This window comes from Rhinoderma darwinii, chromosome 4, assembly GCF_050947455.1.
Source record: "Rhinoderma darwinii isolate aRhiDar2 chromosome 4, aRhiDar2.hap1, whole genome shotgun sequence".
Classification (NCBI taxonomy): Eukaryota; Metazoa; Chordata; class Amphibia; order Anura; family Rhinodermatidae; genus Rhinoderma; species Rhinoderma darwinii.
This window is the reverse complement of record NC_134690.1, coordinates 25581627-25653715: the sequence shown is the minus strand read 5'-3', so window position 1 is coordinate 25653715 and position 72089 is coordinate 25581627. Positions and strand designations below refer to the sequence as shown.

The following is a 72089-nucleotide window of genomic DNA, read 5'->3' as shown; positions in this document are numbered from 1 at the left end:
CCAGCGCACAACGGTGCAGCAGTCACTGCGCCCCGAACAGAAACGGGGCTAGGGCTTAAACGAACCGGGGGGCGGATAACGCGTTGCGGCCTACCTCGGGTAGCCACTGCCGGCTGTTCCATGACACGCTCTGATCCACTTCTACCTCCATCCGCTAGCAGGGATTCCAGCCAGGCAGGCCCTTCCAACGCCACCCGATGTGCGACCTGCCGCAAGAGATCTTCCGCCATCAGTCCTGAAGGATCACGCTCTGAATCTTCCAGCAGCAACGAAGGTGTTTCTTCCACTGCAGCTTGAAGGTAAGAGGGCTTTCTGCCCCAAACCCCTGCCTTATATCTTCTTAACCACGCCCCTCTCACCCCTTGTTCACCAATCCTGGTCCTGGGCATTATTTAAAACGTTCCATCCTTCCTTAACCCCTTGCAGTCCCTGACACTCTCCCTAGGCGCTTCAGTGTCTGCAAGACTTCCCTCTCCAGATGAACTGCATTGAAACGAACAAGGAGGTGGGAAATTGGCTCAAGGATAATAAAAAGGGTGTGAAGGAGGCCCATTTGTCTTGGGTGGTAAAACCCAATGTTACGTTTCTCACCTAGAAGTGGACCCTTTAACGGCAATTGGTTTAAGGCTCGCTAAACTGAGGTATGGAGTCTAAGTAATATTCCCGTTCTTTACCCTAGAACACCTGATAGGGAGTATGGTCTTTCCTAGGTTGGATTCCCAGGTTGTAGTCCCCTGAGTAGTCAACAATTGTTGGCGAGGGTACTGTTGGACTGATAAACAGAGTCGAAGTGAAGCCATATGCGACAAACCAGAGGAGAAGACTAAGAAGTAACCGAAAGATGGGCTAGGGTTGAAACCAGGAAGTTAAACAACAAGCAACCAGACCACGAATCTGAAGGAGCAAGACGAAGACAAAATCCATAGGCAATGCTAAGGTCAAGGTCAAAGTCAGGGTCAAAATACAGGTCAACTAGCTTCGACAGATTGTACCATAATTCACACACAAGCGTATTCGGGCGAATCATGTTATTTAAAAGCTGTTGCTTTATGACGTCATCAGAGTGGGCAGGTCAACATAGGGATCCATCGTGGACCACGGCTGTGTACAGAGAGTGCTCGGCACTTAGAAGATAGGCGGCGCTAGATCGGGGTGAGGTGAGTAACACCCAGCTACATAATAGGGGGTACATTTTGATCTGGTCACTAGAAAATGGAGAGGACATCACGACACTTAGTAGTAAAATTTTTTTTTATCAGAGATGGTTTATCATGCAGAAATATTCCCTCGCTAGATGCCGTGGGCTGACAGTAATTACACAGACCTGGGACTCATACTTCATTTATTTTACTCGTGCTGATTTGTTTTATCTCCTGAAAGAAAGTCCTGATCCGATAGGAAATAATCTGCCCCAGTGCCCTGTCTGAAAGGATTGACAGTTTGACACCCTGAATCAGATTTTATTCACTTTAATGATGTGCGGCTGACAATATTCCATGTGGTTGACTGTCCTTGAATTGCCGAACACTCATAATTACTTGCCTCTCGTATTAAAATACAAGGTCAATAAATTTCACTCCTCAATGATCTTTGTTTAGGCGAGGTTCACCCTGGCGTCTTTTTGGAACATGTTCCCTTGTATTTGTCTCTTTTTACAAATGATCCAGACTGACTGGACAACTGATGCATAAAAGGATTTTGGTTTGGATTCGTTTTTCCACTTAATTTCACTCATTTTTCAGGGTCTTGTATGGGGGGACTCTAAGGCCTGGATGGCATGGGCTTCGTCTCCATGTATTTGACTGCTGAATTTTGTCATCATTTTTAAAGAGTGTCTGCACTTTGAGCAAACCCTTGACATGTCATAAAGTCATATCAGAAGTTTGGATCGGTGGGGTCCGGATGCTGAAACCCCCACCGTGGCTGAAATAAAGGTGCAGAAGTGCCCAGCACCAATCAAATCCAAGGCGTATAGCGCTCAGTTGAGCATTTCTGCACCTTGGGGTCCCAGCACCCAGACCCCCAGCGATCCAAACTTTAACTATATCTCTATGACATATCAAAAGTTTGCTGAAAGTACAGTTGATCTTTAAGTGAATCTCCACCTTTTAACCTCATGTTGTTTTTAGGTTCACAATTTTGTGCTGATTAATTTTGGAATATATCTTTATAGAGGTCAGAGCTCAGTTTTTCATCTTTGAATTGAATTCCCTGCACATACTAAGGACTTGTTCACACCGTGCAGTTTTTTTTTTTGTTTTTTTTTTAAGCCAAAACAGGGAACGCAACCTAAATAGTAGAGATACATAAAAGAAGGCCTTATAGGTCTGTTCTCCAGAATAAAATTCTGGTTTTGGCTTAAAAAAATGCATGCAAAATCTGCAGCAAATCTGTACTGTTTGAACAAGGCCCATAGGATACAATTACTGATGCTTGAAGCTTAGGAATTTACTGCATACAGTGTTATTATTGAGTTTAATGTATAAAGCAGGGGGGGACAACCGTCTCTGGTCCGTGGGCTACATTGTCAGAGTCTTCCACTACTAAGGACTGCAATAAAATTAAAGAGGTATCTCCATTGGGGACACTTCTGGCATATTAAGGCTGGGTTCACACGACCATGTTACGTCCGTAAAGGACGGAACGTATTTCGGCCGGAAGTCCCGGACCGAGCACACTGCAGGGAGCCGGGCTCCTAGCATCATAGTTATATACGGCGCTAGGAGTCCCTGCCTCGCTGCAGGACAACTGTCCCGCACTGTAATCGTGTTTTCAGTACGGGACAGTAGTTCCACGGAGAGGCAGGGACTCCTAGTGTCGTACATAACTATGATGCTAGGAGCCCGGCTCCCTGCAGTGTGTTCGGTCCAGGATTTGCGGTCGAAATACGTTCCGTCCATTATGGACGTAACATGGTCGTGTGAACCCAGCCTAACAGCACAGATGTGTTACCTTTTCTTATATCTAAACATATCCTGAGATATGTGGCGCAAGGTGACCAGCTTTGAAAAAAAATATGATTTTGCGATGTCATTAGTATAAGTGTTTATGTGTGGCCATCTAGTGGCTGTGATAAAAATTGCAGATTGTCAAGTGTTTTACTTGCATGTCGTGATATTGTATTGAATTTGTTTAATGTGAAATTGGGGTCTTTAACAAAATTCAGACAAAGGTAAGAGTGGACACATCTATATATGGCAAAAATGTCTGATTGGTGGGGACTTTAGTGACTCCTACCTATCGTGAGAACACAGAAACAGCCGAGCATTTGGCAAATCCCCAAGCCTGATGACACATGACACAGAGACTGAAAGAAATTTAAAGAGCGAATACCAGTCATGCACTGCCCCCTCAGGCCTACACTAGGCATAACATGGTTAACAGTTTTGCCTGGTTTGCTCAAGTTTAAAAAAAGGAAAAAAAAGAAAAAAAAGAGCCCATAAAGCCCCACAGTGCCCCATAACAGTGTTATCCACATAGTGATGCTTATAGTAGTGCCAAACACACAGTGACCCCATAACAATGCTAGCCCAGGGGCGTAGCTAAAGGCTCATGGGCCCGGGTGCAAGAATTCAGCTTGGGCCCCCCTACCCCTCCCCAGCACCACCATCATCATCAGACCCCTGCGCGCTCCTATGCTCAAACGCCTTGCCCAACAGCCCCATAGTATGATGCCCCCACACAGTTAATGCTCCCATAGCTGCCCCCACACAGTATAATTCCCCCCATAACAGCCCCATACCGTATAATGCTCCCCATATCAGCCCCCCATACAGTATAATGCCCCCCCCCACAATATCAGCCCCCCCATACAGTATAATGCCCCCATATGTGCACAATTACTTACCTATCCCCGTTCCCACGTCGAGTGGAGGATCCTTCGCCTCCTCCGGTGTGTGGTATGAGTGACTCAGCGCAGGCAGGCGCGATGATGTCGCTACATCCCGCCTGCCTGCGTCGAGCCGCTCAGGGCACAGGGAATGCTGGATCAAGGAGATGTCAGCTCCTTGCTCCAGCATTGATTGGAACCGGGACCTCGGTGAGTGACTCGCGACCCCCCCAGGGGGACGCGACCCACAGTGTAGGGATGTCCCGATACCAAAATTTGGACTTCGATACCGATACTTCGTTTACTTTGCCAACAGTAATAAAAAAAAAAAAGTTCTTTCGTTTTCTAATGTGAGGCACGAGGTGCGATGATGAATTTTGAATGTCTCACATTAATAGTAATTAACCCCATCATGTTTCTCAGTCATAATGGGTTAATGTGTAAGGTACATGATGGGGTTAATTACTATTAATGTGAGGCACATGGAGGTTAAATTCATCATCGCACCTCGTGCCTCACAATTAGGCCCCATGCAAACGACCGTAAATAACCTAAGTTTTTGTGGACCGCAATTGCGGTCTGCAAAAATGGACCCATTCACTTTCATTGAGCGCGGACACATTTCCGTAGCTCTACGGATGGGTGACCGTGCCGTAGAAATGTTCCGAAAATTATGGAACATGTCCGGCCATTTGAATTTTGCGGGCCGTGCTCACATACTTTGTATGGGAGCATGGCCCAAAAATGCGGATGGCAATCGCGGGCCGTGATTGCGGGCACGGTCGTGTGAATGGGGCCTAAGTGATAGAAAGCAATTTTTATTTTATTTTTTTACAGAGTACACATCATAAATGATGCAAAAAATTAGTTGTGCAGGTTATTACGGCCGCGCCAATACCGATTATGTGTATGTTTTATGTATTGAGACTTATTTTAATGTTTATTGTAAAAAAGGTGTATGTGTAATTTTTTTATTTAACATTACTTTGTTTTTACTTTATTTTTAAACTTTAATGTACTGACATATATCAGATATGTGCCAGTACATTAACCTGTGGACGGATAGCACACAGGCAGTTGTTAGGACATACCTCAGTATGCCCTAACAACAGGAAATATGGTAAGACAGCCCTGGGGTCCGTCAATAGACCCTGGGCTGTCTGCCCATATATGGTATGTCCCTCAATCGCGTCACAGGAATTCCCCGTGACGCGATCCAGGGGCATCCCCCTTCTCATTTTCCCCTGAATGCTGCAGTCAGCTTTGATCGCAGCATTCAGGAGAATAGCGGCGGAGATGAGAGGTTTCTCTGATCTCCGCCGTTATAGAGCGGGGCTGCGGCTGTGTAATACAGTCATTGCCCCGCTCCTGACAACAAGTGCACGCGCGGTCAGCCTGAGGTGATGCGGCTGCGCTGCACTAATGAGCGGCGGTGCAGGCACTGAAGACAGAACATGGGGGTGTTTTGTAGCGCGCCCGCCATGTTCTGTCTTCAGTGCCACAGATCATTAGTGCAGCGCCGGCTGCATCGAATCATCCTGACGGCGCGCAAATGTCAGGACTCAGGAGCGGGGCAGTGACTGTATTACACAGCCGCAGCCCCGCTCTCCTAGTCATGTGTACTATACTGTATATGGTGCAGTTTGCGGTGGAGGAGGGGGGGGCTGTGATTTAACGCCCCCCCCCCCTCTCCACCGCAAACAACACAATACATTACAAGGCATCACAACACAATACATTACATTACAACACAATACATTACACTGCAGCTTATACTGCAGCTTACCTGGAGTCCTCCGCATCGACTCTTCTGCTCCGTCTGGAAGCCGTGTCACGTGACAACACGGTCACATGGTACACTAAGTGTACCATGTGACCGTAGCCAGGAAGTGCCGGCTTCACGGAACAGAAGATTGTTAGGAAACATGCTGTGTGGCAACGGGGGCCCGTGGGCCCCCCAGGCTTAGGGGCCCGGTCGCAACTGCGACCGCTGCGACCCCTATAGCTACGCCACTGTGCTAGCCCCACATTTTCCCCCCGTAGACCCAGCTGATCGCCATTCCTCTTCTTTCTGACATTGAAGATACATGTGAGCAACAAATAGAGGGCGATCACATGTATCTTCCAAGACCTGCAGTCTAATGACGGCACTACATTACCCGCATCAGGAATGTGGCCGTATTTTGACAGCCGTGTCTTTTTGAGCTATGGGAACACAGACAAATATGTCTGTCCCCTGATGTGGCTGCACAGAATATCATAGTGGGCTGTATGCGGACCCGGGCGGCAGGTTGTGTACCTCTGGTGTAATTAGTATGCAGTATGCCCTCTAGTGGTGACTGCAGGTAGCCACAATTCTTTCTTCTTTTACTCCACGTCTATGTAGAGCAGGGGTCTCAAACTCGGCCGGGTAAGTGGGCCGCATATAGAAAAAATGGGAAGTTGACGGGCCGCATTACTTTCAAATTTGATACAATACAAAATTATTGTTAATCAATTAGTTATTTGAACTACTATAACACTATATTACTATAATAATACTACATTACTATAATAATAGCGCTAGGTTTAAAATTTTAGATATTTCTCCACGTGCTTATTTCAACAATGCAGCTTTCCAGTTTGTGTCGCTAAATGCAGTCCGGCGGCTCAGTTAGCACACATGTCAAGATTGGGCAGCCCCTTTTTAGATAGTGCCCCAGTGCCCTCGGTGGATGCTGCCGCAGTGCCCTCGGTGGATTCTGCCGCAGTGCCCTCTGTGGATGCTGCCGCAGTGCCCTCTGTGGATGCTACAGCAGTGCCCTCTGTAGATAATGCAACACACCCCTAGATAAGGTCACAGTGCCCTCTGTAGATAAAGCCACAGTGCCCTCTGTAGATAAGGCCACAGTGCCCTCTGTAGATAAGCCCACAGTGCCCTCTGTAGATAATGCAACACACCCCTAGATAATGCCAGTGTCCTCTTCAGATACTGCCACACACCCACTTGTAGATAATGCCACAGTGCGCTCTGTAGAGGCTGCCACAGTGCCCTCTGTAGAGGCTGCCACAGTGCCCTCTGTAGAGGCTGCCACAGTGCCCTCTGTAGAGGCTGCCACAGTGCCCTCTGTAGAGGCTGCCACAGTGCCCTCTGTACATTCTGCCACAGTGCCCTCTGTTGATGCTGCCACAGTGCCCTCCGTTGATGCTGCCACAGTGCCCTCCGCAGATGCTGCCACAGTGCCCTCTGCAGATGCTGCCACAGTGATGTCAGGGGCTTGCCCAGAGCTGGAGTCCCGGAGCAGAGCCGCTTCTGGCACTCTGCCTGGGATTCCAGTTCTGCTCCTGACATCACTGTCCATATATGGACAGAGATGTCAGGGGCAACACCAGAGCTGGAGTCCCAGGCAGAGCGCTAGTAGGCTCTTCCTGGGACTCCAGCTGTGCTCCTGACATCACTGGGACTCCTGCTCTGGGGAAGCCCCTGACATCATTGTCGATGTATGGACAGCGATGTCAGAGGCTTCCCCAGAATCCCGGAGCAGAGCCGATAATAGCGCTCTGTCCGGGACTCCACTCTGGGGAAGACCCTGACACACTGTCCATATATGGGCAGCGATGTCAGGGAATTCCACAGAGTCCCGGAGCAGAGCCGATACTAGCGCTCTGCCCGGAATTCCGCTCTGGGGAAGACCCTGACACACTGTCCATATATGGGCAGATATGTCAGGGAATTCCGCAGCGTCCCGGAGCAGAGCCTATACTAGCGCTCTGCCCGGGACTCCGCTCTGGGGAAGACCCTGACACACTGTCCACATATGGGCAGCGATGTCAGGGAATTCCACAGAGTCCCGGAGCAGAGCCGACACCAGCGCTCTGCTCGGGACTCCGGCTCTGGGGAAGCCCCAGACATCGCTGTTCATATGTGGACAGCGATGTCAGGGAATTCCATAGAGTCCAGGAGCAGAGCCGACACCAGCGCTTTGCTCCGCTCTGGGGAAGACCCTGACACACTGTCCACATATGGGCAGCGATGTCAGGGAATTCCACAGAGTCCCGGAGCAGAGCCTGTACTAGCGCTCTGCCCGGGACTCCGGCTCTGGGGAAGCCCCAGACATCGCTGTTCATATGTGGACAGCGATGTCAGGGAATTCCAGAGTCTCGGAGCAGAGCCGATACTAGCAGCTCTGTGTCCCGCGGGCCGCGTGCTTGAGACCCCTGATGTAGAGTATTGGAGCTCTGTATATATATATATATATATATATATATATATATATATATAACTCCAACATCCATAAAGATATACTAAGAAATGAATAAGCACAGGGACTATTTAGAATTTTTTTTTTTAAATGGTGTTCAAGGGTGGACCTTCACTTTAAGGCCCCATGCACATGACCGTAAAAAACCTCAGTTTTTGCGGACCGCAATTGCGGGCCGCAAAAATGGACCCATTTGCTTCCATTGAACGCGGACACCTTTCCGTAGCGCTACGGATGGGTGTCCGTGCCGTAGAAATGTTCGGAAAATTATGGAACATGTCCGTTCTTTTGCATTTTGCGGGCCATGCTCCCATACTTTGTATGGGAGCACGGCCCGAAAATGCGGATGGCAGTTGGCGGCCGGCCGTTTCTGCAATCACGGGCCATGATTGTTGGCACGGCCGTGTGCATGGGGCCTAAGGCCTCGCTAAACAGTGCAAATTTGCTGCAGATTTTGCACGCATTTTTTAAGCCAAACCCAAAATCGGATTCAGGAGAGCAGACCTAGAAGGACTTTCTTTATTTAATTTTTCTGTTTAGGTTTTGTTCCTGGTTTTGGCTTACAAAATACATGTAAAATCTGCACTGTGTGAACAAGGACTAAGTCCCATAGATGAATGGGTTTTGTAGATGAATCCATGTTATTAATGAAAACAAAAATGATTGAAAAAAACTGATGCAAGGAAACCAGCGTGGGAAGAGTTTTGTATTATTTGGGTACATTGAATAGAACAGATGTAAAGACAACAGTGTGAAGCCGGCCTGTTATTCAATGACATTTATGTGACTATGATGACATTTATGTGACTATGATGACATTTATGTGACTATGATGACATTTCTAAACAGAACCTGTGATTTGTGCCAATAATTACAGATATTAAGAAGCTCTGCAGACGATTAACAGGGAAATACCTTCTGTCCTTTCACTACATAAAAAGACAATTAACACAATTTTCTAATTAAATTGAATTACGGGTCTTGCAAGGTCCAGCAATTTCCTTGCTGTTACACATCTTACATCTTTCTCCGAACCAGCGACTAGTTCTCACTGGCAGCGGTGGCGCTCCTTCTCCCAGTCACTGGCGCTCACAGATGATGTCACTCCTAGCGGTCTATTTGAAGGTGGATCCGGCCTGACAGCTTTGCCTGCAGATTGAGGTACATTGTGTTTTGACTTTGTGCCTGACCTTGTCTCTGGATTCTGCCTTCATCTAGCCCCTTCAGATTTGCCTTGTACTTGTAGTTCTACTCGGGGTTTTCGCCCATGGCCTATCTTCTGATCAGGTCTTACCCTCATCCTCTGGCTTATCGTATCCTGACCACTCTCCTTGTGACGACGACCCTTGACTCCGTTCCTGACTTTGCCTCTGATCCTATTAGTAACGTTCCTAGCACCATGTCTTCTAATAATCGGTGACTACTCTTAGTACCATGACCTGGGAATCCGACCAAGAAAGTCCATACCTTCCTGCAGTAGTTAAGAGCAAAGAATGGGGAGATTCCTTAGACTCTAAACCGATTGCCGTTTTAGGATTCACTATTTGGGTGAGACGTAACCCTTTTTCACTAATTCTGGAACCATTGGTTTGCTTGGACAACCAGACACGTTCAGAAACACCTGGACAGTCCCTCCACCCATGTACAGAAACCCTTCAACCCTCCACTCAAATTCTGAAACCGGGTACTCCTGGTAAGGAAGAGATGGGTTGGATGGGCTCTCTGAGGTGGAGTAAGTTGATCCTTGCTACTTTAAAGTTGTGGAGTATTATTAGGTCATCTTAAAGTGCCTATTTCTTTATTTAAAGGGATCTCGGCAGGGGTTTAGCTATATGGAGTGCAGAGATAGCAGTTAGACCTGGGACCTGGTGCCATAGGTGGCATTTAGGCTCCTCTGCCACATAAGAAGACACCAGTATTATAAATGGCACATGGTCGGTGGTGGCCCTGTTACAGAGTTTGCTTTGGGGGCCCAAGAGCTGCAAGTTACACCTCTGGGTCTTGGTGACAAGTATGTTATGCTATGATAATAAAGGACTAGCCAGAGATCAATGGTGAAAAAGGGTTAAACTTGAAACACGTTAACAGCAGCATAGAAAGAGTAAGGGTACGGCCACACGGAGCGGCCCTGACACGGTCGCAACGCGGCCAACAACCCCGCTGGTACTATGTAGGAGCGGCTGACAAATACCTTGTTAAGGGGTATTCCGGTTACATTCGCATGCGCACTGCCGCTCCATTCATTCTCTATGGGAGCGCCGGAGATAGCGAGTGCAGTGTTCGGCTTTTTCCGGCACTGCCATAGAGAATGAATAGGGGGTAAGTTGTTGTAATTTGCAAAATTGTGCGGCCATAAAGAGTGTATTAATTCATGGCCGCACGATTTTGAAGATGAAGGGACGGTTTACCCACGTTAACATGCGGCCACTAACCAGATGTTTGACAGCCGTACCGAACATGGTGCCGGCGCAGTTATTAGCCGCGTTGCGACCGTGTCAGGGCCGCTCCGTGTGGCCCTACCCTTAATGCTTTTGGAACATACTGATTCTCCTTGTGGGGATCCAGCTGGTAGGGAGTCTTTGGGGCAATGCTCCCTGGGAAATTTATGCAAAATAGCAGAGTTAAAGTAATGCATGTTACTCCGTGTACTACCATTCATAGAACTAGAATTGCTTTCATAATTATGGGGGACGTCATGGTGGGCTTGAAATATTTTCCATACTATTCATCTATTCTGTTAATACTTGACATTTTTTATGTAGATTTTTTTGATACAATGGCTGACGCTTATCCGTCCTGTTGCTGATCTGATATTATCCTCACTTATCTTGCCTATCCTCATCTCACCCGGGTAATATAAACTCTACAAAGGAAAAATGTCCCTGCATTCTGAAGGGAGAATTTCTCGAATTTCTGTAAATACTCAGAATTTGTTAGCAAGGAACATATGTTCACCTTCATTGACCTTCTGAAGGTGGACGTTATGAGAATTTTTCCATTATGTGTATAAATTCATTAATTCAGTGAAGTGAACACAGTGAGGTCAGGTCACGCCAATACAAGGACAGATATTTATCTAGGCTCTCAGTATGTATGTATGGAGGGATTTATACAGCATGCTGCTTCTCAAAACCTGAATATTTGTGATATACATATAATTCCCCAAATCCCATTTTATACTCACAGAAGGTCTTGGAGGCTGAGATATGGGGGCTGTTTGGTGTCGTAGGATATTGTCTCATGTGGGAAGGAGATATCTGTCTATTTGTGATATGTAATGGACCCAAACAAAGACAATGAAACCAAAAAAACTGTACAATAAATACACAAAACATAACATTCTGTTTTCACTTTGTCCGTATGGGGTATTGAGTGCAGAATGATGGGCAAAAACGTGATTTTATTTTCATTTTGCACAAGGCCTTAACATAACAAAATGTGAACGTTTCTGAAGACTTTCCGAATGTACTGTACTTACGTCATAGCCGGATCGGGAAATTATGGAATGGGTTCACGGGCTGAGCCCGCTCCATACGACGCGGGTGTCTGCTGTATGTTAAAGTTAGTTCAACCCCTTAGATGTCGAGGCCAATAGCGTAATCGGCATCTAAAGCATTGCAAAGCGGGGGCGACCACTTCTAACAGCCCATCGGCCCCTCTGCAACGCGATCGCGGGGTGCCCATGGTTGGCATGGCAGCCTGGGGGCCTAATGAAGGGCCACAGGTCTGGCTCCGGCATGGCTTAATTGGAGCCTGTCAGAAACATTATATACTGCAATAAATAAGTATTGCAGTATATAGTGCAATCAATCCAAATGTAAAAAGTATGTACACATTTTTTTTTCAAAACATAATTGGTATCGCCGAGTCCTTAAAAGTCTGAACTTTTACAATATAACATTATTTAACGCAAACGGTGAACACTGTAAAAATGTAAACGGATCCAGGCCTTAGCGCACGATACAGCTGTCCTGTATAAAGGACACAAAGCAGCTGTATCTCAAAAAGTAAAAATAATTTTTAATAAAAAGTATTTTGAAAGTTGCACAAAACACACTGATCATTTTTATTTAAAAAAAACAAAACACTTTCAAATGTGTACATAGCAATTAAGTAGAAACAGGATGACTAGAGGGATAGAACCGCGGATGAACATACAATGAATGTGGGGAGGGCAAGTGCGGATCATCTCAACCATGCTTAGTTGGTATGGAACATGCTGTTGGGAAAATAGAAAGAAAAAGAGCCTTCAGGGGTTAGGAAATTGGATTAGATGGCATGATTAAACACAGCTTAAAAAAAATAAAAAAAATAAATAAACTGAAGATCATCAAAGTAGTTCAACAAATCTACAACGCAATCCAAACAGTATTTCTATTGTGGCGCGCGGGACCTAGAGATGAACCAGAAATAAAGGGCCTATTCACATCAGGTTTTGGCCCTACAATTAGTGTGCACATTGGGAAAGCTCCCTTCGTAAAGATGTAGACATATTTATCTTGACTCTTCACGCATTAAATGCCCAGTGATACAAATATAATGGTGGTTTCTCTTGGCTCAAATACCCACAAAATCTCTCTCAGACCGGAGCAGGCAAAACTAAATTGGGTGTGATCCAACAAATACCCTAAATAACATATATAAAGTACAGTGAAGTTTACCGCTCAGACGGTGCTGGTAACAGTCCAATATCATTCAGTATGGACTCTCTCCCAGAAAAATGCAGTGGACAGTCCGCAATCCAATGGGGGTGTGGATGGTAATTCTTATCCTTGTAGTTCCACCAAGCTCCTTATCGTCTCTCTCCACATTCAAAGAACTCCTGGTAGGAAAAGGATCTTATGTCTCTAAGGCTGGGTTCACACGTGGCGGAATTTCACTTAAATTCCGCTGCGGACACTCCGCAGCGTTAATCCGCAGCGGAGCCGTTTGTCCATTGACTTTCACTTTAATTTAGCAGTGTTCGTTTAGACGATGCGTACAATTCCGCTGCGGAGCATAGGCTGCGGAGCGGAATTTGGTGTCCGCAGCATGCTCTGTCTGTTGCGGAGCAGTGGCGGACTCATGGCGGAATTTCTCCATTGACTTCAATGGAGATTCTAATTTCCGCAATGAAGTCCGCAGCTGTCATGCACATGTTATGTGTGCTGCGGATACGTCTTGCTTTTTTAACTTGACATTTCTTCATTCTGGCTGGACCTATGTATTTCTAGGTCTACAGCCAGACTGAGGAAGTCAATGGGGCTCCCGTAATGACGGGAGCGTTGCTAGGAGACGTCTGTAAATAGTCACTGTCCAGGGTGCTGAAAGAGTTAAGCGATCGGCAGTAACTGTTTCTGCACCCGGGACAGTGACTACCGATCACAATATAGAGCAACCTGTCAAAAAAATATAAGTTCATACTTACCGAGAACTCCCTGCTTCTGTCTCCAGTCCGGCTTCCCAGGATGACGTTTCAGTCTAAGTGACGGCTGCAGCCAATCACAGGCCAAGCACAGGCTGCAGCGGTCACATGGACTGGCGCGTCATCCAGGGAGGTCGGGCTGGATGCCGAAAGAGGGACGCGTCACCAAGACAACGGCCGGTAAGTATGAAAATCGTTTACTTTCACTAGGGAAAGTGCTGTCCCTTCTCTCTATCCTGCACTGATAGGGAGAAGGGAAGCACTTTTCCCGCAGTCCGCAGCAGCTAGTCCGCATCAATTTTCTGCACATTTTGTGCAGATCCGCAGCAGAATCTGCAACGCAGATTCTGTGCGGCATTGATGCGGACAGTTGCGGAGGAAATCCGCCACGTGTGGTCATGCCCTAATAGATGGAAAAAGGAAGACACATAGTGCAACACCCTCTGCAAAAAGATTGCTCCACGCCAAGTTTAATCCATACTCACAGAAGTAACAAGAAATAAAAGCATCAAGGTAAGTAAAAATCTTTAACATTTCTAGGCGGCACGCCAAACACTCTCGCCCGACCCTGGGTTTCGCCCTTCCGGCTTCCTCTGGGGCATGTGTGACGTGTCTAATTAACAGGTTTATATAGCCGCATATCATTTAAATTTACATAAATTTACATACATAAAAAATGGTTAAAAAAACATATACACCCACAATGATCTCTGCAATATATAGAGATAATCTGATCTTACCATCATGATCGTATACATATATATACACTTTTATTATTTTTATATAAATGCCTAATCTCTTTAAAAAGTAAAAAAATATATATAATATATTATGCTAAACAAGCCTATTTGCCACCTTTATAGTTGGTTAGATTCCACATATCATCCCATATCCATTATATTGATTTTTATTTATATTTTATCAGTTGTTTTATATTTTTTCTGTCTCTAATTTTCCACTTAGTCTGAACTGTGGCCAATCTCTAAAGCTTCCAGAGCTTCAGTGAGCTGCAGCTAATCAGAACAATTGAGTTCTGCTGAGACAAGATCCCTTGGTCAAAATGCTATGTGTGAACAAGTCTCTTACTAATACTATACATAGGGCATTTTTTTGCATAATTGTTTTCATAACATGGAACTACCAATATGGACCAGAATATCTATCAGATGATATCTCACCAATATTAATAAGTACTTGTATAAACAAAACAAAAAAATGTTATAAAAAACACTTCAATTCGAAGTCTGAATTGAGTCCTAAGGGCTGAAGCGTTTTTAATTGATAGATCCAAAAACTTTCTTGCTTGCTCATTTTTTTAATAAAATCCTCCCCCCTCCAATGATTATCAATTGTCTCAATAGCAAAGAAATTAGTGTCTTTGGGATCTGGTCAAGATTGCAGTGTGTCAGCTGTGTTACAGCTGACACCCGATGCTGAGGTTGCAGGCTCAGCTTTTGAGAATGTGCATCGTAGGGCACCTAATATAAAGGATAAAATTACTCATAGTTTTATAAAAGCTCCTACAAAACCAATTATTGCGACAAAAGGATTTTTTTCCTGTAACAAGTGTAAAGCTTGTAAAGAAGTGGGGTATAATAAAAGAAAGGGGAATGTTACCTTTTTTATGGATGCCGAAAATAAAAGAAAATATGAGATCAAACATTTTACAACGTGTAATACTAAAGGGGTTATATACTTATTGCAGTGTCCCTGTGGGCAGTTATATGTAGGACGTACAGCCCGCAAATTGAAAACTCGAATAGCAGAACACTGTAATAACATCAGAAAAGGCAAGATGGACCATAGTGTGTCAGCACACTACTGTAAAGTCCATCATAAAGATCCCAAGGACACTAAATTCTTTGCTATTGAGACAATTGATAATCATTGGAGGGGGGAGGATTTTATTAAAAAAATGAGCAAGCAAGAAAGTTTTTGGATCTATCAATTAAAAACGCTTCAGCCCTTAGGACTCAATTCAGACTTCGAATTGAAGTGTTTTTTATAAAAAGGTTTTTGTTTTTTTTTGTTTATACAAGTACTTATTAATATTGGTGAGATATCATCTGATAGATATTCTGGTCCATATTGGTAGTTCCATGTTATGAAAACAATTATGCAAAAAAATGCCCTATGTATAGTATTAGTAAGAGACTTGTTCACACATAGCATTTTGACCAAGGGATCTTGTCTCAGCAGAACTTAATTGTTCTGATTAGCTGCAGCTCACTGAAGCTCTGGAAGCTTTAGAGATTGGCCACAGTTCAGACTAAGTGGAAAATTAGAGACAGAAAAAATATAAAACAACTGATAAAATATAAATAAAAATCAATATAATGGATATGGGATGATATGTGGAATCTAACCAACTATAAAGGTGGCAAATAGGCTTGTTTAGCATAATATATTATATATATTTTTTTACTTTTTAAAGAGATTAGGCATTTATATAAAAATAATAAAAGTGTATATATATGTATACGATTATGATGGTAAGATCAGATTATCTCTATATATTGCAGAGATCATTGTGGGTGTATATGTTTTTTTAACCATTTTTTATGTATGTAAATTTATGTAAATTTAAATGATATGCGGCTATATAAACCTGTTAATTAGACACGTCACACATGCCCCAGAGGAAGCCGGAAGGGCGAAACCCAGGGTCGGGCGAGAGTGTTTGGCGTGCCGCCTAGAAATGTTAAAGATTTTTACTTACCTTGATGCTTTTATTTCTTGTTACTTCTGTGAGTATGGATTAAACTTGGCGTGGAGCAATCTTTTTGCAGAGGGTGTTGCACTATGTGTTTTCCTTTTTCCATCTATTAGAGACATAAGATCCTTTTCCTACCAGGAGTTCTTTGAATGTGGAGAGAGACGATAAGGAGCTTGGTGGAACTACAAGGATAAGAATTACCATCCACACCCTTATTGGATTGCGGACTGTCCACTGCATTTTTCTGGGAGAGAGCCCATACTGAATGATATTGGACTGTTACCAGTGCCGTCTGAGCAGTAAACTTCACTGTACTTTATTAAATGCACAGTGTCAGGAAACTTTAACTTGATTTTTTTCAATGGCTTTCCAATAGCTTTTGTTGTGTGCTGCAGCAAGTTATTAGAGTCAGGATAAACTTGGCTACATCTGTACTCGCTAAATCTGTCCATAGGGCTCCATTAGCCTGACGGAGTCCAAAATAGTTTCTTTATGGCCTCCATCGGGCAGGTATAAGTCAGTATACCTTTTTATTTTTGGAAGGATGGAATAATGTAGTATACTACGCTACTCCATCCTGGGGGATCCCGCAAAATAAACCCTACTCCTTTGGTAAACTTATTTTTTTTTACATGGGAGCCTTTGCGTGACAGATACCACTGTATAGCATCCGTCACAGGTATACGTTAAATGTATACCTTAGGGAGCTTTCCCAGGGCCAATCCCTGGAAAGAGCATGAGGTAGCACTCAGCCCAGGGATTCCAGGCCTGGGGAAGCCCCTGACCTCACTGTCTATATATGGACAGTGACATCAGGGGCTCCTCAAGGAGCATAATTTGCGGCCAGAGCATTTGCGGACGATCTGGCCGGGTATTCCGGCACCTTGAAACCACATATGTCACTGTCCAAATATGGACAGTGTCGTCTGGGGCTCCCTGCAGGAGCGGGATCCCCGGTCAGAGCGTTGCCAGCATGTAAGGGTGGTCAACACCCTTGTGGACTTACCTGTCTGGAGTCGGGAGTGGAGTGGGGTGTCGTCATGGCGTCGGTGGCTGTCAGGCCCTTGCGCATGCGCCGGGAAAGAAGTAAAGCCTCCAAGGGGGAGGACGGAAGTGACGCGTGGCCCGGAAGTGGTTAGAAGGGCGCGAAGGCAGAGAAAAGAGGAGTGTGAAGAGTGGAGCGGCGGCGGAGAGCAGCGGCAGAAGAGGAGTGGCAGAAGAGAGGAGCGGCGGAAGAGAGAAGCAGCAGAGAGACCAGAGTGAGAAGGGAACCAAGGCAGGCAGCCTCGGAGAGGGGGTAAGAGAGAAGGACAGCAAAGGGACTTGCCAGACGAGTGGTAGAAGGAAGAGGCCGCAGTGAGTACCCAAAACCCCCCCAACCCAGCAGCCAGCAGCACTAGCCGCCCAGCAGCCATCACTAGCCGCCCAGCAGCCATCACTAGCCGCCCAGCAGCCAGCAGCACTAGCCGCCCAGCAGCCAGCAGCACTAGCCGCCCAGCAGCCAGCAGCACTAGCCACCTAGCAGCACTAGCCGCCCAACACCCAGCAGCACTAGTTGCCCAGCAGCCAGCAGTGGTACAGCCGTGCAGTGGTCCAGCCGTGCCGAGGTCCAGCCGTGCAGTGGTCCAGCCATGCCGAGGTCCAGCCGCGCAGTGGTCCAGCCGCGCAGTGGTCCTGCAGCCAGACCTTGGACGCAACCCCAAAGACGAGGGAGACGATGCGGAGGAGCACAGGTACTGGACTTTTTTTTCCCTAAGCGAGGAAAAGGAAGCGTAACTCCCATAGTCGCGACAGTGCACCAGAGACTTTCCCATACGGAGGAGACGGACATCAATGCCCCAACCTTTTGCCCGTGGTTACCTCCTGGCCGTGTTCCGGTGCTCAGTTCTGAGGACAATTTTTACCTAAAGTTAAATATTTTAACCAAGGAAGAGGAGATCCGATTCTGATTTTCCACAGTAAACAACAGTTAACCCAATGGCAGTGTCGTATCTATTGCCCACCACAACAGCACCCACCTACACAATTTGGCGTAGTCGACAGGATCTGAGACCTGGATTAGAGGATGGAACCGTCAGGCAGCTGGGGCGCCGCCGCGCCTGCCGCGATCGTAATACCGATGGGAGCTGCTCTGATGAACATCCCTAAATTAGATGGACAGAGTATACCTATTGCAGATGGGGCCGAGAGGGTACGTGCGGCCGCCCATTTGTTCCAGGGGCCATTAGCCCACCAAGCCAATTTAGCGCTCAATTCCCTAGAGGGGGATGCAAGGAGAGCTGTACTGGTCTTACCACCTGACCAGCGTGACACGCTAGAAGCTATCATCAATAGGCTGGACTCATTATTCGGGGATGTCACTTCATCCGCTGATCTACGAAAGAGATTCTACACGCGGGTGCAAAAGAATGGGGAGTCCCTCCAACAATTTGCAGTGGGGCCTCATGGTATGTGGAGTTGGTTGGTGAAGAAAGACCCAGAGGGATGTGCGGCCCTAACCGAGCCCGACCGGATTGTGAGGGACCAGTTTATCTCCTGTCTGGATAGTCGCACCTTGAGAAGGGTGCTGCGAGATTTCATCAGAGCCACACCAACGGTGACAATGGGCGATGTGCTAAGAGAAGTCCTGGAACTCCATCGAGAAGAAGCTGGGAAAGCCAATGTAGCCTCATAATGTAGCCCTACAGAAGCGACGCCAGGTGGAGTGGAGTGACCGTAATCCGGGTTCCAAGATTTCGCCCGGGATGTCCGGGAAGCAATCCAGGAGTTGAAAACGGAGGTTGCGCAGTTGAGAGTGATGGCCGATAGACCATCGCCGCTGCCTCGATCATCCAGTGGGCCGCCAGGTGGTCCTCACCGCTGTTGGCGCTGTGATCAACCAGGACATTTTGCCCGAGAGTGCAGAGCGGTTGCCCAGAAGGGAACAGCCGCCGTTAAACTAGGAACTCCCGCCGCTGAGGGTCAAGCCGCGGGCAATTCACTGTCAGGCCCACGAGGGAACGAGGAACTGTTGACGGGCCAATGTCCAGTGGTGACGGCCGTCATTGGGGGAGTGGAGGTCCCCTGCCTGATTGATACGGGATCCGAGGTGACGACCATGACGTATCAGCTATTCCACGACAAGTTCCAGAACCATCAGAGGTTAGAGCCACCCTGGATAGAACTAACGGCAGCCAATAGCCTTCCAATTCCGATGGCGGGGGTGACCTGGCTACCGGTGGAGGTGTTTGGACAAGAGTTCCCGCGGGCATTGTGGTGGTCCATAACTGCGCTCGACCAGGTGTGCCCGTAATCATCGGCATGAATGTTCTGCAAGAGATACACGGGCTAATGTTCAACGAAGTCGGTGACAGTTATTGGAAGCGGCTGGTGTCTGATCAGAAGGTACAACGGACCCTATTTCATGTTCATCAGGTGTGTCAACGGCAAGCAAGCTGGAAGACTCTCGTGAGGCAAGTAGGGATGGTCCGCGCTCCAAGCAGAACCGGAATCCGGGTGCGTGGGTGGTAGGAAGAACGATGTGTCAAATCGCAAGAGGCATGGTCACTGTCCGGTTGATGAGTCCCACACCGAATGCCATTGTCATCTCAGCGGGCACACTACTGGCGGGCATCGAGTTAGTCCGGCCGGAAGACGTGTCCATTCCAACCAATACCGAATGCTCTGAAGAAAGGTCAAGGCAAGAGGATCAGGGTCCTACTCCCGAGCAGGATTCGAGCAACCGGCTGTGGCAACAGTTGGAGCTGGACTGAGTGGCCCCGACGACAGAGGTCGAGTAGCAGTTGAAGCTTTTGGTGCGACGGTATGACTGGGTGTTCGTCCAACATGAAGAGGACTACGGGTCTACCACCACTATCGAGCAAGAAATCCACACCGGAATCAACCCACCTATCAGGGAACGGTATCGAAATATCCCACCGGCGTTGCATTGAGAGGTAAAGGACCTATTACAGAAGATGTTGGAAGGTCAAGTGATCAGGGAGAGCCAAAGTCCGTGGGCGGCTCCAATCGTTCTGGTACGTAAGAAGGATGGCTCTCTTAGATTTTGCGTGGACTATCAGAAGCTAAACGCATGCACTCATTGGGATGCCTATCCGCTACCACGGGTGGAGGAGTCGTTAACTGACATGCAAGAAGCATGATTTTACACAACCCTGGACCTAGCCAGTGGGTACTGGCGGGTGCCCATGAAGGAAGAGGACAAGGAGAAGACGGCATTCATCACTCCCTCTGGACTATTTGAATTTAACCAAATGCCGTTTTGGCTCACCAACGCACCCAGTACATTCCAGAGGTTAATGGAACATTGCTTAGGGGACTTGAATTACGAGTCGGTGCTGTTCTACCTGGACGACATCGTAATTTTCTCCAAGACCTTCACCGAACATCTCCAGCACCTACATGTGGTGATGGAGCGGCTGGGCAAGTATGGTCTCAAATTGAAGCCTTTTAAGTGTAAATTGGCCCGTCAACAGATCAAGTACCTCGGTCATCTCGTGGATGCGAAGGGAATCGCGCCGGACCCTGGGAAGGTGAAGACGGTACAAGTGTGGCCCATACCGAAAAACACAACGGAAGTAAGGGACTTCTTGGGATTAGTCGAATACTATCGACGTTTTATCAAAGACATCGCCAAGATCGCAGCACCCCTGAATCAACTCCTGTGCAGACAACCCACGCAGAAGGGAAGTCACAGTCGAAGTGTCGCCGAACTGTGGCAGGAACCTCAACAACTGGCGTTTGAGGAGTTGAAGACCAGGCTAGTGACAGCCCCTATCCTAGCATTCGCTGACTTTAAGCAAACATTCCGGTTATACACTGATGGTAGCTTAAAAGGACAGGGAGCCGTGCTGGCACAACAGCAAGGAGGAACCGAACGTGTCATTGCGTATGGTAGCCCTAGCCTCCGACCAACGAAGCGCAACCCCGCAAACTACAGCTCATTCAGACTAGAGCTTCTAGCTATTGCGTGGGCCGTGACGGACCGCTTTGCAGAATATTTAGCCGGCAGCAAGGTGGACATCTACACTGATAACAACCCTCTGGCCTACCTAAATATTGCAAAATTGGGAGCAATGGAACAGAGGTGGGTGGCCCGGTTGGCTCAGTTCGACTACGTTATCCATTACAAACCAGGCAAGGATCACACCAATGCGGAAGCGCGATCCCGTCAGCACTGTGAAATCCCTTGGGGAAAGGTGGATGAAGAACAGGAGGAAATCGAGATTCCCCCACTGCGAGTGGTCCCGGCAGAGTCAACGACCAAGAGGGTCTGAACTCTATGACCAAGCCGAACAGGCGCGACGCCAGCAAACAGCAGGATGAGGACATCAGGGTAGCCGCAGCCTGGGTAATTCAAGGAAAAAGACCAACACCGGCTGAGAGGAGCAGACTGACGGATCCTGGGCCGCCAATTAGAGCGGTTGGAGCTGCGGGATGGAGTCCTGTACCGCAGAGTGTGGACTCCGCGGGAGTAGCGAGAACTATGGCAGCTGGTGTTACCAAAGGCAGACGTGAAGTCAGTATGCAGGTGGGTGCATGAGAAGGGAGGCCACTTTGCGGCGGAACAAAACGGTTCAATTGATCCGTAATCACTTCTACTCTCCAGGATTAGAAGAAGTTACCAGGCACGTATGCGAAGAATGTGCTACCTGTGTGGTGCACAAAGCTACTGAACAGACGGGAGAACCACTGGAGCTGTTGTCGGTCGACTTCCTGACCATACAGGAAGTCACGTCGGGCCACAAGTATGCCTTAGTGTGTGTCGATCACTTCTCCAAATTTGCGGTAGTGATTCCAACCCGGGATCAGACTGCGTCAACAACAGCCACTGCATTGTGGAAACACGTTCTTCGTCCTTACGGGTGTTCGAGACGACTGCTATCCGACCAAGGGCGAAATTTCAAATCCGAACTTATCCGGGAAATGTGTGCACTACATGGAATAAGAAAATCGACAACGACGCCTTACCAACCGCAAGGCAATGGGGCCTGTGAAAGATTTAACCGCACATTACTTGGTCTGCTGAGAACCCTGGGGGAGGAGAAACAGGAACGATGGCCCGAGTACATAGATGACCTAGTGTGGGCTTACAACCACACGATGCACCGCACAACGGGTTACACCCTATATCAGCTGATGTTCGGCCGTCCCAGTCGGTTGCCACTAGCGCTCCTTTGGGAGAATGTGTACAGGAACACCAGAGGCGTTTGAACATCGCGAAAGGCGGGGTGGAGAGAGTTGGAGTAGGAGAGAAGACTCCGAACCAGGCTAGACGTCACGCAATCTTTCATCATGGAGATCGAGTACTGGTCCGGAACCGCCGAGCGGGGGTAAACTAGAACCCCGATGGGAAAGAAGACCATATGTGGTGATTAAACGTATTGATCCTGAACTCCCGGTGTATAAAGTACGGGCAGAAGGGGATCGGGGTCAGAGTAGAAACTTACACCGGAACCTGTTGCGGCCCTCCACCTTTCCAATGCCAGACGTGGTATCCTTGTTTTTCCCTAAGCAAGGACAAGGAAGCGTAACTCCCGTAGTCGCGACAGTGCACCATAGACTTTCCCATACGGAGGAGACGGAACAGACATTGAGTCGCGCACTTCAACGCCCCAACCTTTTGCCCGTGGTTCCCTCCTGGCCGTGTATCGGCGCTCAGTTCTGAGGACAATTGTTACCTGAAGTTAAATGTTTTAACCAAGGAAGAGGAGATCCGATTCTGATTTTCCACAGTAAACAATAGTTAACCCAACCGCAGTGTCGTATCTATTGCTCACCACAATAGCACCCACCTACAAGCGCTCTGGCCAGGGATTCCAGCATCTTGGGTCCCCGGAAGTCACTTTCCGTATATATGGATAGTACAAACAGGGGCTTCCTAAGTCCGGAAGTCCCCGACCAGAGCGCTACCGAAAGACAGTGACATCAAGGGTTCCATCCAGGAGCGGAATCCGCGGCCAGAGCATTGCCAATGCCCTGGCCGGGGATTCCGGCATCACGGACTCCCGGAAGTGACTGTTCCAACAGCTACAGGGACCTTGCACATGTACAGTTTGAAGAGAGGATGCTCGTTCACAAGTGGAGAGAGGAAGGGCTGCTCAGGGAGCTGACACTAAACCATCCGGGAGCTGACTGAAGTATTGGACCAAGAAAGAAAGACAGGAGCTTACCATATGTAGGCTTTAAAGAGGCTCTGTCACCAGATTTTGCAACCCCTATCTGCTATTGCAGCAGATAGGCGCTGCAATGTAGATTACAGTAACGTTTTTATTTTTAAAAAACGAGCATTTTTGGCCAAGTTATGACCATTTTTGTAATTATGCAAATGAGGCTTGCAAAAGTCCAAGTGGGCGTGTATTATGTGCGTACATCGGGGCGTTTTTAATACTTTTACTAGCTGGGCGCTGTGAAGAGAAGTAACATCCTCTTCTCTTCAGAACGCCCAGCTTCTGACAGTGCAGATCTGTGACATCACTCACAGGTCCTGCATCGTGACGGCCACATCGGCAGCAGAGGCTACAGTTGATTCTGCAGCAGCATCAGCGTTTGCAGGTAAGATCGACTTACCTGCAAACGCTGATGCTGCTGCAGAATCAACTGTAGCCTCTGGTGCCGATGTGGCCGTCACGATGCAGGACCTGTGAGTGACGTCACAGATCTGCACTGTCACAAGCTGGGCGTTCTGAAGAGAAGAGGATGTTACTTCTCATCAGAGCGCCCAGCTAGTGAAAGTAGTAAACACGCCCCGATGTACGCACATAATACACACCCACTTGGACTTGTACTTTTAAACACACCCACTTGGACTTTTGCAAGCCTCATTTGCATAACTACAAAAATGGTCATAACTTGGCCAAAAATGCTCGTTTTTTTAAAATAAAAACGTTACTGTAATCTACATTGCAGCGCCTATCTGCTGCAATAGCAGATAGGGGTTGCAAAATCTGGCGACAGAGCCTCTTTAACTACAAGCACAGACGAAAAATGGAAAGGAATTTTTTTTTATTGAAACCAACTACAAATGTGTTATATTTTACAAAAAAACTTAGAATGCAATGAAAAAAAAATGTATGCAAAGGTGTACATAGACTTTAAGTTATGTTCATGTATGCGGTGTTGTATTGTGCTCTATACTGCATATTTAATGTAATTCAATGCATTTTATATGCATCCGCAATGTTAATTGTAGCCACCAGATGTCAGTGTAGGACAAAAGACTATAAGGCCCAGTTCACACACACTTCTTGGCGCCAAAAAAACACGCCAAATCTCCCTTAATTGATTTCAATTGGAGGGAGAGGCGTTTTTGTTCCCAGGTGGGTTTCGACTGTACACAGGAAAAAAAAGTGTCATACTCTATTTTGGAGCGGTTTCCGCCTCTTAACCTCCATTGAAATCAATGTGAGGCAGGAAAAAAAACACAGTTTGTTTGAAGCATTTTTTTTACATGTTTTTTGCATTTGCTTAATTAAAAAAAAAGACGTTTTTTTAAAAAACGTTTCAAAAACACAGAAAACGTAAAAAAAAAGTGCAATAAAACGTGCTAGGCAAAAAAACTCATACATATACACATAAGACTAGCTGGGAATCATGAAGTGAGTGGTGTGTGGCTGAGACCACATGGATATACCTGAGAAGTCTGTGTAGCCAGAATAACTGAATTGAGGCCACAGGTAGCTGGCTCGAGTGTCAGGAGACATGAGGCAGGCCTATGCTGTGTAGTGATTGACTCCCTGACCCCAGACAAAGCATCAGCGAAACACGCGTCGGGTCTAGCAGCGGTCCGTCCCCCCGGTCCTGATCTCCCGGCCATCCTTCTACTTTGTGGGTGTAGGCAGGGCCGCCATCAGGGGGTATTAGGGGTACTTCTGTAAGGGGCCTGGCCAGTGGCCCGCGGCATGATGGGGCCCGTGTTGCTCGCCGGCACGGGCCCCTACCATGGCCGGAGGCTCCGCTAGCAGCCGCTATGGCTGCTACAGCGGGACGCCACTGAACACTACGACAGAGCAGGGAGGTATCTCCCCGCTCTGCCATTAAACAAAAGACATGTATCCCCTATCCACAGGACAGGGGATACATGTGTGATCGCTGGCAGCGATAGGGAGAACGGGGGACTGAAAGTCCCCTGAAGTTCTCCATCACAAACCTCGGACTTCCGGGGTCTGTGTCGGCAGCTCCATAGAAATGAATGGAGCGCCGGTCGTGCTTGTGCGAATGCGTGACCAGCGCTCCTTTCATTTTTATTGAGCTGCGCAGACGCCGGAAGTCAGAGGTTAGTCATGGAGAACTTCAGGGGACTTTCGGTCCCCCGTTCTCCCTATCGCTGCCAGCGATCACACATGTATCACCTATCCTGTGGATCCCCTCTGTAGATAACGCCATACAGACCCCCCTGTAGATAACGCCATACAGACTCCTTTGTAGATATCTACAGAGGGGGCTGTATGGCGTTATCTACAGGGGGGACTGTATGGCGTTATCTACAGGGGGACTGTATGTCGTTATCTACAGAGGGGGCTGTCGAGAACGCCATACAGCCCCCTCTGTAGAGAACGACATACAGCCCCCCCTGCAGGGACCGCCATATAGCCCCCCGTAGGGAACGCCATACAGCCCCCCCTGTAGGGAACACCATACAGCGCCCCCTGTAGGGAACGCCATACAGCCCCGCCTGTAGGGAACGCCATACAGCGTCCCCAACCCCCCAAAAAAATGCGACCTACAGTGTGTCCTACAAAAGACATGTATCCCCTCTCCACAGGATAGGGGACACATGTGTGATCGCTGGCAGCGATAGGGAGAACGGGGGACCGAAAATCCGCCGAAGTTTTTTCCATGACTAACCTCTGACTTCCGGAGTCTGCGCAGCTCAATAAAAATGAAAGGAGCGCTGGTCACGCATGCGCACAAGCACGACCGGCGCTGCATTCATTTCTACGGAGCTGCCGACACAGACCCCGTTCTCCCTATCGCTGCCAGCGGTTACACATGTATCCTCTATCCTGTGGATAGGGGATACATGTCTTTTGTTTAATGGCAGAGCGGGGAGATACCTCCCTGCTCTGCTGTAGTGTTCAGTGGCGTCCCGCTGTAGCAGCCATAGCCACATCATTTTAATGTTCACAGGATGATAGAACACCTGTAGGGCTATAATGAATTTATTTTATTTCAAGGAATTGGCCATACAACGTCCCTTCAGCATTATCAATCACTATATAAGGGACGAAGATGCCAAGCAAAGTGGCGCACCACAACAAGTCCCGAAATGTGTGCAAAACAACCAGTCACCTGCAGAATATATAAAGAGGTGTCCAATATCATCTATAGGGACAGTAAATGTCCACTTATCCCTAAAATATTGTGAGCTTTATTACAATTATTGTCAGATGTAAGAGATCCATAACAAAGTCCTTGGTGTATTTATAAGTAACCGCTTTATTAATGGAAACCGTCCAAATAATAAAAAAATAAAAAAACACAACATGGCGGACCAACAGTAATATGAATATAAAACTGCTTTATGTGGTAGTACTGCAGCGCCACCACAGGATAGATTAAGCATTACACAATGTCCTTTCAAATTAATGGGTTATTTGTGTAATGCAGGACCGGTCCTCCAGAGTGAGAAACGCTCCTTATAATCGCTTTCCACTCTGGCCAGGGGATGAGGTTCCTGAACAGAGGAACTTTCTTCTATGATCTCAGAAATCACTATTAGGGTATATGGAAATGGGTTTTCTAAACTTGTAAACATCTTTATGGAATATGAATATGTTGCACTATTTAAGAGACTGGACACATGGCAGAGACTAGAAGTTAAGAAGCAGCATGAGACTTTTGAGATTGATACTACTTTTTACTTGACTTTCACTATATGATATTTTTGGAGACCTTCAGGTGCTATAAAAATAGAAAAATCACAAAAAATCACACCACATTGAAAACGGCATCCCTCAAAGTTGAGAGCAAAAATGGCCTCATTAGCCCAACCTAATACCCTTACTCTAAATCAGCGGTAGGCATACTTGGAGTCATGGAGACCTACAGGAGTAGTATAGAAGGTTCTTAAGATCTACCAGTAGGTCCTAAACTCTACTAAAGAAATGCGTGTGCCGGCTGCACACTTATTGCCTTATGTTTTTTTTACTTTTTCTTCTTTAAGTATGCCATTTCCCCAAATTTGTGGCTGGCTTCAGCTTTTCCCGCTGATAACAGCTGATCACGGCAGGTGAGAGACCCTGGCTATGTTTTAAAAAACGGGGTTGTATTCATGAGATACAGACATACCTGAATACATTTATTATACTTTTTATTTTATTTATATATTTGTAGTTGAATTTCGTTATCTCTTTCCAATCATACAACATTTCTGTATATCATTCATTATTAAGCCACTTTATACTATACATATGGACTAAATATAACTATGTTAGAGTTGATCTTGCTAAAAAGTCCTTCATACTATAATCACGATTAGATTGACCTTGCAAGGTTCCTCAGCTTGGAGGACATTGGCTTAGAGGGTATTATCTCTTCTTAACAGACCTTGAGATCCTGGAATCCTGTGAACTACACTTCTTAGCAAGTGTTTTGCCATCAGACAACAGCTAGGAAGGGTACTGGTTCCTCATTGTTATGGAGACTACACGTGTAGGCCATCGAAAGGGGTCCATAGACAACAAAGACACTTTTGGATTGTAGACCTACATATTCATACACAATACGAGTTGATGACATAATGGGACCTGGTCATGGTAACAGTCCTTCTCCTCTGTAAGTCTTGTTTAACCATAAACCTATCTAGACAAATATTAAAATTTTCCATGCATGTGACACTCATATCTTATATAGGTATAGCACATATCTTATGCCTCACTGGACTGGATGTAAATGCAAACGCAGGGGTAAGGTCCAGTTTAGCTCCAGGGGGAGTCTGGAACGTGAAGTTCTGCAGTAGTCTTGTGAAGATCATGAACAGCTCCATTTTGGCCAAATTTTCTCCAGCACAGCTTCTCTTACCTAAAGCAATGAAATATGAGGTAAAGGATAAAAATGGGGTATTCTTTTCTTCTAGCCCCGTAATACACTATCACGAGTTGGCCTGCACACAACCACCATCTTCCCTTACAGATGTCCCTCAAGGTTCCTGTCACAGAGAGGCCACTAAGAGTGGCAGATACAAATGTCCCCATACAGTTCCTTAGATGCCTCCAAGGGTTACAGCCGTGGATGACAACATTTCTCCCCCAGATGTCCCCAAAGGGTGTCTGCCACAGATGCTAATGGGCTAATTCCCTGCATATTATACCATAGGTGCCCTACAGTTAAAGTAGCAACAGGTCATGTTTTGAGGATTTAATCCATGTCAGTGCCCCAGTCATTATCAAGATTGTTTCCTCTGTTAACCTGACATTCTTACTGATACCTTGGGTTCACCGCAGGTAATATGCCACACAGTGGGAACCATGCTCATTGTCACTCTTAATAGAGATCTAAAACACCTTGACACTCCATAGGTTAGACCTATTTTCTTATGGGATAATAAAAAAACAGGGTGCTCCCATGAACTCTGGATCCTTTAGCTGGACCCTGAGTGTTGATGTGGTTGGGTCATTATAGTAGATAAATTATAATTGTAACAGAACATGGCTGTCTGATGGGGGGAACTTGAAGAAGATGACTCCTGGTCATTCTCACGCTTCCGTTGCTAGTTCTAATCCATGAAAATAATATAAGGTCAATTTGATAAAAATATTGGGAAGATGTCTACCCAGCCTTATAATTTGTAGCTTACTACTGTATATTGATCTGATTTCATTGGTCTTAATTCAATGGTTGATGATGGAAAATTTTCTAAACTCTACACATTACTCCACCAAAGCACTAAAAGAAAACATCTCAGAGGACCACTCACCAGCGGAAAACGGCATAAACGCTTCTTTCCTGACAAAATTTCCACTGGAATCCAAGAAGTGTTCTGGGTAAAACTCATCAGCTTTTATAAAATGTTCCTTGTCATAAAGTACGGAAGTCAGCAATGGAATCACATGTGTCCCCTGGAGGTTTTAACATTTATATAAGTCATAATTACAATGGAACTTAATTAATTACATTTATTACAAACAAGAAGGGCGTAAATAAGTTGGGTAATCCCTTCTTTAGAAGAATGACACAAAAATAAGCAGATCTCATGATGTCAGCCCGATGAGATTCCTAGCAATATGTTGTTATGCTGTTGGGTAATCTAGCAGCAACTGTTCAATTCCCCTACAGCACCACCACAGGGGAAATAAAGCATTACACGATGCCTATTGAAAATAATGGGAAATCTGTGTAAAAGCATGGATAAGCTAGGTCTTACTTAGCGAGAGGCAGACACTCTTTGAGACTGCTCCCAGATAATTGATGTAGGTTCTGAAAGGGACTTCCCCTCCCCCCTCCATTAACTCATAATGCCCCATTCTTGTATTTGAAAATGAGTTTTCTACACCAACAACCCCTTTATGTTAGAACTGAGTGTTGCCCCCTTCAAGCTTTCCAATATCTAAATTATAGCGGAGAAATTAGAACTTTTTAAGACAAACTGTAATGATTTTGAATGAAGCCCATTGTAGAATCACCATTAGATCAACCTTAGATACTAATATGCCTCAATACAGGAAGAGCCTGGAGTTCCCCTTTAACTGAGATTTTTATTATCATTTCTTATTTATAAATTTAATATGTTTTAAACCATGTTTTGAAAGTTTTTGAATATTTTTTTTTTTGCTTATCCAAATTATATTTAGAGCTTTGATCACATACATTAGATATTATAAATAAAAATGTAGCTCATCATATTACACGAGCAGAACAATTACTTTATCTCTAAATGTATTTTTACTTACTTTTGGAAGATGATATCCCCTGAAGTTAACATCTTGAGTGGTAGCATGTGGGAGATTAGCTGGAACAATATTTCCAAAACGTTGAATCTCATGGATGACGGCATCAGTGTAGGGCATTTCTTTACGATGAATCACTAGGGGCTCAGCTGACCCAATAACTTTCTCAATCTCTCGTTGGACCTTTCCTTTTTCCAATTACAAAAACATACCGTATGTAAAAAAAATAAAAAATTGTAAACAGTTGTGTCATCACGTTTGATCACATTTAGTCTACGGCCCCACTGTGATTTTTGGTCAGATGGCTGTTGCGGTAAAATCATGGGTTGCTACAGATGTAGCCATCTTTATCTTGACTTTTTCAATGACTTTTCAATGGCTTTTGTTGTGTGATATCACGCTGCAGCAAGTTATCAGTCAAGTTAAAGATGGCTAAATCTGTATGATCATTGTGCAACCGCATTCCCTATCTTCAGAATTCTTGCCATTGTCACAAATCGCTCCCATAGAGACACCGTGAGGTTGGGCAAAGAGAGCTAGGTGATGGCTAGTGCTCACTTCTCCTCCCTCCTCCCCCTCACTACAGAGTAACTTCTGTTCGTGTCACAGAGCATGCCCACTACACACTGCTAGAGAAGTCAATAGGTTGTTTTCTGACTGAGGTTTCTTATGTTCATGTGGCTGCTGTAAGGCAAATCTCTGTACTGGTGTTCATAACTCAGAGCAGCAACTCAAGCAAGATGGCTGCCCTACATAATCATGTGCAGAAAATAGAATAAAAAAAAGCCAATCAGGAAATAAAAACAGATTAAAATGAGATAGCGAAACATTTTCTTCTAATCGGTATAAAAAAAAAGTATAGGTGATATATTCCCTTTATTGCACATAGAAGCTGGTCTCTTACTTTGGATTTCTGGATATTTCATCATCAGCAGAAGACCCCATCTCAGGGTAGTCGAGGTTGTCTCCATGCCAGCGGAAAAGAGGTCTGTGACGAGCATTGTTAGGTTTTCATTAGTGAAGTATAATTGAGGATTTGGTTTTTCCTAAGATATAAAATATATCACATGCAAAGCGGAAGATCACAGCATTGGTTATGGCAATGAGATGCAAAAGTACTTGTGTTATAATTTTATCTATTGTGTCGTACCTATCTATCTATCTATCTCATATCTATCTATCTATCTATCTATCTATCTATCTATCTATCTCATATCTATCTATCTATCTCATATCTATCTATCTATCTCATATCTATCTATCTATCTCATATCTATCTATCTATCTCATATCTATCTATCTATCTATCTCATATCTATCTATCTATCTCATATCTATCTATCTATCTCATATCTATCTATCTATCTATCTATCTATCTATCTCATATCTATCTATCTATCTATCTATCTATCTATCTATCTATCTATCTATCTATCTATCTATCTATCTATCTATCTATCTATCTATCTATCTATCTATCTATCTATCTATCTATCTATCTATCTATCTATCTATCATCTATCTATCTCATATCTATCTATCTCATATCTATCTATCTCATATCTATCTATCTCATATCTATCTATCTCATATCTATCTATCTATCTATCTATCTATCTATCTATCTATCTATCTATCTATCTATCTATCTATCTATCTATCTATCTATCTATCTATCTATCTATCTATCATCTCATATCTATCCTCATATCTATCTATCTATCTATCTATCTATCTCATATCTATCTATCTATCTATCTATCTCATATCTATCTATCTATCTATCTATCTATCTATCTATCTATCTATCTATCTATCTATCTATCTATCTATCTATCTATCTATCTATCTATCTCATATCTATCCTCATATCTATCTATCTATCTATCTATCTATCTATCTATCTATCTATCTATCTATCTATCTATCTATCTATCTATCTATCTATCTATCTATCTATCATCTCATATCTATCCTCATATCTATCTATCTATCTATCTATCTATCTATCTCATATCTATCTATCTATCTATCTATCTATCTATCTATCTATCTATCTATCTATCTATCTATCTATCTATCTATCTATCTATCTATCTATCTATCTATCTATCTATCTCATATCTATCCTCATATCTATCCTCATATCTATCCTCATATCTATCTATCTATCTCATATCTATCCTCATATCTATCTATCTATCTATCTATCTATCTATCTATCTATCTATCTATCTATCTATCTATCTATCTATCTATCTATCTATCTATCTATCTATCTATCTATCTCATATCTATCTATCTATCTATCTATCTATCTATCTATCTATCTATCTATCTATCTATCTATCTATCTATCTATCTATCTATCTTTTTATCATCTATCTACCTTTCTATCTATTATTATTGTGAGTTATTTTTATTTTCAGAACGAAAAGGTCTGACTACACAGATGGTATATATATAATATACTGCAACTTGTATCATCCAAAAGGTGATATATTATAATATCAAAATATAATAATTTTTTTCCTATTTCTGAAACTTCTATTGTATAATATAATATTGTGTAATATCAGTTTATGAACAAACAATAATAAAGATAAGGAGGTGATTATTTTATCCAATTTCTGTAGTACTAAACCCTATACTGATATAAGTTGGTTTGTTAACTTCTTGTTGTAGAGAGTTCAGACATGACGGAATTGTCGCAAATTTTGGGTGGAGATTCCACAACGAAAATCTGCAACAATTTAGTATACAAAACATTCGCCACGTCTTGCCTTGGTTTATTAGGCATTAGTGTTCCATGTCTTTTGTATGGAGCACTGATAATCTGGTCTAAAATAAAAAAAACTCAAGAGCATACTTTGACCTTTCTCCTCTAGGTGGCGCTTTGCGTATTTAGTTATGCTGTGTTTTCACTTTGTGGCTGAGTTGTTGTGACTCCTAGACATTTTCACTTCATGATAATAGCACTTAGGGCAGATCTAGCAAATAGTAATAACACTTACAGGTGACTGGACATATGTAGCAGATAATAATAGCACTAACAGGTGACTGGGGCAAATCTAGTAGATAATAACAACACTTACAGGTGACTGGGGCAGAACTAGTAAATAATAATAGCTCTTACAGGTGACTGGACAGATCTAGCAGATAATAATACCACTTACAGGTGACTGGGCAGATCTAGAATATAATATTAGCACTTACAGTTGACAGGGGCAGATCTAGCAGATAATAATAACCCTTTACAGGTGACCGGGGCAGATCTAGCAGATAATAATAGCACTTACAGATGACCGGGGTAGATCTAGCAGATAATAGCAATTACAGGTGACCGTAGCAGATCTAGCAGATATTAATAGCACTTACAGGTGACTGGACAGATCTAGCAGATAATAATAGCACTTACAGGAGACTGGGGCAAATCTAGCAGATAATAACACTTACAGATGACTGGGGCAGAACTAGTAGATAATAATAATAGCGCTTACAGGTGACCAGGGCAGATCTAGCAGATAATAATAGCACTTACAGGTGATCGGGGCAGATTAAGCAGATAATAATAGCACTTACAGGTGACCGGGCAGATCTAACAGATAATAACACTTGCAGGTAACCAGGCCAGATCTAGCAGATAATTATAACACTTACAGATGACTGGGGTAGATCTAGCAGATAATAATAGCACTTGGAGGTGACCAGGGCAGATCTAGCAGATAATAATAGCACTTACAGGTGATTGGGCAGATCTGGCAGATGAGAAATTTCACAAACAGACAGGAGCTATAGGCGGTATCCCATGTCACTGAGCTCTCCAGTACACCCCATACTACTTGAAATGTTAGTCTATGGAGATTACATGGCTGTGTGCCTGATTACATGCACCTGTTTGCAATGGTTTTGTCTGAAACATCTGTAATAATTAATTAGGGGGGTTGTCCACATACTTTTGGCCATATGGTCTATATTATAAACTTAGCAAGGTCTGCTTAATTTTAACCAAAACAGAAGGTGCCCTTTAAATTATGTCAGGATTAAAAAGTTAAATAATACAAACTAAATCTACTTTAAATTTTGTATTTCACCTTAGAAATTCAGGTAAGTAATATTCAAGAAATAAAATAAAATTAGCAATGTTGTACAGATGTAGCAGAGCTGAATTTGTTATTTAACCGTGTCTTCTGTACACCATGATTACTCACTTATTAAGATAATATAGTTTACCTGCATTCCTATGTATAACAAAAATTCTTACACATTTAACACATAGTGATGTCACCATAACTTGTGCCACATGGCAAACTCAACCCTGCTACATCTGTATCAGTAAGTGTTTATGTACCTCTTGTTGTTTCACCAGGAATGAGTCGATAAGATTCCTTTGGTCGTTTACATCCAGTTTTTTCCTCTGGTTAGTGAAGGTTTCTCGCACAAACTCATGCATTTCTTCCACATTCCTGGCCACTGTTTTTTGGACTCTAGAACACCAGCCCATCACAGATGGAAATGCATTATACAGCTTCAGTGAAAAAGAAAATACATGAATGGATGTAGCAGAGCTAGGAAAGTGTAATAACTTTACAATAAAAAGTCCTGCAACTTTCTAATTGACTTTATTTTTCAATTACTCACCATTTTGAAGATCTCTGTTTGCTGGTAATGAATAGAAATATTCTAAATAATATAAAACCCATCCTGACCTAATCTGTCTTAAACAGCTGCAATCTGTTACAATGTATCAGTTCAGGCTAGGGGAGCAAAATAATTAATCGCCATCTGCTGGTCAATTGCTAATTACTGAACAATAGATCGTAATGACTGCCCACTGGCCACTTTCACACAACTGGCCATTTTTTTGCACTGGGTGCTGCTTACTCCAGGGCCGCTGAATAATAAAACCTGTGGGAAAGCTGCCAAGGCCTATGCGGGCAGCATTAAGCGACGTCGCCCCACATGAATCGCTCAAATTGGTGGCCGCCATTTTAAAGATTAGAAGAAGACAAGAAGACAAAGAGGAAGGATCACATGGCCTCGGGCAGCGGCCCGGTGTGCTTCCCCATAATGTCTTGCAGGCAGAACTCCCTCTGGCACAGCCAGTCATGAGGGGTATAGGGTAGTGGAGTAATGTCAGTGAGTGTGTTTCATAGTGAGGAGAAGAGAGTAGATAGTTAGATTTACAACAATTTGATCAAGTGAGAAAGATTTTATAAAGAGATAGGAGTCAGTCAGTGTCAGTGTGTTAGTTACTCAGGCACAGGCAGCCATTGCTGTGAGTGAGTGCTGCTGCAGCTATACAATTCTTACATTCATTTGTGAATCACCGAACTTCATCCCATCAGTAACAAATAGTCTTCAATAATATAACCCCTGGTGCTGATAGCGAGCCACTGCCTTCTGAAACAAACATCACGGACGTGGAATCCCTCATTGTTTAGCATATATCTAATCATGCTAACAAAAATTAGCATATTGTTGGACGTCAAACATTTAAACAGCGTCTTTAATCTTCAGTCTCTGTCCAAGTAATTTTTTTTTTATTTTAAAAAGCCTAAAAAATCCAACAGTGCAGTGTGTTTTCAAACAGACTGTTACCTTCGGTTACAATCTATTTACCCATCGCCATATACACTATATGGACAAAACTATTGAGACACACCTCCCAATCATTAAATTCAGGTGTCTCATTCAGCCTCATTACCACATGTGTATACAATCCAGCACCTCGTCATGCAGTCATCTTTACAAACATTTGTGAAAGAATAAGTTCTAAAAAACTCAATGAATTCCAGCGCGGTCCTGTAATAGGACACCACCATTAAAACAAGTCAGTTCCTGAAATGTCTTCCCTCCTAGATATTACCACTATCAACGGTGAGTGATATTATTGTAAAGTGGAAGTGTTTAGGAACCGCAGCAACTCAGCCATGAAGTGCAGACCGCGTAAAGTTACAGAGCCGAGTCCAGAGTGCTGAGCCGCAAAGTGCCAACGCTCTGATGACTCAATAACTGCCCAGTGTCAGGTGGAGGGGTGTAAAGCCGCTGCCACTGGACTCTGGAGCAGTGGACACGTGTTCTGTAAAGTGACGCTTCTCTATCTGGCAGTCTGATGGATGACTCTGGGTTTTGTGAATGCCAGGAGAACATTACCTACCTGACTGCATTGTGCCAGATGTCAAGTTTGGTAGAGGAGGGGATAATGTTTTTTCTTTTTCAGGAGTTGGATGAGGCCCCTTAGATCCAGTAAAGGGAAATCTTAATGCTTCAGCATATCAAAACAGTTTGGACAATTGTAACTTCCAACTTTGTGGGAACAGTTTGGGGGTCGGCCCTTTTCTGTACCAGCATAACAGTGCGCCAGTGCATAAGGGCCATAAAGACATGGTTGGTTGGTTAGGGGAGTTTGGGGTGGAAGTATTTGACTGACCACACAGAGTCCTGACCTCAACCCCATCCAACACCTTTTGGATAAACCCCATCCAACACCTTTTGGATAAACTAGAACGGAGATTGGGAGCCAGACCCCCTCACCCAACATCAGTGTCTGACCTCACAAATGCCCTTCTGGATGAACGGGCAAAAATTCTCACAGACACCCAAAAATCTTGTAGAAAACCCCCAGAAGAGCGGAAGCTGTTTTATCAGCAAAGGAGGGACCGACCCCATATTAATGTCTATGGACTTAGAACGAAATGTCATAAAAGCTCATGTAGGTGTAATGTGTAGTCGTCCAAATACTTTTGTCCATATAGTGTATGTTACTGTCACTTTACCATTTGTAATGCTATCTTATCATTAAAGAGTTTGAAAGGGGTTGGATAAAGTCCGAGAAGACCTTAGAGCGTCATGCACAACATTTCAGGGCAATCAAGGCCCTTTTTGCGACAATTTTATTTGGACTGAATGGAATCGGAATCTGATGGCCGGTTCAACAGAATTGGACCCGAAATTAATTTGGAGAAATTCGCTCATCTCTAATTATAACAAACTGCAGCTGTGTGAGCAGTACTAGGTCAGTCCGGTTTCCTGCTTCTGAATTGGAACAATCACAAGCTAGCAGAGATCTTGAAAAACGCATGTTATCAAAACAGTAACACAGTTATACGATATGTGAATATATTGTTGTTTGTATTCGTCTGGGACATTGTGTTATTATTGTGAGGTTCCGAGTGCTTCCTGGAGATTACTGAATGGAGTCACTGTTTTTTTGCAACATTTTGTGACAGTTCTGTTTTTGGCACTAGGAATCCTATATATAGCATGGGGCCGATTTCACATACGTCTATAATTTGGCATTGGACATGCGAATACCTGAAATTCTGAATGTTCAGATTCTGAATTAAAGAAAATTCAACTAATTTTAATGTAATTTGTACTGTATTTTGTAGTATGTGGCAAATGAATTTCTAGAAAGGACTAGATGCTGATAAATACATTTAAGTAATATGTTCCTAGTTTACAAGAACAGATTCAAGGAATTTACACTTTGCACAGGTCGTCAATGTGTAATCTGTGAAGGTCTCACCCCGGGGACCCGACCAATCATGAGGATCTGTGTGGCTTTGTCTTTGATTTTGCAGCTTAGCACTGCTGGCCCTTTTTTCTGTTGATCGTGGGAATCCTAAGGGTAGGACCCAGACCAATCAAACATTGAAGGCCTATCCTAAGGATAGTCCATCAATGTAATGTCCTCGAAAACCCTTTTAAATATAATATGGAGTTGATCTGCTCACCATAGCCATTGGGCTTCCAAGTAACATGACATTTTCATTAATAATTTTTAACAGCTTCAAAAGCGTGGGATCTTCATAATCAAATCGATAACTGAGTAAGATGGAGACAATGATGTTGGATGCAGCAGCATTTATAAGCATGATGTTATCAAAGGGCTCACCTGGAAATACAATGAAAAGGTATTACAAAGGTCATAAAAACATTAGTTACATTAGTTACAGATAGCATTTCAATGTTCTGAATTATCTAAAAATATCAAATACAACATATTATAGTGTATGAATTAGGTGCCCATTAGGTCCGGTTCACATCAGCATTGCCCTTCCGTTGAGGGGTTCCGTCTGAGGTTTACGTTGGGTTAACCCCTCAACGGAAAGGCAAACGAAAACCTTAGCTTCCGTTTCCCTCACCATTGATCTCAATGGTGACGGAAACGTTGTTAATGGTTTCCGTTGGTCGCAGTTTTGACAGGGTTCCGTTGTTTTGACGGAATCAATAGCGCAGTCGACTGCGCTATTGGTTCCTTCAAAACAACAGAACCCTGTCACCAATGGAAACCATTGAGATCAATGGTGAGGGAAACAGAAGCTAAGGTTTCCGTTTGCCTTTCCGTTGAGGGGTTAACCCGACGGAAACCTCAGACAAAACCCCTCAATGGAAGGGCAACGCTGAAGTGAACAGACCGTGACATTCATAGCCAATGGTCAATCCTGCAGCCTTCGAAAAAAGGTTAATGTGGCTGACAGGAACCGAAAGGACATGGATCTTGGCTAGCACTGCAAACACTTCCATCTAGCTATCAGTAGGGGTCGCAGTGGTCGGACCTCCACCGATCTGACATTGATAGCCTATCCTAGTGATCAGATGTGCCAGCAATGTCTTTAGTAAACCACGAAAGGGTGGATGGCAGCACTTCTCTACAGGTTGATGATCCCCATCTCAAAATGTAATCTCTTGAGGAAACAGAGACATCACTCAGAAGAGTTTTTTAATGTTTGTGAATCTTTATTGAATGGACATCCAATGTTTCCGGCTTTATTGAATCCTTCTTCAGGTATCAATTGCAGCTCATTAGGGAAATGTCGGCTTAGTGAAAAAAAACCTTTATGTCATAAAGACAATCACTGTTCATATGCCTTACTAGGGCATATAGACTGCATAGAGTGGGGTCCCCCTCTTGGGAAAACCCTCCATAAGACAGAATGAGCGGCTCCCATTCTGGATGACTCAAATTGTCCTTGTCTTACAACGGCTGTTGCTGGAGAAATACCTGGCTGGTCATGGCTACCCCCGTCAAAATCAGCTGTTTGCTGGGAGTAGGACTAGGGTCGGCCATGCTCTGACAACCCTTTTAAGAAAAAATTCTGTTGTACATTTTCATTAAGGTACGGTATGTGGTCTTATTTATCACCTAGGATGATAGTTTCCCCTATACTTGAGCACTTTAATTTAGGTCAATGCCCCCAAGAGGCCAATAGGAAGTCACAAACATTTATGGAAGGTAGGGAACCCAGATTCCCAGAGGAAACGCAACTCAAACTCAATGAAACCAAATTAACTTCATGCACTGGTAGACCCACTACTACAAGGCAACACTTATTAAACCGAAATAAAAATACCAGAAATATATGAGGTCATATAATTATACCATCATTGCTGCACATGGGAACCCACACTAGATGTTTAAACCGAAAAAACTTCCCGCAATGCTATAATAAAGAACATCATTCCAATATAGCAAAAATGACAAAACTCTTTATTGAGACACAAACTGTTGTACATACCATTTAAAAGCAGCCATAAAAACACAATGTACATAAAATAGTACAGAAAAAAAGGACAGTGTATAGTCATAAGGCAGGACATATGTGGTGGTGACATAGGTTGAACAATATCATACCATACCCTTCATGTATATATACACTATATGCACATGAATAACTTAACATGGAACCAAGGTACCCCCTAATAAGTGTCAAAGTTAATCAAAGTCTAGACTCAGACCATACATAAAATGAAACCTCACCCACCATAAGACATCATAATAGCCCATACACTGTAAAATAAAACCATGCGCGTTTCGCACCTGGCTTCGTCGGCGGGTGCTGGATCAATGTGATGTGGAGCTTTAAATGGTCAGCAAACAGCTGAATCATAATTAGACCCCATTTACTCATTGTATGGATGCTATTTGGTGAATGCGAGAGGAGAAGTGACACCTCAGTAGTGACGAACACGGCACCTGAAAGTAAGTAATGCGCAAGCGCGAAACACCCAATTCCACATTGCGCCATGAACTAAGTCACGAATACATATTTCCACTCATGGTAGTCTGATGAATTTTTTACATTGATATGGCGAGTTCCCAATATGGCTGCAGCCGATTCATGGGTGTAGTGCGCATGCGTTTGGTGAGGGGGCGATTGTGACGTCGTTGATGACGAAATGTGGAATTGGGTGTTGCGCGTTCGTGCATTACTTACATTCGGATGCTGTGTTCGTCGCTACTGAGGTGTCACCTCTCCTCTCGCATGCACCAAATAGCATGCCTACAGTGAGTAAATGGGGTCTAATTATGATTCAGCTGTTTGCTGACCATTTAAACCTCCACATCACATTGATCCAGCATCCCCGATGAAGCCAGGTGTGAAACGCACGTTGGGGATTTTTACAGTGTATGGGCAGTTATGATGTCTTATGGTGGGTGGGATTTCATTTTATGCATGGTCTGAGTAGACATTGATTATCTTTGACACTTATTAGGGGGTACCTTGGTTCCATGTTAAGTTATTCATGTGCATATAGTGAATATATACATGCAGGTATGGCATGATATTGTTCAACCTATGTCACCTCCATGTTTGTCCTGCCTTATGACTATACACTGTCCTTTTTTTCTGTACTATTTTATGTGCATGTGTCTTTATGGCTGATTTTAAATGGTATGTACAACTGTTTGTGTCTCAATAAAGAGTTTTGTCATTTTTTCTATATTGGATGGATGTTCTTTATTATAGCCTTGAGGGAAGTTTTTACAAGGCAGCACTGCTTCCCACCGAGCCACTAAACAGCTGTGGCTCTGGGCTGGAAGGGTAACATCTGTGTGGAATTGGCTATACCATTGGCTTATTAACGCCATATCCATAAATGACTGGAAGCTTTTCCTTATAATATACATTTTACACATACAGGATCCACCAGAGCATCATAATGTGATAATAAAAAACATAGACACAACAGAGCCCATGAGAAGACATCCCCATCTGAAAGTGATAATGGAGAAGATCCTATACTCCTGGAGTTCATGACTTTTTTTATTACTAAAGAGTAGTCCTTAGTCCTTATTATATGTGTGATGATGGACCTTCAGAATCATCTTCTTTGGTGGACCCATAGTACCACAGTCCAACATTAGCTTCTACTAATTATTATAAATGTAATTTCCATTCAGTAACAATTCTCAAAAATAAAGTATAATGGAACTTTTCACCAACCTTTGTAAGATCTGAACTTCTTAACCAAAAAATCACTTTCTTCAGAAATTTTGTTTTCAATGGCTTCCCTCCCCATTCCAAAATCTCGAAGTGTAGTCAGAGTGAATCGTCTCATCACTTTCCAGTTATCATCGTAAGCAAAAATAACTCCTGAGGACATGTAATATGTTTAGTTATGATGAGTGAACAACAATAGACATACAAGATCAGGGGCGTAACTAGGAAAGACTGGGCCCCATAGCAAACTTTTGACTGGGCCCCCCCCCCTCCCCTGGGTGTCACACAACCCCCCCCCCCTTGTAGATAGTGGCTTTTTTACACCCCCCCCCCTGTAGATAACGCCATACAGCCCCCCCTCTGTAGATAGCGCCATACATCCCCCTGTAGAGAACGCCATACAGCCCCCCTGTAGATAATGCCATACAGCCCCCCTGTAGATAACGCCATACAGCCCCCCTGCAGAGAACGGCATACAGCCCCCCCTGCAGAGAACGGCATACAGCCCCCCCTGTAGAGAACGCCATACAGCCCCCCCCCTGTAGAGAACGCCATACAGCCCCCCCTGTAGGGAACGCCATACAGCCCCCCCCTGTAGAGAACGCCATACAGCCCCCCCCTTTAGGGAACCCCATACATCTCCCTCCCTGTAGGAAACGCCATACAGCCACCCCCCCCCTGTAGGGAACGCCATACAGCGTTCCCCCCCCCTGTAGGGAGCGCCATACAGCGTCCCCCCTCCCAAAAAAATGCGACCTACAGTGTGTCCTACAAAATACATGTATCCCCTCTCCACAGGATAGGGGATACATGTGTGATCGCTGGCAGCGATAGGGAGAACGGGGGACTGAAAGTCTCCTGAACTTCTCCATGACAAACCTCTGACTTCCGGCGTCTGCGCAGCTCAATAAAAATGAAAGGAGCGCTGGTCACGCATGCGCACAAGCACGACCGGCGCTCCATTCATTTCTACGGAGCTGCCGACACAGACCCCGGAAGTCTGAGGTTTGTGATGGAGAACTTCAGGGGACTTTCAGTCCCCCGTTCTCCCTATCCCTGCCAGCGATCACACATGTATCCCCTGTCCTGTGGAGATCCTGTGGAGAGGGGATACATGTCCTGTGGATATCCTGTGGAGAGGGGATACATGTCCTGTGGAGAGGGGATACATGTCCTGTGGAGAGGGGATACATGTCCTGTGGAGAGGGGGATACATGTCCTGTGGAGAGGGGGATACATGTCCTGTGGAGAGGGGGATACATGTCCTGTGGAGAGGGGGATACATGTCCTGTGGAGAGGGGATACATGTCCTGTGGAGAGGGGATACATGTCCTGTGGAGAGGGGGATATATGTCCTGTGGAGAGGGGGATACATGTCCTGTGGATAACCTGTGGAGAGGGGATACATGTCCTGTGGAGAGGGGGGGGGGGTACATGTCTTTTGCTCTATTTTGCGCCTTCAGGACCAGACACCGTTTAGCCATTTTTAGCACGTGTTAGTTAAATGGCTCTAACTTTATTTGTTGGGCTAACGACGTGATTTTTGCGACGTTTTTTCCATAGACAATGCAGGTTTCATTTTTTATCGTTTTTATACACACCTTTTTTGCTATTTTAGAATTTTTATTCATAAAGTTTGAAAATAATAGTAAAAAAATAAGCTTTTTTACATTTCAGCTATTTTTTTTTTGGTAATAACATAGTTTTACCCTAAAATAGACCTTTTATTTGTGATCGGCATTGTCTACCGTAAATTTTTATATATTACATGTCTATATTAGGGTAATTGGGTCAGCGCTAGCGTTACAACAATGATTGGCGGGGGGAACGTTTTTTTTGGGGTGGGTATTTTATGTGTATTTATTATTTACATTTTTTTTGCACTTTACTTTATTATTTTTTTATTACTATGGTCTGTCCCCCAAAGGTCAAAGAAGACCTTTGGGGAACTTTATATATTTTCTTTCTTTTACACCATGTTTTTCCACTGTAACTGGAGCTGCACAGCAGCCCCAGTTACAGGGGAAATCAGCCATCTCATAGTGACGATTGTCACTAATAGGGCTGTGCTGGGTCTTGTTAGACCCAGCAGCAGTCTGCCACTAACGGCACCCGGCGATCATGTGACCAGTCACATGATCACCGGGAGGAATAGAGACAGCGCCGCTGCTGCTGTCTCTATTCCTATACACAGCGTTCATTGAGCGATGTGTAAGAAGACATCGGAGAAGACAGAAGCAGCGAAAGCTGCTTCTATCCTCTCCTCAGGGTCCCCGGCAGTCACTGACAGCCGGAGACCCGACATTCAGCTGCCCGATCGCGCGGGCAGCAAGTTAAAACCCGAGCCGTAGAAAGTCTATGGCTCGGGTTTTAAGGACCCTGACCGCTGGCCGTAAAAATAACAGCCAGCGGTCGGGAACCAGTTAATGGCAGAGCGGGGAGATACCTCCCTGCTCTGCCGTAGTGTTCAGTGGCGTCCCGCTGTAGCAGCCATAGCGGCTGCTAGCGGAGCCTCCGGCCATGGTGGGGGCCCGTGCCGGCGGGCGACACGGGCCCCCTCATGCCGCGGGCCCCGTAGCAGCCGCTACTGCTGCTACGGCGGTAGTTACGCCACTGTACAAGATGATCACCAACATTTCCTATTCAGTGGTTAATTCAGAGCGGCACCCTACAGATCCCATAGTGAAAAATTATCATGGATGGAAAAATTCACAATTAACTATCTATCTAAATTCATCTCAGGATGGGACACTAAGAAGAAAGTCAGATTAAGGAGGTTACTTGGGGTTTGGGAATTTCTAAATGTTTTTTCCCATGGACCAAATCAGTGTTGTCTCCTATTGTATTCGCAATACATTTACAATTGTAAATTTCCCTTATGCTATCCCCGGTCAAGATAGTGGCAGTCTTGGAGGGGTTGGTTAGGAATGGGGGGTTATGGGATAGGTATGGCAAAAAAATCACTTTAATTTTAACCAGTAATTTTCAACAACTTAAAGGAGCACTAAAGAAAGAAAAGAATAAAAAGCAAATTAAAAAAGAAAGCAAAAAATGATCAGCCTACATGGGCTTCTACAAGGTCCTAAAGCAATTTGTATTGTGGAAATCTGTCAGAGAAGCAGGGACGCTTTCTTTGTTCTGGCTATATGTTGAAATGGGTGTGGTTTCTTTAAATGGGTGTGGCTTCTCTAAATGGGTGTGGCTTCTCTAAATGGGTGTGGTGTCCCTAAATTGGCTTGGCTTCCCTAAATGGAAGTGGTTTAATTTTTCTTGGTGTCGTTCGCAATCAGAGCAGTTTGGGAAACCTACTGCCTCTCAACCGGAGACAAAGAAGCCTAAGCCTCGGCAATTTCCAAACCTATTCTCATTGGCAGCCTCATAGTCTTAGCTTAGGACAGGAAAGAAGGAGGGGGAGACAAAATGTGTGCCTCCAAGAAAATACAGAAGGAGAATATAGAAGACTTTTTCTTTATTTAGTTTTTTACCCTTTAGACTGCACTTTGGAAGAGAAGAAGTGTGACTTGTACTATTTGTTTTCTTTATTTTAGTGAGCCTTTAAGGAGATTTTTGGTGTCGTCAAGCTCTTGGATTGTTTTATGCCCTTAAAGGGCAGGTTGATAATAAAGAGTGGGGGATGGTGGTTCCCAGATCAGAACTAGAACATTTACATTGTGGTTTCCTCAGCAATACGAACTGATCTTGGAGGATCCTAACCGGGAGCTCCCCCATGGGATCAGCTTGTCTTTGGGGCAACCACAATCTAAGCTGAAGTTTTCCAAACTGGACTTTTTTCAGAACTGAAATAAGCAAGGGAGAAAAATCAATCCATCAATTAGTAATATGATCGTTACCGTGTCCTTTTATTATTTCATGAAAAATTGGCACTTTTGGTCTTCCTGAAAATTCATCTGCATGATTGACAAGGGCGTCTTTTACTGCCTCGTATCCACACAGGACGACGACTGTCTCTTCTCCTAATTTTATCGTGTACACCGGTCCATACGTCTTGGAGAGCTGCAAAGTGAAGTGGAGTGAAACGGTCAGTTATTTCTAAGGCTCTATTCACATTGCCGTATGGAAATTCCATCAGGTGTTCTGTCACGTTTGGCAGCAAGAATAGCACAGCGTACAGCAGGCAAACCTTGACGGAACCCTGATGGACCCTATAGGGCGCAGTGGAATTGCTTTGGATCTAAATGGAAGCCATGATGCCAGTGTGAACATAATCTGATATTTCTCTTGGTTTCCATGGTAAACACATTCTATTATAAGAGCAAAATACCTTAATCCGATAATCCAGAGATTCTGACAATTATTTTTGGCATAAAAATGCAAAGATTCTCGTTTTGTCAAGGTCAACTCAAGAGAGGAACCATGTGGAAGCACAGAATCCCTATGGGTTCTTAGTGTGTGTGCTGCCGTAGAAAATCTATGCATAAGGGATGTCTACCTCCATTTTACTGGACATTTAGGCAAAAGTCACCAACAGGCAAAATGTTTACGTAAAAACCCAAAAATGAGTCACGCTAAGTAATACATATTGATATGTCAGATCCTAACATCAGAAGCATTTACCGTGAACTGTAAAATAATGATCATTACAATCACAAGAAAAACCTCCAGCCTCAAAAATATTCATGGACGCACCAATTTGTTTTAATACTGACTCTGCCCAAATCTCTCCTATTTTTACAGACTGTCTATGAATTTACGGATGGTAGGCAACCCTGCAATGCACATGGCAATGCCAAGTGCATGAGCACTAATTTGTATGCGCTTACACAAAACAGACTACTCTCTACTTAAAAAATATATTTTTGAATATGACCCAGAATTTTACAAAAAAATCTAAAAATGATAATGCACTTAATCACCCTCCAGGCAGGCCAATCATCCTTACTTTACTTTTTATCACCAGCAGCCAGTGCCAATTGTTGGATATCCACCTACAAAAGCGGGTCATCTGTCTGGTTTATAAAACTAATTTTCAAATACCCTCTTAGGGGATCAATAGATGGGAATCCCCTGTTCAGAACCCCCTTATTAAAAGGCTACAAAGAGTATCTCCCTCTGAAGAAACAGGCATGTATGTACATCACATGGCCTGACAATTGATCACAATGGAAACTGTAATGCTTCAGTTCGCCTGTGGGAGTGCTGTAGGGAAATTAAACAGATTACTGAGTTCCCCCACAGATTATAACTGATCTCTGGGGGTTCATGATGGAACCGGCTGTAATCGGTTTATTGTCAGAGGACCATTCTGGCAAAAATATATTTTAAAGGGATTTAAAGAAAAACCCTTTAAATATTAACTCTATATGTGTAGACTATCCTATCCTCATGCCTTGCAAATCAGAATCAGAACCTTCAGTATAAAGTAATCATGCAACCTGATGAAATGTTTTATATGGTTTCTTCAGGTCCAGCATGTGCAGATTTCCAATGATTGGTAACGGTCGGGGTCCAGGAGGCAGATTGTAGTAAACATTTCTTCTACGTCCATAGAAAAATAGAGCAACAAAAAGACATAGAATGATAGACAGAACTAATGTGATGGGATCGGGAGCATTCATGGTGCCAGGAAAGGTTTCTATGGAAGACAAATATGAACAGAATTGCATAGGTAAAACGTGATATTTGATGTACAGTATATAACAGCTGAGTTAGTCATTAGCTCTGATGTACTATAGTAGCGTGACATGTTGTCCTAACTATGGAATCCCGAAGATTGAGGTGACTATCTATCTATCTATCCATCCATCCATCCTTCCATCCATCCTTCCATCCATCCTTCCATCCATCCTTCCATCCATCCTTCCATCCATCCTTCCATCCATCCTTCCATCCATCCTTCCATCCATCCTTCCATCCATCCTTCCATCCATCCATCCTTCCATCCATCCTTCCATCCATCCATCCTTCCATCCATCCTTCCATCCATCCATCCATCCTTCCTTCCATCCATCCATCCATCCATTCATCCATCCATCTATCATCTCATATCTCTCTCTCATACATAATAGCAAGGATAAGTGATTATGACATCCCGACACAGGTCGTCTGACACAGCAGAAGGCAGGGTTTGTTATAAAGTGCAGAAATAGTAGATGACATGTCTCATCTGAGATTACATCAAGAAAAGTGAATCATTAGAATCACAATGTTCCACTCATTCATGGGAAATACAGAAAATAAACCAATCAAAAATATGAGATTTGCAGCATTGGGAAGGGGAGGAAAAAAAACGAAAGATCATGACATAGTTCTCAGGTAAGTGTAACACGAGCATGACGACAAGTAACAACGCAATTGAAGGAGAGGATAAAACAATTTTTCTCAACAAATTATTTTTATTTTGTAGAAATAGCAAATAATAAAAAGGGAATTGTGGTTTTATTTTCCATTCCCTCCCACCAATTAATTTTTAAAAGTTTTTCAGTACATTATGTGTTACATTAAACAGTGCCACTAAAAACCACAAACCGTCCTGCAAAAACAAGTCCTCATACTGCAATGTGAATAGAAATATAAAAAAAAGTTATGGCTTATGGAAAGTGGGGGATAAACAAATAAAAAAAAATAAAAAAAATTGCCTGGTCCTTAATAGAGCTAAAATATATTGAAATGCATTATCTCTCATAATAAGTCTCATCTCACCTTAAATTCTGCAGTGGTCACAGTAAGATTTCTCTTTTAGTCCCCAGTAAGTGGAAGGTAGAAGGCTCCAGCTCATGAACTTGACTAGGCAGTTCTGATTCACATTGCCTAACACGTAACTATTTGTAATAAGATATTTGTAAACCGCCAGATACTCCACCCATAAAAACTACAAAAATTAACATCCAGCCCCAGTGCACCAGGTCCAAACAAGATCAATATATGATTATTGGTGAAATATTTACTGACATGTAATCTCTGGTATCAATGGAAATGATAAAAAGGTGTTGTGCATTAGTGTGAAGTTCTTTTTTTTTGTGAATCTAGGAGTAAAATACAGGAAATATAAGTGCATCTTGTAATACTTCATTTCCCCTGTGGTGGCGCAGTAGGGGAATTGAATACTTGCTGCCAGGTTCCTTCACAGCTGATCACGTGGAACACTCTATAATCAGCTTATTGTTCGGAAACTTCTTATAAAAGTGAATTGTTCAAAACAGATAACCCATTTAATTGTCTTCCTTGACTTCAATGACAATAGTTTATTTAAAGGGGTTGTCTAGATTAGAATACTCATTTTCAAATACCCTACTAGAGAGGAGTCCCCCATTAAGGACCCTCATCATCTACTAGCCAGAGTGGAAAGTGGCTGCAAAGAGCTTCTATTGACACAGTATTTATTTTAACGGAAATTTAGTAATGTTTTATTTCCCCAGTGGTGGCGCTGTGGGGAAATTAAACACTTGTTGATGGGTTCCTCAAAGCAACAGGACATACTTAGCTTATAGTCAGGGTACTCCTCCAACAAAAAAGTGGACGATTTTAAAGAATGTTCCCACCACATACATCTATGGCATATCGATAAGAAGAGTCCCACAGCCCCTTTGTTATAGTCCCCCTCTCTCTCACAAAACACAATAGCATATTGTCATGCCCATGGCCACGTGCCGTCAGGCTCACTCACCTCCTGATGCCCGCAGCCATGGATCTGCAAGCGCTAGACTCCAGTTTCCTCCTCAGGAGACGCCAGCGCTCACTTCCACTCACCTCGGCTGTGTGCCCCGTTGGGTGCACACGCACACTCGTGCCCGCTCTTAAAAGGGCAGCGCGCACACTGGGCATTCATGTTTAATTAGCCCATAGCACCCTGGACTATAAGAAGGGCTCTGTTCCTTCCTTCCACGCCTGAGCTTTGTTGTTATACCCTAAGTTTGTCTATGCAAACGGTCTCCTAGTGTTTCCCAGTTCCCAGTGTTCCCTGCACCTGTATCCTGTATCCCGCGCTATCCTGGTCAACTGCCGTGCTGAGCTGAAGTCATGCTGTGCTGTATACACGGCCTGTCCTGCTACACCACGCCTGACGTCTAGCTACTGCCTAGTCCCAGCCGAGCTTGCCTTACTACTGTCCGAGCTGCCACAGGTACCCTATACGAACTATAGACCGTAACCTGCGCCCTGTTGGCCACCTGCCATACCGCCAATGGTGGTACGGCCAAGTGGGTCCACAAACCCAACGTGACACATATACTATACTTTAATGTATGTATGTGGTGGAAAAACCCTTTAAATAATTGAAAAACCTTGCTCCTCCAATGATCCTAATCTTTCTAATGAACTGTACTGTAAAGTTAATACTTAATCATTAATCAGAATCATGTGGGTTTTATTTATTTTGTTCATGTTGCAAGACAGATAAAAACAGATAACCAGAGTGAAAAGTCCATAAAAGTGAAACGAGGTTACAGAAAATACTATTATGCACATACAGTACTGAAAAATATTCAAACTTTTTTTTTTAATGTTCAAAAATGTTTGCAGGATTGACAAAGGAAAGCTTGGCAGGACAGTGTAAGGCTTCGTTCACATCTGCGTTGGGATCCCGTTCTGACGTTCCGTCTGAGGTTTCCGTCAGAACGGGACCCTGAACAGATACAAACTGACACGAACGGAAACCAGAGGTTTCCGTTTCCATCACCATTGTTTTCAATGGTGACGTATCTGGTGCCCATGGTTTCCATTTGTGTCTGTTGTGCACCGGACCCATAGTTTTTCCGGAAGCAATAGCGTAGTCGACTACGCTATTTCTTCTGGCAAAATGACGGGTCCGGTGCACAACAGACACCAACGGAAACACCGGATTCGTCACCATTGAAATTAATGGTGATGGAAACAGAAACCTCTGGTGTCCGTTCATGTCAGTTTGTGTCTGTTCAGGGTCCCGTTCTGACAGAAACCTCAGACGAAACGTCAGAACGGGACCCCAACGCAGATGTGAATAAAGCCTTAATTTCAAGGCAATGTAGCAAAGCTCAATAAATAAATAAATGCCCCCTATAAGCCAATCAGTGTTTTCGGGGTCTGGCTCATTCACTTTAGATGAAGTCACCCAAACTCAAATGGTTGATTGACAGCTTTTACAGTACCTATGTCAATCAGTATCTGGAGGATGGGCTAAGGTTTCTAGCGCTAGAATAATGGTATTTAGATGCAGATCAAGCGCAGCAGCCCTAATTTTTGACCCACAAAGAAGTCCTCTACTGTAGCTAAACATATGTTAAATACAATGCAATAAATGTAACAGGGATAAATAATAAAGTTACAAATAATAGCGTCAAACGTAAAAATAAAAATGTAAGTTTTTTTTAAAGACACATTTTTTTAAAATTACATTTCACAAATCATAACATTGTTAGGCATCAACATAACAACCGTTATGATAATGCTAAAGTGTTATTAGTAAATGAAGGAGGATTTTTTTTTTTTTCCTTTTTTGCATTTCATTCCCCAATAGAATTTTTATCTAAAAAAAAAAAAGCTTAAAAAACAAAACGTTTAACCGTAAAAACCAAGACCTCATACATGAAAAAAAAAAACAAAAAAAAAACTTTATGTCTGTTGGAATGGAAGGAGGCAAAAATAAAATAAATAAAAAAATTCTGTGGTCCTGGATGCAAAAACTGGCTGTGCCTTAAAGGGGTTGTCCACTACCGGACAACCGATGACCTAGTATATCAGTGCGGGTCTGACACCCGTACCCCGCACCGATCAGCCGCTTTGGTGGCCTGCGTTATTATGTTCTTGCCCATTATGCGATGTATGGAGCCGGAAGCAGTTAGTTCCGTACATAGCATAGCGGCCGTGCTGCAGAACTGCAGCTCTGATCCTATTCACTTGAATACAGTACTGCAGCTCGGCCACTATTCCGTAGCCGGAGCCAACTGCTTCCAGTATGAACGTCTGGTGCCCGGAGGCAGCCGGAGTAGCTTAACGGTGCAGGGTCCGGTTGACAGATCCCCACAGATCAGGTACTGATGACGATGTATCCAGTGGATAGTTCATCAGTTAACCGGTATTGTACGACCCCTTTAAAGGGGTTATACAATTAGAATCAACATAAATGTTTGGTACATTTTTTTCTTCTAATTTTTTAATTATTGTTAATCCTACAAATCAATAACCATGAATTTGTTCCAGAATCAAATATAAATCAGGATCCTCTTGAGGGCTCAGGCTGTCAAACAATAATGGGCCTCAGGAGTTAAGCAGAAGTAACCCTATTTGAAGCTGACTTTAGGACCAATCACTTGAAACCTGGGTGCATTTCTTATGGGATGATTCACAAATAAACTATTAGATCTTAGTCATGATATGTCCGGTGTGTGATAACTACAAAGATTACATGCAATTAAAAGTGGACGTGGACATGTTCTATATAAACGAAGGGTGGGCCCTCAGAATCATGACCTCCGGTGGGCCCAAGGAACTCTAGTCTTATACTGTATATACTACCCTCAGCATTATTACTGTTCATCTTTTGTTTATCAGAAAACACATTTTTTTCTTGACCTTCAGCCACATCTATATCCATGATATTATCTTTGGAGCTAAATCGTAAGTCTTTAAGTAATGTATCCTGAGATACCATATCAAATGGCTGGCTAACATAAGAGAAAGATTAAGAAGCTCACACATACCAGCTCACTATGCACGTTTTTGCTCCTTAACATCAGGATAAGACCTCCACGGGAACGAGGACAGGGTCTGATTCCTGGTCGACCACGATCGTACAGTATGTAGAAGGAACCTCCCGCTCTCTAGTCCCTCAACTTAAAATCGTTTATTGAAACCAATATTTTCACGTCTTGGGAATTTTGTGCAGAAAGGACTTAGGACGGAGTGTTCATATCAGTGCTTTGCACATTATAAAACAACTCCCTGAACGAAATCTCATCACATAACAGGTGGATATGGACCAAAGCCAAGACATAGTATTAAAACAAATGGTCACCTTTCGGTGAACCGGGGCTTGTGTATTATGTAATTGTGTGTATAGAAATTCTCCCATAAGATCTGATTACCCATTTGCTCCCCTTACACCGATGCTAAATTAATGTCTTTGCAGCTGATCTACCTGGTGGTGTTCATGGCACTTCTAGTCTGTTGGTAGATGAAGATGAGGGGCCACAGTCATATCTATGATTATGAATCCCAAATTGTGGAACATTATAAGCCCCTTTCCGATTCTGCTTCCAAAACACCCCATTTTATGCAAATCTGCATAAGACCACCTCTTTGTAGTTGCTGGACAGTTCTTTAAAAAAATGGGACTGTTGGGAACTATGGCTGCAGCCATTAAGACACCCACAGGCACTGACAGTCCAATACAAGCGTTCATGAAAGTTAGAGTGCTTTAACTCATACTATCATTAGTGGTTGACCTACATCAAAGTCAAGTTATAAAAGTATTATTGGTGGGAGTCTGACCTCTGGAATCCCCATTGTAGCCAAAATGAGGGGATCTCCATCCCCATTCTTCACAGGAGAGAGGGTCGAGCATTCTGGCCAATGATGGGGGAGCCAGAGGTTGAAGACCCCCTATTGTTACTTCATAACCTGTCTGATTAACAAGTTGTAAAAGTAAAATAAAAAAAAAGGAGTTCTCATGGGTCGACCTCTTCAGAATGAAGTGATTTTTTTTTTCTTTTTGCAAAACTGAATTCCAAGAGCCATCACTTTGTTATTAGGCAGGACCGAATAGGCGCATAGTCATTATGGGCCTGGAGGTCTTTGTTAGGCCGTCTTTGTAACCCATCGGCACCTTGAAGTCACATCACGGGGGTGGTAATGGGGAGACAAATGCCCCTGGCCGTCAGCACAACGCTACATACAACCTCTCCTATTGACTATTTTCTGGTAACATACATTTTCAGCCCAAAACAAGATTGGATCCAAAGGGGAGAATAATTAAAAAAAAACTTTTCTTCATACATGTCCCACTTTTTAGTTCTTTGGTTTTGACTAAAAAAACCTTGTAAATGGCAAATCTCCACAATCTCAATGTGTGTAGGGTTAGAAATTATCAAGACTTTGTGATATGAGGCCCTCTTCACTATCATGAATCTAAAGATCAACTGTATTATCCAATGAAGGTATTAATTGGCGCTTGAGCCTTGCAAGTACTTAACAGGCCCTGATTATAGGGAGACAATTGTCCATGGGCCTCCTCCTCCCAGTTTCCTCCAGCGCTTATAGCTCATAGATTTCCATCTTGATGTGGGATTACATATATAGCTCCATATAAATACTATTTTGTGCCATCAGGTTTGCATTTATGTATATGATTCAATCTGAGTTGTCTTCACCATCATCAGGGTTTGCAAAATGAAACTTTTGTAGCCAAAGACCTTTGCAATTGACCCTTTTGATTTGTCATCATGGCCAGATTATTGGGTGGACAAAAGGGGCCTCCAACTCACAGTTCCCTCCAGCACTTTTTTCGGACAAGACACGGAAGTTTGAAAAATGTTTAAAAAGGCCATCTCATCAAGAGATACACCCTATTAGGGCATAGCTTAGAACCCCCTCTTTGAACCAAAATTTGTGAGCTGCTCTGTACGAGTGTCTCCTTCTTCCTGGAAGACTCGTGCTATCCATGTATTACATGGACGGCCATTTATATGAATGGCTGACATGTAATTCTACATTTCCAGAGATTGCTACAGCTTACATCTGGCCAGAGAAGGTTTAATCGTCTGTTACTGGAGATGCCGTGATCAGCTGTAATGTGAAAGAGCTTGTCTCTGATGAGACAACCCCCTTAATTTAACCACAATTGAAATAACAATGTTTATGATGAGGTGGCCCCCCACCAAATTTTTCCGCCGTGGGTCACCAAATCTTGTCCAGCCTTGTTAGTCATTATGACGTGGCACAGCACACATTTTATGGATCTTGGGAGCATTGGTGAACCCAACTACAGGGGTGATATCCACCTCAGTCCCAGGAGGAGCCTGCAAAGTAAAGGTCTGCAAAAGCCTTGTGAAGAAGAGGAACAGCTCAGCCTTAGCTAGGTTCTCTCCGGCACACCGTCTTTTACCTAGTAGAAATATATAAAAGAAAATTAGAAAAATGCTGTAATGATATTTGTGGCCTCTTGTGTGTATTAGTAAAGCTGGATATTCATGGGTCAATATAGCCCCAACCCAACCAGGATACCGGTCTTTAAAGGGACATACAGTATATTGCAAGATATCTGCGTTGCTACTAATGGCTCTAACTAAGACTAAGTCACAGCTTGAGCTAAGGACCTTGAAAGCTGAATATATTTGCAGCCTGTGCGGAGGAGGAGCGGGGCAGCGGTGGATGTATAGGCAGCATGCAGAGACAGAAGGAGAAGCTGTGATCCTTCTCCTGTCCCTGTATATCTGAAGATAATCCCAGGGGAAGGGGGTAACATGAACTTTTCTTCATGTTATCATCACTCACCTTTATCAATTAGAGAGCATACTTTCTAAGGGTGAGGACACACGGCAAGCCAAAACCAAGCCAGCATGCGGTGGCGGATGAGCGCATGATTTTGCCGGTAATATCAGTTTTATTGGCTGAATCATTACCCATGTGGCTTTTCTCAACCTGATTACTACATTTATGGGGTCTTTTTGTTCAAAAAAGGAGTGCGAAGATGAGCAGCAGCTCAGCTAATCACCCCTCTCCGCCTAATTAGGCCGTTTATAGACTCCACAACCCGGACATTTACCATTGTCTGGTGGTGGCATCAAACAAGTCACACCAAGCACTTGCACCACACACAAACATCAATAAAGTTTTAAAGTTTGGAGATTGTACATTGTCCCTATCGTGTCGATACCTGATCTTTAGCGTAAAATCCGCTGACTGGTTCTTTAGCGATACCTGTTAAATGCTACATCCATAGCGATAACGATTATCACTAAAGAGGAATGTCGGACAGATGAATAGATGGGAAAGATTTCCGTCAGTCAGAAAAAACATTTCCACCCACTGATGGTCGCTGTAAATCATTATTTACAGCTAGCCCCACTAAAATAAATCAGTATTAGATAAAGTTGCATGAAGGTTGTGTGTATTAATTATTAAGTTGTATTTTTATGCATGGTATGATGCGCGCTCTCCAAAAACTTAGATTTTAGTAGCATAGAAGCTGTCTGCCATGTGCAGTATATTTTATTTAACACATTTGTGTCTGATGGACAAATATCACATGACCTCAGTTTCAGCATTTTTGAGAACGCAACCTCTTGTTGATGCAGAAATATGTGGCGTATATGAATTTTTCATCTTGATCTATTATTTTTTTATTTCTATGTGAGAAATAATTGTATATGTGAGTTTTAGGTACAAATGTATGTTATAATGTATTTTAAAAAAATGATTCCTGTTTGTGACAAAGTTAGGTGAGGGTGGAAATGGATACCAACAGCATGTCAAGACAACTGCAATCGTCAGGTTGTCGGTTTCCAGGAAATATATAGGATTTGGATGTGCACTCACTTTTTATGTTGTGTAAACCCATTATTTTATTTTGGGAAAAATTGCACAAAATTTTGCACAAAATTGCATGCACATATACCCAAAAGTGTATAAAGTGCTCAGTAGCATTTTGACAATGTGCTAGATGTCCTCTTTATGAAAATATAAGTATGGGGGTTTCGTATGATTTTTTTGTTATTTGATTCAAGTTTTATTTGTACATGATATAAGTGCGAAAATTGAGGTGCAAAATTTCCCAAATTTCCAATAAGTGAAAGGTTTTAATTAAAAGTAAGCAGTGCTGAAATAATCATCATTTTTTTATAGGGCACTGAGCGGACTGTGTTTTAGTAGTGCAGTCCTGCAGTGTATGGAAACCCCAGATGACATATTGTAGCAAATAACCAACTCAGCTCTGCTACATTGTAGCTCATGAAGTCTATTATAAGTACATGATATGACCAAACTATTGACCGGGGAAATAAGGACTGTGGAATGATATGCAAACATGCTACAATACCTGCTGAAAAAGGCAGAAATGCGTCATTTTCCACAAAGTGTCCATGAGAATTGAGAAAATGTTGAGGGTAAAATTCATCCGGTTTTTCAAAGTATTTTTTATCCCTCAGTGCAGAAGTCAATAACGGAAGAACATGGGTGCCCTGTAAGTACAAAGGAGTGGAAAGTCCTGTGTTATATAATATTATGTCTGATACACAGTTACGCTATAGGCAATTCTTAATTATACCCTATTATATATGGGAGCCCTTGGAGCCCATCAGCAAGCTGATGAATACTGTCTATAGAATACAGAACGCAGGTAAGGGAGACGTTTCTTGTCCGCTGCTGATAATATTATACTATATTAGCAAACTGCATATAATATAATTTGCTAATATAATTTTATTATTATGTCACTCACTTTACAAGCAGAAATGAGGTGATAATAACCCTGCAGGGACTTCAAACCCTTAGTAACTACCCTGAACGATCCATTAACAGATTACAGGCTCCATTTACAATGACCTGTATATATATATTTTTAGTTTTTGCCATAGATAGCACTTTAGTAAAAGTAAAAATGTTCAGGGCCAAATTAAGGTTTTTGGAGACCTTCTTGGCAAAAAATTTAGTGGAGGCCCCTACCCAACTCTGGCACTCCTAATTTACCGTAGATTGCAAGTTCTTATGGGCAGGGCACTCTTATTTATACTAAAGTCTCCCATTGTCATCAATATATTTTCTGTAATGGTTTTACAGTGTACCTCACCATGGAAGATGGTGGCGCTATTTAAATGATGTGTCGATAAAGACGGTTTATCAGTCAGTTTATCCGTAAGTGAAATCTGTGACTAAAGGTAACAAAAACATCTGGACTTTAAAGGGATTCTTCACTTTGGACCATTCTTTTTGTTAAAAGGCTCCCATGAAGATTAGCTGATCACAGGGTGTCCCACTGCCCACAAGAATCGGCTGTAATCTGTGGGGGATCCTGGCAGCAAGTGTTCAATTCCCCTGCAGTGACTCCACAGGTGAAATTAAGTATTACACAGTTTAATTGAAATCAATGGGTTGTCTGTGTAATGGAAGACAGGTCAGGACAGTAAAGGACAGGTCCTCCAGAGCAAGGGACGGTTTTTGTAACCGCTTTGGCCAAAACATGAGGGTCTTGACCAGAGGACCCCCCCTTTATTGAAACAGGATACGCTAATAAGATATATGTAAATTGTTTTTCTAAACCAGACTTTAATAATTTCTAAACTAGGACATTTATCTCTTACCTTTGGAAGGAAGTAGCCTCTGAACATCATGTCTTGAGTTGTAGCATGTGGAACAATTGCAGGTATAATATTACCAAACCTCTGAATCTCGTGTATGACGGCGTCCGTGTAGGGCATTTGTTTGCGATGTTCGATCTGAGGCTGACGTAGTCCAATCACTTGTTCAATTTCTTTTTGAACATTTTCTGAAAAATAAAGAAATCATCCATGCGATTATGATCCAGAGTATCCAACTCAGCAAGTCTCTTGTGTTTTAGAGACATTATTAATTCAGCCAGTAGGTGGCAGCAGCACACACTGATAGCTGGGGGAGGAGGAGAGTATAGCTCAGAAGAGCTGTGTATTGTACATGGGGACAGAGGGGCTCGTGGGTATTATAACACTCTATATAGGGGGCATGTGGCTGCACTGTGTATAGAGGTTATTAAGATGCACTGTATATCTGGACTATATGGCAGCACTATATATATATATATATATATATATATATATATATATATGGGAGCAAAAGGCTACATTGTGTATGAGTAGTATGTGGCTGGACTCCATATGGGGAATATGGCTGTGTTTAGGGGCCACATGCCGCTAGAATATATATGGAGGCACATGTGGTGGGCATCTTATTTTGCTTTTTTTTGGCATTTTTTGTTTTTTCCGCTGCAAGGTTATTACTGTATATCGGGGCAGGTAGCTATCACCGTATGAGGTGTGGTGGCTGTTATTTTTATTGTATATCTAGCACTCTTAAGGGGGCGGCAAAAGCATCTTGAAAGGCCGGACACAAATATATGCCCCAGTGTGGGTTCAGCCATAATGGAGAATAAAGTCACATGCCTGACCAACTGTCCACTGAAAATCGGGGGGCAAGGTAAATTGAAAGTTATTTGTGGTCCTCAGATGGAGTTAAGGACTCATCTGTGGCCCCTAGAATGTGGTGGGGCGATCACTGCTATTGAGAGATCGCACCTGTTGGGCACTGCTCAGATAAAAAGGCCTCAACCCAGCTGCTCATACTGTAAAGGTCTTACTTTGGATCTCCGGATATTTCATCATCAGCAGGAAGCCCCATCTCAGAGTCGTAGAAGTCGTCTCCATCCCGGCAACAAACAAATTGGACACAAGCGTCATCAAGTTGTCGTTGTGGAAGTAAAGTTCAGAGTCAGGATTATTCTGGAACATCAGAGACATTAGTGAGTAAATGAAGGATGTTCGTGCAGGAAGTCGTAATGGAAGAAAGTAATAATAATATGTACTGTAAAATAACCAGCAGCTAATATCCAGAGTAACCACCATGTGCAGCACGGACAGCAGCTAGATGGGCTGGGAGTGATCAATAAGGTGCTGGTCGGTGGTCTCCGGTATCTGGAGCCGTGCTGACTGCAGTGCATCCCACGTTTTCTGGAGGGTGCGTGGGGGAGGATCCAAGACTATCGAGGTCCCACAGATGATCAATTGGGTTCAAGTCTGGTGAATTAGGGGGCCAGGGAAGTACTTGGAAGTCTTGGTCGTGCTCTTACAACCACTGTCGGACATTTCTAGAAGTGTGACATGTCGCATTGTCTTGCTGGAAGATTCCACCTGCCCCAGGGAAGACAACCAGCATGAATGAATGGACGTGATCTGCAACTATGGATTCATACCCAAATTGGTTCAGTGCCTTCCACATGGATGAGTGGCCCAGAGAATGCAATGAAAATATTCCCCAGACCATAACGCTGGCGCCTCCGGCTCGTGTTCTTCCAGCACTGGTTGCAGGGTGTTTGTTCTCTGATGTTTCTCGCCTGACACGCCAACGTCCATCCGTTCCATGAAGCAGAAGAAGTGACTTATCGGAGAAGGCAGCCCTTTGCCAATCATCGGTGGTCCAATTCCAATACTGCCGAGCAAATTAAAGCTTTTTCTTTTCGATGCACCTTTGTTACATAGGGGCAGGGACCATCCGTCTGGTTCGGAGCCCCATACGCAGTTGGGTTCACTGAACTGTTATTTTAGACACACGTCTGGTAGTCCCCTGGTTGATTTTCATGGTGAGCTGCTCCACTGTAGCGTGTCGTTCGGCCCTCGCGCACCTTCGTAACCGACGTTCACCCCTCACATCAATGGCACTTGGTGCTCTGCAGTTTTCACATCGGTTATTCCCAATGGAATAACGGTTTCCACTCACGATTCACTTTCACCACAGCAGCACGTGAACAGTTCACAAACTGCGCTGTGTGAGAAATACCGCCACCCTTGGCCCGAAAGCCAATAATCATCCCTTTTTGCAACTCTGATAAATCTCCCCTTTTACCCATGGAAACAACGAGTGATATGTGATCAGACAGCATAACGCGCACCTTATATTCCCACCAAGCCACGACATATCACTTCCTTCATGGGCTATGCGCTGCCGACGTCAAAAGTAGAAGGTGGTCATAATAATGGGACTCAACTGTGTGTGCGCGTGCGCGTGCGCACACACACACACACCACACACACACACACACACACACAGTTTGTTGAATACAATAGCATTTGGTATGCAATTTGTCTATCTACCTACAGTAGCCTATGGAAGAGCAGGGACATACCTCCCTGCTCTGTCAGTGTTCAATAGCATCTGCGTCCAAAGGATGCAGACACTATTGAATGTGGCATCGCTACCGCTGTAGCAGCCATAGCAGCTGCTAGCGGCACCTACGGGCATGTGCCTCATGCCGCGGGCCCCGTAGCAGCCGCTATGGCTGCTACGGCGGTAGTTACGCCACTGTATCTATCCATCTATCTCTATTCATTTTTACACAACCAACAAATCCCAGCAGATTCCATTGATTTATAATTAGTTCCATGAAGTTTATGTTTTGTTTTTTTGTTAATATGGAAGAACACTGCAGACAACTGTTATTTCCTCTAAAAAACACCAATGGAAATCTGATGGAATGGAGATTAGCTGTGGTGTGAACGGAAATTGTAACTATAGCAGGAATATCACATACAGAAGTAACAGATTAGTATATTAGGATGAAGAATATATAATAATCATACTACCACATTATGGGATTACACGTTACCTCCAGTTGCTTGATCAGAAAGGCATCAATGAAGTTCCCCTGGTGATTTACGTCCAGTTGACTCTTCTGCCGGGTGAATGTTTCCCTTATAAAGTTATTTAACTCCTCATTGTTCTTGAATACTGTCCTATGACCTCCAGGTAACCAACGAACTATGTATGGGTACGTGTTGTACAACTTGTAGAAATAAGACACAAATACGATTAGTCACAATACCAAATATTCCTCTTTTATCACCATGTTGATCCAACATTTTGTGCTGATAGTTTCTTAATAAACTTTTATAGCGATCAGAGTTCGGATTGCCTGCTACAGAGCTCCAAATCCCCTGCATAGATAGAGAGTAAAATATTAAATTTCTGTCTGCCTGCAGCCACCACTAGAGGGAGCTCACTGCATACCTATTTATTATTGTGTTATATGTATGTGTTACATAGTTACATAGTTACATAGTTACATAGTTAGTACGGTTGAAAAAAGACACATGTCCATCAAGTTCAACCAAGGGATGGGAAAGGGGAAGGGAAACATTTCTACACATAGGAGCTAATATTTTTTTGTTCTAGGAAATTATCTTTTCCTTTTTTGCAGCATCTCCTGTCCCTGCTGTGACGGCTCCTGCGGTGACTATTCCATAGATTCACAGTTCTCACAGTAAAGAAGACTTGTCGCCTCTGCAGGTTGAACCCTTTTTTTCCCAGACGGAGGGAGCGCCCCCTTGTTTTTTGAGGGGGTTTTACATGGAAAAGGATTTCACCATATTTTTTGTATGTGCCATTAATATATTTATATAAGTTAATCATGTCCCCCCTTAGTCGTCTTTTTTCAAGGCTAAATAGCTTTAATTTTTTTTTTGTCTTTCCTCATAACTTAGATTCCCCATGCCCCTAATTAGTTTAGCTGCTCTTTTTTTTTTTTTTTTACCTCCAGGACATCCTTTCTATGAACTGGAGCCCAGAACTGGACTGCATATTCTAGATGAGGCCTCACTAATGCTTTGTAAAGTGGCAATATTACATCCCTGTCCCGCGAGTCCATGCCTCTTTTAATACAAGACAATATCCTGCTGGACTGTTGTATGCAGTGGCGTAACTGCCGCTATAGCAGCCGTAGCGGCTGCTACGGGGCCCGCAGCATGAGGGGGCCCGTGCCACCCGCCGGCGCGGGCCCCCCCATGGCCGGAGGCTCCGCTAGCAGCCGCTATGGCTGCTACAGCGCCACGCCACTGAAGGGGTTGTTCCTGCAAAAGACATGCATCGGGATGCATGTGTGATCACTGGGACGCCCAGCGAAAGTCCCCCGAAGTTCTCCATGACAAATCTCGGACTTCCAGTGGTCTGTCTGCAGCTCCATAGAAATGAATTGTGCACTGGTTGCGCTTGTGCGCATGCGTGACCCTGCGCACCTTTCATTTTTATCGAACTGCGCAGACTCCGGAAGTCTGAGGTTTGTCATGGAGAACTTGGGATACTTTCGGTCCCCCGTTCTCCTTATCGCTGCCAGCGATCACAAATGTATCCCCTATCCTGTGTATAGGCGATGCATGTCTTTTGTAGGACAAACTATAGGCCGTTTTTTTTTTTGGGGGGGGGCTATATGGAGTTATCTACAGGGGAGGTCTGTATGCCGTTATCTACAGGGGGGGCTGTATGGCGTTATCTACAGGGGGTGTCTGTATGGCGTTATCTACAGGGGGCTGTATGGCGTTATCTACAGGGGGGCTGTATGGCGTTATCTACAGGGGGCTGTATGGCGTTATCTACAGGGGGCTGTATGGCGTTATCTACAGGGGGCTGTATGGCGTTATCTACAGGGGGCTGTGTATGGTGCTATCTACAGAGGGGGCTGTATGGAGTTATCTACAGGGGGGTTCTGTATGGCGTTATCTACAGGGGAGGTCTGTATGCCGTTATCTACAGGGGGGGCTGTATGGCGTTATCTACAGGGGGCTGTATGGCGTTATCTACAGGGGGGCTGTATGGCGTTATCTACAGGGGGGCTGTATGGCGTTATTTACAGAGGGGGACTGTATGGCGTTATCTACAGGGGGGATTGGAGCTGTAAGACGTTATCTACAGGGGGCTGTGTATGGTGCTATCTATAGGGGGGTGCTGTGTGGTGGAATCTATAGGGAGGCACTATCTACAAGGGGGGGTGTTGTGTGATACCCAGCGGAGGGGGGGCCCCAGTCAAAAGTTTGCTATGGGGCCCAGTCTTTCCTAGTTACACCCCCGGTTGTATGTAGTAAGTTCCTAGGCTCCGCTAGTGGTGACTGAAGGAAGCTAAAATATTATACTATAATAAACTATATATTAATAAGTTAATTGGGACAGAGTTTTGGGTCTATTTAGATTAATGGAAAAAAAAATTATGTTCAAGGGTGGACCTTCACTTCACGTGGTTGTAGTAGAACGAAGGCCAGGGTGGCTGCTGATCACAGAGGGTACTAGCAGCATAACCCCTCGGCAATCAGCTGATCGTTGCGTGATCTGTGAAGAAGGGAGGGTTAATCTAAAGTGGACAAACCCTTTAATCAAAATCATCTCTATAAGTACACTACATTTATTAATACAGTAAAAAAAAAAAAAAAAAAAAAAGTTTACCAGTTTGCTGGCACGGTGGAATTAAAGGGACCATAAATTTCTCCATTGACAGACTAGGAAGTATTAGCATTGCCCTTTTAAAACGGAGATTACAGATGTTATCATTTAACACAACTGATCATGCTATCAATCTATAATGTCTGTGGTTTTCTATAGGACTGCAGGTAAATCTACAGATCTATGTTAACCCATTCAGTTTAATCAGAAATTCAGCTCTGCTACATCTTTAATTACTTAGCCCATTACTACCACAAATTCTGTGGATATTTTTAGAGGTCAATACTTTACTATGCCGCTGGAAACCTTCCAGGAAATTGTTGGCTACTTGTAGTGGATTTCAGGAGCATCGCTAGACTCTGAAGACACCTCGGGCACCTTGGATCACTGGTCAAATGCGGGAGAGGAGGGTCACTTCCTAGGAAGATATTCTGCAGCAATCGAAAGTGACAATCACTGGAGTCTGGGAAAAATGTAAAACTTACCATGATCATTGGGCTTCCCAAGAGCTTGAAGTTTTCATTGACTAAATTCATGAGTTTGAGGATTGTTGGGTCTCCATAATCGTATCGGTAGCCAAGTAATATAGAAACTATGACATTGGCCACAGCAGTGTTGATGATGGTTGTGTTCTCAACCGGCTTTCCTAGAAGAAGAAGACAAGACTTCGGTATAATATCTTCAACCATACTCAGACACAATGGCTGCTCTTCTACTGACATATGGATTACCTCGGCCCATAGCGAGAATGTAAGTGACTCGGGGCAGTGGTTGCCACTATGTTAAGCCCCTTTTCTTTTAATAAACAGTATAGGCGGAGGTGGAACCAGCCACAAGATTTTCATAACCAACGAAAATTTGTCAATCTATCCTCCTTCCGGTTACAGGAATGAGACCCAACTGTGAAGGCATGAGGGTCTTCTTCTGAACCAAACTGGGTGACCGAGGCTGACTACTCCTTGGTCAAGTAGCTTGGGTAGGCATTGACCTTTTCTTGGCAGAGAGGTCCCGGGCGTAGACATAGGTGCAAGAAAATGGTCTACTTCCCACATTCTGTGTAGAAAACGTATGGCTATAAACATACTTACAAATTTTCGGGTGGCTCTTCGTGTGCTGCCATATGGTGCATTTGTACATGGCACAAGTATTTTCTGTTAGATTCCTTATGAATCCAATAAAAGAAAAAACTTTATGCCTCCGTGTGAAGTTACAGTATGACCCCATAGACTTCTATGGGTGTTGTATTTTGGCCCCACACAACATTTATGGAACTGTAATACGGTTGTGTGTATGAGCCCTTAATCCCTGAATGATGAATGGCAGGCATATCCCCTGCTGGCGAGTGATTTATCCCGCTAAGTAAGGCCTCATGCACACGATCGTACGGGTTTTTACAATCCGCAAATACAGATCCGCAAATACGGGTGCACATCCGTAGCCGTCCGCAATAACTGAATGTCCCATAGACTTTATGTGCGAGTCCACGCCCCAATTGGGGACAAGAATAGGACGTTCTATATTTTGGGGATAATTTCTACGGCCCAGATACACATCCGTAAATATACGTAATGGTGTCCGTGGCCTATAGATTTCAATGGGTTTGCAATTTCATCTGCATTTACCTGATCCGTAATTACGGATGAAAACTACAGTCGTGTGCATGGGGCCTAATGGATATATATCTGTCTTTGATATCTCGTAGGTACTGTGCAATGTACCCACAAGATTGTGGTGGTTTAACCTCTTAGATGCCGTGGCATCTAAAGTGTTTGACAGAGAAAGGGGCTCACTCTGTCATCCCATTGGCTCCTGTGACGCGATCACGGGTTGCGATTGGTTACCGCGGCAGTTGGGGTCTAACAAAGAGATTAAAACTGACAAGCAATAATTCTCTGGAATACTAAGTATTCCAAAGCATTATATTTTAGATCAAGTGATCACAGCTAGACGAACCAAAAATTACAAATCGAAATAATGTATAATAAAGTTTAATATAAAAACATCCCGCTTTAAGAAAAAAAAGCAACAACTACTTAAAAAGTATTTTACTGATTAACTATAGGAAGATATAAAAAATGTAAAATAAATATATATATAAAAGATATCTCCACAAATGTAACGACCTAAGAAATAAAGATAGCATATTATTTATCACATGACCATGGACAGAATTGTATTTACTAGATGTAAACAATGAATGTCCCTACTGAATAACAGCAAGCAGAGATCTTGAGAAATTCATACATAAAGTATACTGGTAAATTGTATAACTTTTAATTATCCCAAAAAATAACATTACTTTGCTTAAACCGAAATATCCCCTTAATCAAATTATACGGTATTTACCCCAAAATGTTAAAGACTAAAAATTAAAAAACAAAAAACAAAAGCCCATCATACTACTACATTGATGGGAAAAGAAAAAAAAGTTATGGCTCTTGGGAAGCGGCTTTGCCCGAAAAAAAAAAAAAAAGGCTGTGCAGGGAACCAAAATTGTTGTGCAGTTTTTCGGCCAGCATGTCCGCTGTAAGAAACAACACGTAGAAAAAAATAAATAAAATATACCCTCCTATCCTGCGGCCTGGCCTCCTGGGATGACGTTTTATCCCATGTGACTGCTGCAGCGGTCACATGGTATAAACGTCACCCTCCCTGGGAGGCCGGCCTGGACGAAGAAACAGAATTCTGGGTAAGTATAAGATTTTTTTTTTCTGAGTTGCGTTTTGTGTGTCAGAATCGCAGCTTTTCCGCCACACAAAATGCAACGTTTGTTACACTATTTGTTGTGGGTTTTACCTCCCTGTTAAATACAAAAGGGAAAACCCGCAACACAAAAGCAGTGATTACCGCAGGTCAATTTCTGAGTGTTTTTTCCGCTCACCATTTACGCAGCGTGTGGATGAGATTTGTCCAAGTCTCATCCTCTTTGTTGCTACTGTATTATGCTGCGGATTTTCCTCAACTAAATCCGTTGCGGAAAATCTGCAGCATTTACACCATCTGTGAGCTTACCCTAAGGAGTGAAATGTATTCAACTCCGAAGCTATCCTTATAACACATGCGCATTAGGCCAGGGCTACACGGCGAATTTGGTCAGGCCACAAGAAGATTGCAACGCGACATCGCAATTAATGATTGTAAACGTGAGCACATTACCACATGCAACTTAACGTGACTATGACCTTGAGTCTAAAACAATCCAAACCCGCTGGCATTATGGTTGCAAAACACAAGTCACACACACAACTTTTTCCTACACAGACTTTAATATAAGTGGCGTGCAACTGCGACTCATTTGAAACATGGCAGCGTTTGAGTGTCTTTTGGATCTTGCAATGCCGGTAACGCATGCAACTCGCAACCAAATCGCACCCTAAGTTAGTGCAACATCAAGTCACCGGCAAATCGCAAACATTTTTTGTTTCACGACTTGTGTGCAACTAGATGTGTCGCCGTGTAGCCTTAGCATAAGATATAGCAGGCACCAAGTTCACAACTGATCGGCTACTACAGCATGACTAGTCGTGGATTGTACATGGGACTTCTTACCTCCATAGGATTTAAATATCTGGACTAGTGAGTCACATTCTTCAATGATCCGATCTTCTAAGGATTTCTTCCCCATTCCAAAGTCTCTCAACTTTGATATAGTAAATCGTCTCATCACTTTCCAGTTTTCGCCATGAGCAAAGACAACACCTAGGAAAAGACAGCTGAACAGTATAATTTAAAGAAATCTACCTTGGCCCTTTTATACGGGTCAATGATTGGGCAAACGAGCGTTCATATGAACGCTCTTTCCCGATCATTGTCTTGTGTAATAAGGGCAACGCTCAGCCGATGTACGAACAAACGCACGTTCATTAGCCGAGCTGCTCTATTATGCATAATAAAAGCGAGTGACTGTAGTAATGAACGGTCGTCCCTATAAATAACCAATGATTGCCCCGTGTGATAGCAGAAAATGAGCGCCGATCAACAAGCTGGCTCGTTGATCGGCGCTTGTTTACATGGCCCATGTCGGGCCGAGTAATAGTACATGTAGCCAAATTCCTTTAGTCCAGCATTATCTTAGTCTTGGTTTTCTTTCAGAAATTTCTCTACGCTTACAATTGATTTGAGATACTTTTCAATGATCGTCCAATAATCTGAAATATCCAATAATATAGATTGGACGATCATTGAAAAGTATCTCAAATCAATTGTAAGCGTAGAGAAATTTCTGAAAGAAAACCAAGACTATGATAATGAGGCATTTGCAAATGTTTTCTTTCTCCTCAACCATCTGCTTCTGGTCTTATGCTGGATTATCACATCTCGGTTACCAGATATTTACGATGGATGGCGAATTATAAGCATTTCAACGGATATTATTTTTTATGCTTTGTTCTACTGCAGCTCTACAAACAGCATTTATGCCAGAAAAAAAAAAGCCCTTAAACCTTACAAATTGCACATACAGCGATCAGTCAACATTAAAACCACCTGCCTAATATTGTGTAGGTCGCTCTCGTGCCACCAAAATAGCTTAGACCGTCGAGACGTGGACTACACAAGACCTCTGATATTGTCCTGTGGTATCTGGCCCCTAGATGTAAGCAGCAGGTCCTTTAAATCCTGTAAATTGTGAGGTGCGGCCTCCATGGATCAGATTTTTTTTTTCAGCGCATCCCAATGATGATCGATTGGATTGAGATCTGGGAAACTTGGAGGCAAGTCAACACCTTGAACACTTTGTCATGTTCCTTAGACCATTCCTGAGCAATGTTTACAGTGAAAATAAAAACGAAAAGCACGGCGCCACATAGTGCAGGTCAATGAGATTAGGCAAGCTAGGGGTAGTGACATACCATGCTCACCTAATGACGAAAAATTTGGTCGCAAGGATAATCCACAAGTGCTGCTGCCAAGATCCAGACCGGTTAACCAAATGGTCACCGCTTGACGAAATAATTAGAACAATGGAAAAGGGAAGGATCTTTTCGAGGCGCTGCTGCGTGGCTGATTTTTTATATTTTTTTTTAATCAGCCACGCAGCAGCGCCTCGTAAAGATCCTTCCCTTTTCCATTGTTCTAATTATTATGTTTACAGTGAGGCAGGAGCATTATCCTGCTGAAGAGGGCACTGCCATTACGGATGCACTTCGTTACCATGAAGGGGTGTATCAGTCTGCAACAATGTTTAGGTCGGTGGTACGTGTCACATCCACATGAATGTCGGGATACAAGTTTTCCCAGCAGAATATTGTCCAGATCACCACACTGCCTCCGTCGGCTTGTCTTCTTCCCATAGTGCATCATGGTGCCATCTCCAGCCACCAGGTAAGTGGCGCACATGCACCTGGCTATCCAGATGATGTAAAAGAAAACATGACTGATCGGACCAGGCCACCTTCTTACATTTCTCCATTATCCAGTCCTGATGCTCACGTGCACATTGTAGGCGCTTTAGTCGTTTGACAGGTGTCAGCATGGGCACTCTGACCGGTCTGTGGCTACGTGGTGCCCATGCTGCAAGCCACGATGCTCTGTGTGTTCTGACACCTTTCTATCATGACCAGCAGTAATTTGTGCTACAGTAGCTCTTCTGTGGGATTGGACCAGATGGGTAAGCGCACCAGTGAGTATTGGATGCCATAGAAAAGGCTTATGAGCGCCAAAAGATGTCGCTGTAGACTAAGGACCTGCACTGACCGCTATCAAAAGACAGTGGGCAGTCGGGAAGACATGAATAAAAGTGTGTTTATTATTTTTTTGTTTTGTTTTAATATCATTTGCATTATTGTCTGTGCAAATAGGCTTGGGGGGGGGGGGGGGGTTGTTAGGTTCTGGGCTTTCAGCCCTGACCATTGAAGTCCTGAGGTTGGTAGGGAAGTGCTAGAGGGAGATCCCTTCTTTGATATCACCCCAATCAGTAATGATCACTATGCTTAAGGGGTGAAACGACCAATGCCCTCTGGTTTGTAAAGTGCTGCGGAATATGTTGGTGCTATATAAAGAGATTATTATAATAATGAATTAAAGGGCTAATATGTGCCCATTTTACCATAACCCTTTGCTGTTTCTTTAAATATCGGTATATCAGCTCTTCCGGAGAATTCTTCAGCATGGTTGACGAAAGCGTCCTTTATTGCATCACACCCATACAAAACCACAACTTTCTGCATCCCGAACTGCACACTGAACACTGGGCCAAACTTGTTGCTCAGCTGTAAAATAAAATATCACACAAAGCAATGTTATTTTATATAATTATTGTTCTTCTTGATGTATAATTCTGCTCGTAACAGGAATATTCCATACAGGGTCATAGCTGGGTGGGGGCATGTGCTGGGTGGCGCCAGTCTGCTTTGGCTAGGGTATTTACATACAGGGCTAGGGCAAATAACTGAATGTGGAAGGAAAGCCTAGCTACAGCTCAGCCCCATGTGCCACACAGGGATCCTGGAAGCTGAGATATAAGATGTTGTTTGGGGAGGTCCGCACACTGTAGAGCTTCTAGAGCTGTCCTTGTGTTTCCTATTAGATGGAGGGAAGACTAATGTCGCCGATGAACTTCTTTCCCTGAAAAATAAGGCACATTTTGGCAATTCCAAGGGCATGGCACTGACAATAGTTTTTATTGACTCCGTAGATCCGCTACATGTTTATTCAAACGGGGCAAGGGAGAAAAACTGCTGCAAAACTCTTCTAACTGCAACTTATCTCCTAACTGAATAAAAAGGATCGGGCGTGTTGAAATCCAACATGACTGACCATTCTTTCCCTCGACATCTGGCCCCGGAAACAGTCGGGATCATTAACTTAACGTGTATGGAATAATTAAAGCAAGTCTACTGTCTGAGGACATCACCAAACAGCTCCCCATATCTCGGCTTCCTGGACTCCTGGACCCTTTAATTGTGACATGGGGTGAGTGTGTGGAGTTGAAAGTAGAATAAAGCTATTTTTTGGGGTAGTCTTTCAGTTTAGATCACACTGTATAACATTGAAGATTGGATTTATGTTGAGCTCTAAAGGCTCCAATCAGATAGTAGTCTGGATAATTATCGACATGGAGGTCTCAGCTGTCACTTTTTGGCCATGCTCACACAGCTGAGGGTCAGTCTCGAATTTCTGCTGCAGATTCATGGGTAAATCAGCTATGGAATTTTCAGATTTATAAAAATCTGTTGTCCGAACATAGCCTTTCAACCCAACTTTTATAGCGAGGGCAGTTCCAGGTATATGTGGGCTCTTCAGTGACAGTCATAGTGGCGCCCCTGTCTAGTCCACCCTCTGCTTGCCAATAGTAGAGCATATTTACTCAGATTGCTAAGGGGCCCATCCAAGCCCAATCGGCCCTGGCATCTGCTGAGGCTTATCTGGTGCTGAGGCTGGCGATAACATTTCTTTTATCATACCAATGACTAATGATGAGGTTACCCGGGAACTGTCAGTTGCAAAACTGAATCGTGAAGTGTGATAATCGCAAGGTCGTCTGAAACTTCCTGATAAACCAATGAACACTTTGGCAGAACCTGATTGACCCCATTATAAGTCAATAGGGCCCACTGGTTAACAACTTCCGTTTTTCTGTCCCATTATAGGAACAGGAAAGCGAAAATTATGTCAGTGCCTGATCCATCACATGACGGACAACAAAGTAACCCATTGACTTTGATAGGTTCCATTGGATTTCCGTCATAGTGTCAATCTTGTTACTGGAAAAAAATTGGACTGCACTATGCTATTTTTTCCAGGATTTTTGACAGTACCTAGCGAAGCCTCCAACTCAAATGTCAATGAAGCCTATGGTCAGATTAGAAAAGCATGCTGCACTATTCTATAACAAAACCTGACAAACACATTTGAAGTCAATAGAAGTAAAAAAAAAATGGTTCATGTCCATTATGGATCCCGGAAACTGAAACAGCCTCTGTTTACATCTGCTTCGGATGCTCCATTCAGAGCCTCCATCTCTGATACGGTCAGAGCTTTTCTTTCCATCCAATCAATAGACGCCACACAAAACTCATTGTAAGTCCATGGGGTCCATACGAAGGATCCAGCATTGTGTAATGGTTTCTGGTAAAAACGGAAACCACGACGCAGATGTGAACTGAGCCTAATAGTTTCAGATGAGTTTATTTCCTCCATTTATCTAATTCCATAGGAACAGCAGGAGGACAAATAAACATATGACTTACCTGGGTGAATGTTTTGCTAGGGTCCTTTATGTCAAATAAATGCATATTCCCAATGATGGGTAAGCAGTTTGGTCCCGGAGGGAAATTCTTGTTTTTGTTTTGTTTCTGATCATAAAATACTTTGTTCAAAAGAAGGAATATAATGATCAAGAGGAGAATTGTGATAATGCCAAGGGTGAACATGATGTTAGTCGAATCTGTATAGACAAATAAAGAGGGTCATCCATGAAAAATTATGTAGTGACTAGAGATTCCTATACATTTTCCCTGTCTATATATCCCTTCAGCATGACCTCTTCATGTAAGGCAGCATGTAACCACATTGGCCGCGGGTATAGATCCAAATGACTTCCATACCCCTCCTCCCTCTCTACTTGGCACAACATTCCTACAACTTTCAGTTGATACTACAACCCCAGAAGTCCATCCTTACTTGTCAAAAAGCCTCGAGTAGCACTACTTGTGTACCATGCATTATCGGACTATCGAGCCTTGGGCCCACCAGATGACCTAAACTAAAGGTGGTGCAGTCTCACCCGATCCCTGTGCCACATAACCAGTAATATCAATGGCACATGGTGGGTGGGGGGGGGGACGGACTGCTACAGATTTTGTTTTGGGACCCAGAATTTTAAGTTACGCCTCCGCAGATGGCACTCTGGTACTGTGGTGGGCAGTCCGACCCTGATCCTGGATATAGTGTTGAAAGAGAC

The 72089-nt window shown here is 43.6% G+C and overlaps 2 protein-coding genes across 2 annotated transcripts; both read right to left on the bottom strand.

Annotated features, from left to right (window-relative positions):
• Window positions 1-28035: 28035 nt before the first annotated feature.
• LOC142759088 (cytochrome P450 2K1-like) lies at window positions 28036-49518 on the bottom strand. Its single transcript, XM_075860937.1, has 11 exons — window positions 48933-49518; window positions 47969-48087; window positions 46702-46901; window positions 45160-45322; window positions 41312-41461; window positions 37817-37977; window positions 34429-34605; window positions 30981-31122; window positions 30080-30264; window positions 29107-29248; window positions 28036-28211 (listed from the first exon to the last, which is right to left on the bottom strand). The coding sequence occupies exons 3-11, from the start codon at window positions 46882-46884 to the stop codon at window positions 28036-28038; spliced, it is 1479 nt and encodes a 492-aa protein (XP_075717052.1). The 5' UTR covers window positions 46885-46901; window positions 47969-48087; window positions 48933-49518.
• A 3577-nt stretch (window positions 49519-53095) lies between these two features.
• On the bottom strand, window positions 53096-71559 carry LOC142759087 (cytochrome P450 2C5-like). Its single transcript, XM_075860936.1, has 9 exons — window positions 71377-71559; window positions 69234-69396; window positions 66737-66886; window positions 63673-63833; window positions 60588-60764; window positions 58566-58707; window positions 57538-57722; window positions 56277-56418; window positions 53096-54344 (listed from the first exon to the last, which is right to left on the bottom strand). Exons 1-9 carry the CDS (start codon window positions 71557-71559, stop codon window positions 54160-54162), a joined length of 1488 nt encoding a protein of 495 aa, XP_075717051.1. The 3' UTR covers window positions 53096-54159.
• Window positions 71560-72089: the final 530 nt, after the last annotated feature.

Coding starts and splice junctions, on each gene's coding strand:
- LOC142759087 (XM_075860936.1), bottom strand. CDS start 71,559: ATGTTCACCCTTGGCATTATCACAATTCTCCTCTTGATCATTATATTC. Junction 57,723..58,565: donor GAAATATCCGGAGATCCAAA/GTAAGACCTTTA, acceptor TTTATTTTTCAG/AAAATGTTCAAAAAGAAATT. Junction 56,419..57,537: donor GAGGCTACTTCCTTCCAAAG/GTAAGAGATAAA, acceptor TTGTACTTACAG/GGCACCCATGTTCTTCCGTT.
- LOC142759088 (XM_075860937.1), bottom strand. CDS start 46,884: ATGAATGCTCCCGATCCCATCACATTAGTTCTGTCTATCATTCTATGT. Junction 34,606..37,816: donor TTGGAAGCCCAATGGCTATG/GTGAGCAGATCA, acceptor TTTTCACTGAAG/CTGTATAATGCATTTCCATC. Junction 30,265..30,980: donor GAAATATCCAGAAATCCAAA/GTAAGAGACCAG, acceptor AATTGGAAAAAG/GAAAGGTCCAACGAGAGATT.